The 67214-nt window shown below is 44.1% G+C and overlaps 2 protein-coding genes, 1 long non-coding RNA gene and 1 pseudogene across 4 annotated transcripts; 2 read left to right on the top strand and 2 right to left on the bottom strand.

Annotated features, from left to right (window-relative positions):
- Window positions 1–15305: 15305 nt before the first annotated feature.
- Window positions 15306–20621, top strand: LOC135540705 (proprotein convertase subtilisin/kexin type 5-like). Its single transcript, XM_064967254.1, has 12 exons — window positions 15306–15393; window positions 15504–15707; window positions 15850–15933; window positions 16200–16395; window positions 16634–16848; window positions 17069–17311; window positions 17471–17704; window positions 17902–18079; window positions 18235–18491; window positions 18893–18999; window positions 19118–19313; window positions 19587–20621. The coding sequence occupies exons 1-12, from the start codon at window positions 15306–15308 to the stop codon at window positions 20006–20008; spliced, it is 2424 nt and encodes an 807-aa protein (XP_064823326.1). The 3' UTR covers window positions 20009–20621.
- Window positions 20622–22849: 2228 nt separating this feature from the next.
- Window positions 22850–32767, bottom strand: rfk (riboflavin kinase). Of its 2 annotated transcripts, none has more exons than XM_064957598.1 (4): window positions 32272–32767; window positions 28285–28436; window positions 27232–27340; window positions 22850–25596 (listed from the first exon to the last, which is right to left on the bottom strand). In XM_064957598.1, the coding sequence occupies exons 1-4, from the start codon at window positions 32351–32353 to the stop codon at window positions 25445–25447; spliced, it is 495 nt and encodes a 164-aa protein (XP_064813670.1). In that variant the 5' UTR covers window positions 32354–32767; the 3' UTR covers window positions 22850–25444. The 2 variants fall into 2 exon arrangements, with proteins under 2 accessions (XP_064813670.1, XP_064813753.1); XM_064957681.1 differs by having other exon boundaries at window positions 27238–27340; window positions 32272–32766.
- A 2365-nt stretch (window positions 32768–35132) lies between these two features.
- LOC135539872 (beta-1,3-galactosyl-O-glycosyl-glycoprotein beta-1,6-N-acetylglucosaminyltransferase-like) lies at window positions 35133–36641 on the top strand (annotated as a pseudogene).
- Window positions 36642–38065: 1424 nt separating this feature from the next.
- Window positions 38066–42976, bottom strand: LOC135547491 (uncharacterized). Its single transcript, XR_010456724.1, has 3 exons — window positions 42748–42976; window positions 38985–39076; window positions 38066–38268 (listed from the first exon to the last, which is right to left on the bottom strand). It is a non-coding gene; the product is annotated as an uncharacterized LOC135547491 (long non-coding RNA).
- Window positions 42977–67214: the final 24238 nt, after the last annotated feature.

Raw genomic sequence — 67214 nt, 5'->3', positions numbered from 1 at the left:
CTTTTCAGTAAGTAATTCTCATATGTTTTCTGTTGCAAAAAGTTATGAAATGTTTTCTGTTGCAAGCCCTAATGAACACAACCCTGGTTATGATAAACCTCCCAGTCTATTCCTCACCCAACATTGTTCCTGCAAAAATTTATAGAATGTATATAATAATAGTATTTGGTCATTTAGCAGATGTTTTTATCCAAAGGGACATACAGTTTGTAGTCTCACATGTAGTTGTCACATGTAGCGTGTATGCACGAGCACAACAGGAGGTCTGTGGCATCTTAATTGGGGAGGATGAACTCGTGGTAATATCCTGAGTGGAATGGTATCAAATATATTAAACACATGGTTTCCATCTGATGCCATTCCATTTACTCCAATACAGCCATTATGCGCTGTCCTCCCCTCAGCAGCCTCCACTGATGTGTGCACGCGTACAGTCAATGTGATATTAGCAAGTGAACGTTGGGAGAGAGAAGGGAGCAGATTTTAAGAATGGTACCAGATGGTATCCCCATTCACTACCACTGCTACCTGCATTAAGATTGCCAGTTTCTTCCACCACAACTACGAATCATTTTGCTGTTATTATTACTGCCGTTAAATTTGGTGATTGTAAGAAATGCAGTACTACTGGTCTTAATGAATACAGTACTACTGGTCTTAATGAATGTAGTACTACTGGTCTTAATGAATGTAGTACTACTGGTCTTAATGAATGCAGTACTACTGGTCTTAATGAATGTAGTACTACTGGTCTTAATGAATGCAGTACTACTGGTCTTAATGAATGTAGTACTACTGGTCTTAATGAATGTAGTACTACTGGTCTTAATGAATGCAGTACTACTGGTCTTAATGAATGTAGTACTACTGGTCTTAATGAAGTGCAGTACTACTGGTCTTAATGAATGCAGTACTACTGGTCTTAATGAATGCAGTACTACTGGTCTTAATGCATGCAGTACTACTGGTCTTAATGAATGTAGTACTACTGGTCTTAATGAATGTAGTACTACTGGTCTTAATGAATGTAGTACTACTGGTCTTAATGAATGTAGTACTACTGGTCTTAATGAATGCAGTACTACTGGTCTTAATGAATGTAGTACTACTGGTCTTAATGAATGCAGTACTACTGGTCTTAATGCATGCAGTACTACTGGTCTTAATGAATGCAGTACTACTGGTCTTAATGAATGTAGTACTACTGGTCTTAATGAATGTAGTACTACTGGTCTTAATGAATGCAGTACTACTGGTCTTAATGAATGCAGTACTACTGGTCTTAATGAATGTAGTACTATTGGTCTTAATGAATGCAGTACTACTGGTCTTAATGAATGTAGTACTACTGGTCTTAATGAAGTGCAGTACTACTGGTCTTAATGAATGCAGTACTACTGGTCTTAATGAATGCAGTACTACTGGTCTTAATGCATGCAGTACTACTGGTCTTAATGAATGTAGTACTACTGGTCTTAATGAATGTAGTACTACTGGTCTTAATGAATGTAGTACTACTGGTCTTAATGAATGCAGTACTACTGGTCTTAATGAATGTAGTACTACTGGTCTTAATGAATGCAGTACTACTGGTCTTAATGCATGCAGTACTACTGGTCTTAATGAATGCAGTACTACTGGTCTTAATGAATGTAGTACTACTGGTCTTAATGAATGTAGTACTACTGGTCTTAATGAATGCAGTACTACTGGTCTTAATGAATGCAGTACTACTGGTCTTAATGAATGTAGTACTATTGGTCTTAATGAATGCAGTACTACTGGTCTTAATGAATGTAGTACTACTGGTCTTAATTAATGCAGTACTACTGGTCTTAATGAATGTAGTACTACCGGTCTTAATGAATGCAGTACTACCGGTCTTAATGAATGCAGTACTACCGGTCTTAATGAATGTAGTACTACTGGTCTTAATGAATGTAGTACTACTGGTCTTAATGAATGCAGTACTACTGGTCTTAATGAATGCAGTACTACTGGTCTTAATGAATGTAGTACTACCGGTCTTAATGAATGCAGTACTACCGGTCTTAATGAATGCAGTACTACCGGTCTTAATGAATGTAGTACTACTGGTCTTAATGAATGTAGTACTACTGGTCTTAATTAATGCAGTACTACTGGTCTTAATGAATGCAGCAATGTACAGTATACTTGTAGTGATTATGCATCGTGAACAAATACCATTGTAGTCTCAGTCAATATCCAGCAAGACTGGGTCTTGTTCAGTAGGGCACACAAGCAAAACGTTATTGCGACAGATCATTTTGTAAATAAAAATCTGTTTCTTATTGGACAAATTCAAGTAGTTTTAAAGACATTTTCTTCACACTGGACTCGACCCTGTGTACAAACAGTTTGTTTTCTTTCAAAACACTGATATTTGAATGGGCCTGGTTGACATGCCAGATGGGCAGGGTTGGTTCTGTTGCGCAAGGCAAGCTCAATCAAACACCACTGTGGTATTTGAGAGAAAATGGATACTATTTGAAACCAGGGTAATGTTAATTTGGCACCAAACGGAAGAAAATGTACTGAAACAGGGAGAGAATACCAGAAACGCTCATTTTGTTTTCTATTGCAAAACGTTTTGCTAAGGCATGCACTAATGCAGTATTTCCCAACTCCGGTCCTCGATTACCCCCAACCATACACATTTTTATTGTAGTCCCAGACAAGCACACCTGATTCAACTTGTCAACTGATCATCAAGCCCTCAAGCTGAATCAGGTACATATTGTCAGGGGCTACAACAAAAAATGTATACCGTTGGGAAACACTGCACTAATGAATACCAACCAGGTCTGGTATCCAGGGTCCATATCAGGCAGTGTAAAATGCTTTTCCTGCTGTCAGTTTGCCCTCAAGGTCAGTCAACTCCATCACTGCAACAACTCCGGCTCTCTCCAAGTGACACATTCTTTCCTCACTCTATTCTTTTGAGCTGTTCTATTCAGAAGTCGTTTGTCTTTTGTCGAGTTTAGTTTCTCTCCCTGCGTTCTGTGTTTTGGGGAGAGGGGGGCTATTTGAATGGCGGCAGCCCAGGCTCGTCTGAATGGGAGCATCTGCCCGTTGTGTTGATAGCACAAAGAGATGCTTTTGTTTTGCCCGCGAAAACAATTTGGCTTTTCACGGAAAGCCAGAGCCCACAGTCAGCGACCTCGCACTGCTACTCTCGGAGGGCTGTGACACCCCCACCCTCTGTCAGTCATGTCCTAGTACATGTAGGTGGGGTGGGGGGTGTTGATAGAAATGATGGTGGGGGAGGGGGTAGGTAATGTTAATTCCTCAAATCTCTTTTCAATGCTGAAAAAAAACTCACCAGCAGAATCGTTAAGAGTTCAAAAAGCATTCTGCGTGAGAAGTAGTAGTAGTAGTACTAGTAGTGTTGACCTCACCTGACCAAAAGAATGGTATCATTTGACATGTTGTCCTGGTGCCTATGTTGAAGGTGGCTTCAACTATGGTGGATGCATAACCAGGCCAGCGCAGTGTGGCTCGGCTCTGCTCAGCTCAGTAGTATGAAAAGGAAATTTGTCAGGCCACTGATGTGGAGTATGTGTCAGTTGTGCGAGACCTGAGTCCTTGTAGGATTGTGTAAGTATATTCTCCCTCTGTTTTCAGGTGAGTACCTGAGCAGGCATGGGAAATGCCACCTGTGTTACGCCACCTGCTATGAGTGCGTAGGTCCTGAGAAGGAGGACTGCATAAGCTGCCCATCCAGTAGGTAAGACAGACATACATGTGTATTAGAATGGGTTGTATTCAATAGTGCACATCGTCACAAAATGGCAACTAAAACAGAAAAAGGGTCTTGTATTGGACATGTTTAGACAGTCCCTCTACGTTTCAGTTTTCTTCTGTTAGGTGCCTTGTGAATACGACCCTGGAGCACCGTTTGATCCACTGAATGTCAGTGAGATGATATTTATCATCACAATGTTCTTTCATTAAACTTTGCTTTGGAAGTTCAGACATGACTAATCTCTCGTGGACAGGTTCGCATGTAAATGGGAAGTGACAATTTTCACGATTATTTTACTTCTGGGTAACCGAGATTAAGCCATGACAAAACTAAATGAAATAAACATATTAATGAATGATGATCATGCCTTGTAGATACAAAATACTTTCCATGTCAATATTATTGAAATTCTATTCAAGGTAACCATTTACGTTAACTGTGTATATTATTTTAATCCAAAAATTAGATTTTATTCATCAACATGCTTCATAAACAACAGGTGTGGACTAATAGTGAAATTCTTAGTTACGGGCACTTCCCAGCAATCCAGAGAGAAAGAAAATGGATAAATAATAGAAAAGTAATAATAGATACACAATGAGTAACGATAACTATTATGCAGCATAATCTATAACCTCATCGTAATCGTTAGAGCTACATTGAGTGTTATTACAACCAGAATTATTCAAACTTATTATGAATGAATGAAGAGATTGGATCACAGCTGTTAGAAAACATTAATTGGATGTATAACCTTTGCTGACTTTATGCCATTGCCTTATCAAGTCCAACTAACTCTTCCACTCTGGTTCTCCTTCAATCAAAACACTCCAAGTATTTATGGAACACCTTCATACGATGTATTACAATGAATACATTCATCAACCCTTTATAATGCTCAATGTAGCAATAATGCCCTGTTTGCAGTGTTCTCATAGACAATGTGTGTATATTGTCTATAGTGTATATTAATTATACATTAAATGTTAATTCTTAACATGTATTATGTTATACTGATGTAATAAAGTCATGAAAACCAGTGCATAAGCGATGTGTGTTCTCAACCATGACCCCCAGGTATTTTGAAGATGGGCAGTGTGTAATCCGGTGCCAGGGGGGGCGCTATGCCATGGAGAGGCAGTGCCACCTGTGCCACCACACCTGCCAGGAGTGTGATGATGGAGGACCTGACAACTGCACAAGCTGTGACAAAGGTACAATCATCAGTTCTTAGTCATAATATAGCACCCACAACATCAATGGAGAACATGATATCGATGGTAATAGCTCTGTTTTTACAGTGTGTGACAGAAAGTATTATCTCTGTCAACACTGTAATACTGACTCTAGCCACACAAAGGGCTGACTGAAAGACACACATGCCAGACTGCATAGAGAGCAGATGAACACCAGATTTCTATGCAGCTGGCACCCTATCAATACGTGCACACAGACACATTCAATTAGTTAGAAATGTGCTTCCGTTTAAAACCAGTCTGTCTGGAATTTGAGGAGACAAAACAATAACTCCATGGCCCAGTGTCTATTTCATGTGCTTTCCAAAGATGTTCTCTTATATTCAAAGTACCTCCAAAACAGGGGTTCCCAAACTTTTTCACTCTTGGAGGGGGGGGCCTTCCAGCATTGGGGAACATCCTGAGCCCCCACTGTGCACGCGCCACAACTGTTTCTACAGGCACAAGCACTGTTCATGACACAAACTGTTTACACCCCTCTTGTTGGTGGAGAGAATTTAGCAGATTTAGAGCTTATTTTCTGCAATTCAACATTGTCATTGGGTGCAAATAAAATGTTACGGTTTTAAAGGAGATTTTCTTACACTTCTATAAATTTTGCCACGTCTAATGTGTATTCATGTGATATTTGAGTGACAAAAAAATTACAACAATATATATGGGCTAAAAAAACAAAGAAATGGGCTATAAAAAATGTTAGCTGGCATGGGCTAGTTGATCTGGACATTTCAAGTTATAAATAGCTTTCCAATGTATGCATTGACTAACATGACAAGAGGAACTGATGATGCACTACCCAATTTCAAAATTGCACCTTGTGAATTCTACTATTAATTTCAAGAGTAAGTATAAAGCCGGACCCCTGTGCCGCCATGTTGACCCCTCGGCGCCCCACAGTTTGGGAACCACTGCCTCAGAATACTGACCTGATCTCACTCCTGATGGAGTAATGAATGTTTTAAATGAGATATCACATAATTGACTAATATAGACTAGAGTTTGATATGATTGCTCTCCGAGAAACAAGTAAAGGTGTCGTGAGACTAGGGTAGAGATGAAAGGAAGGGGAGAAAGGAGGGGAATAGGGGGGAAGAATGCATGAATGAAGTGGGATAAATCTTAGAAAGAGAAATGCTGAAGTAATTGAGAAAGATCTTTACTTTTCGACCTACTGCTGATTGGAATATATTAAGATTACATTTACATTTACATTTAAGTCATTTAGCAGACGCTCTTATCCAGAGCGACTTACAAATTGTTGAATTCACCTTCTGACATCCAGTGGAACAGCCACTTTACAATAGTGCATCTAAATCATTTAGGGGGGGTGGTGAGAAGGATTGCTTTATCCTATCCTAGGTATTCCTTGAAGAGGTGGGGTTTCAGGTGTCTCCGGAAGGTGGTGATTGACTCCGCTGTCCTGGCGTCGTGAGGGAGTTTGTTCCACCATTGGGGGGCCAGAGCAGCGAACAGTTTTGACTGGGCTGAGCGGGAACTGTACTTCCTCAGTGGTAGGGAGGCGAGCAGGCCAGAGGTTGATGAACGCAGTGCCCTTGTTTGGGTGTAGGGCCTGATCAGAGCCTGGAGGTACTGCGGTGCCGTTCCCCTCACAGCTCCGTAGGCAAGCACCATGGTCTTGTAGCGGATGTGAGCTTCAACTGGAAGCCAGTGGAGAGAGCGGAGGAGCGGGGTGACGTGAGAGAACTTGGGAAGGTTGAACACCAGACGGGCTGCGGCGTTCTGGATGAGTTGTAGGGGTTTAAGGCACAGGCAGGGAGCCCAGCCAACAGCGAGTTGCAGTAATCCAGACGGGAGATGACAAGTGCCTGGATTAGGACCTGCGCCGCTTCCTGTGTGAGGCAGGGGCGTACTCTGCGGATGTTGTAGAGCATGAACCTACAGGAACGGGCCACCGCCTTGATGTTAGTTGAGAACGACAGGGTGTTGTCCAGGATCACGCCAAGGTTCTTAGCGCTCTGGGAGGAGGAAACAATGGAGTTGTCAACCGTGATGGCGAGATCATGGAACGGGCAGTCCTTCCCCGGGAGGAAGAGCAGCTCCGTCTTGCCGAGGTTCAGCTTGAGGTGGTGATCCGTCATCCACACTGATATGTCTGCCAGACATGCAGAGATGCGATTCGCCACCTGGTCATCAGAAGGGGGAAAGGAGAAGATTAATTGTGTGTCGTCTGCATAGCAATGATAGGAGAGACCATGTGAGGTTATGACAGAGCCAAGTGACTTGGTGTATAGCGAGAATAGGAGAGGGCCTAGAACAGAGCCCTGGGGGACACCAGTGGTGAGAGCGCGTGGCGAGAGACAGATTCTCGCCACGCCACCTGGTAGGAGCGACCTGTCAGGTAGGACGCAATCCAAGCGTGGGCCGCACCGGAGATGCCCAACTCGGAGAGGGTGGAGAGGAGGATCTGATGGTTCACAGTGTCGAAGGCAGCCGATAGGTCTAGAAGGATGAGAGCAGAGGAGAGAGAGTTAGCTTTAGCAGTGCGGAGCGCCTCCGTGATACAGAGAAGAGCAGTCTCAGTTGAATGACTAGTCTTGAAACCTGACTGATTTGGATCAAGAAGGTCATTCTGAGAGAGATAGCGGGAGAGCTGGCCAAGGACGGCACGTTCAAGAGTTTTGGAGAGAAAAGAAAGAAGGGATACTGGTCTGTAGTTGTTGACATCGGAGGGATCGAGTGTAGGTTTTTTCAGAAGGGGTGCAACTCTCGCTCTCTTGAAGACGGAAGGGACGTAGCCAGCGGTCAGGGATGAGTTGATGAGCGAGGTGAGGTAAGGGAGAAGGTCTCCGGAAATGGTCTGGAGAAGAGAGGAGGGGATAGGGTCAAGCGGGCAGGTTGTTGGGCGGCCGGCCGTCACAAGAAGCGAGATTTCATCTGGAGAGAGAGGGAGAAAGAGGTCAGAGCACAGGGTAGGGCAGTGTGAGCAGAACCAGCGGTGTCGTTTGACTTAGCAAACGAGGATCGGATGTCGTCGACCTTCTTTTCAAAATGGTTGACGAAGTCATCTGCAGAGAGGGGAGGAGGGGGAGGGGGAGGAGGATTCAGGAGGGAGGAGAAGGTGGCAAAGAGCTTCCTAGGGTTAGAGGCAGATGCTTGGAATTTAGAGTGGAAGAAAGTGGCTTTAGCAGCAGAGACAGAGGAGGAAAATGTAGAGAGGAGGGAGTGAAAGGATGCCAGGTCCGCAGGGAGGCGAGTTTTCCTCCATTTCCGCTCGGCTGCCCGGAGCACTGTTCTGTGAGCTCGCAATGAGTCGTCGAGCCACGGAGCGGGAGGGGAGGACCGAGCCGGCCTGGAGGATAGGGGACATAGAGAGTCAAAGGATGCAGAAAGGGAAGAGAGGAGGGTTGAGGAGGCAGAATCAGGAGATAGGTTGGAGAAGGTATGAGCAGAGGGAAGAGATGATAGGATGGAAGAGGAGAGAGTAGCGGGGGAGAGAGAGCGAAGGTTGGGACGGCGCGATACCATCCGAGTAGGGGCAGTGTGGGAAGTGTTGGATGAGAGCGAGAGGGAAAAGGATACAAGGTAGTGGTCGGAGACTTGGAGGGAGTTGCAATGAGGTTAGTGGAAGAACAGCATCTAGTAAAGATGAGGTCGAGCGTATTGCCTGCCTTGTGAGTAGGGGGGAAGGTGAGAGGGTGAGGTCAAAAGAGGAGAGGAGTGGAAAGAAGGAGGCAGAGAGGAATGAGTCAAAGGTAGACGTGGGGAGGTTAAAGTCGCCCAGGACTGTGAGAGGTGAGCAGTCCTCACGAAATGAGCTTATCAAGGCATCAAGCTCATTGATGAACTCTCCGAGGGAACCTGGAGGGCGATAAATGATAAGGATGTTAAGCTTGAAAGGGCTGGTAACTGTGACAGCATGGAATTCAAAGGAGGCAATAGACAGATGGGTAAGGGGAGAAAGAGAGAATGACCACTTGGGAGAGATGAGGATCCCGGTGCCACCACCCCGCTGACCAGAAGCTCTCGGGGTGTGCGAGAACACGTGGGCGGACGAAGAGAGCAGTAGGAGTAGCAGTGTTGTCTGTGGTGATCCATGTTTCCGTCAGTGCCAAGAAGTCGAGGACTGGAGGGAGGCATAGGCTGAGGTGAACTCTGCCTTGTTGGCCGCAGATCGGCAGTTCCAGAGGCTACCGGAGACCTGGAACTCCACGTGGGTCGTGCGCGCTGGGACCACCAGATTAGGGTGGCCGCGGCCACGCGGTGTGGAGCGTTTGTATGGTCTGTGCAGAGAGGAGAGAACAGGGATAGATAGACACATAGTTGACAGGCTACAGAAGAGGCTACGCTAATGCAAAGGAGATTGGAATGACAAGTGGACTACACTTATCGAATGTTCAGAACGTTAAACTTACGTAGCAAGAATCTTATTGACTAAAATGATTGAAATGATACAGTACTGCTGGAGTAGGCTAGCTGGCAGTGGCTACGTTGTTGACACTACACTAATCAAGTCGTTCCGTCGAGTGTAATAGTTTCTACAGTGCTGCTATTCGGGGGCTAGCTGGCTAGCTAGCAGTGTTGATTACGTAACGTAACGTTAAAAGAGAGACAATAGCTGGCTAGCTAACCCCAGAATCGCTCCAGACTACACAATTGTCTTAGATACAAAGACGGCTATGTAGCTAGCTAGCTACGATCAAACAAATCAAACCGTTGTACTGTAATGAAGTGAAATGAAAATGTGATACTACCTGTGGAGCGAGGCGGAATGTTGACCGGGTTGTTGAAGTTCAATTCGGAAGACGTTGGCTAGCTGTTGGCTAGCTAGCTAGCAGTGACTCCTACGTTAAGGACGACAAATAGCTGGCTAGCTAACCTCGGTAAATTAAGATAATCACTCTAAGTCTACACACTCTAAACTACACAATTACCTTGGATACGAAGACAGCAAAGACAACTATGTAGCTAGCTAACACTACACTAATCGAGTCGTTGAGTGTAATAGTTTCTACAGTGCTAGTGGACGTTAGCTAGCTGCTGTGCTAGTGGACGTTAGCTAGCTGCTGGGCAGAAAGCAGTGTAGACTACGTTAGGACGACGAAATACGATAATTACGCAATTATCTTTGATACAAAGACGGCTATGTAGCTAGCTAAGAAGAAATTGCTAAGATTAGACAAATCAAACCGTTGTACTATAATGAAATGTAATGAAAATGTAATGAAAAGTTATACTACCTGCGGACCGAAGTGTAGATGCGACCGCTCGCTCCAACCCGGAACCGTAGATCACTGTATTGGTCAATTGCACACAAGGTCCAACCAAAATTTGACTGCTGCTTTTAACCCTACATTTCCCGAGACCCCAGCAAAAATTAATTGATATGAATGCTGTACGTACAGAAATAGTTTTCTCACTGGGAAATATATATATAAATAGTCAATGACAACTGTGTGGAGTTTGTAAAAGCAACTATGAGAGTTTTTTTATTTTATTTTTTATTTTAAGTGTTATATATACAGTACCAGTCAAAAGTTTGGACACACCTACTCAACCCTTGAATAAGTAGGTGTTTCCAAACTTTTGACTGGTGCTGTATATATTTTTTTACCCTCTTTTCCTCCCCAATTTTGATCTTGTCTCATCGCTGCAACTCCCCAACAGGCTCGAGTCATGTGTCATACGAAACATGACCCGCTAAACCGTGCTTTTTAACAACCGCCCACTTAACACGGAAGCCAGCCGCACCAATGTGCCGGAGGAAACACACTGCAGGCGCCCTGCCCGCCACAAGGAGTCGCTAGAGTGTGAGGAGCGAAGTGAAGTCCCCCGACCAAACCCTCCCCTAACCCGACGACGCTGGGCCAATTGTGTGCCGCCCCATGGGACTCCCGATCAAGGCTGGTTGGGATCGAACCCGGGTCTGTAGTGACGCCTCTAGCACTGCGATGCAGTGCCTTAAACTGCTGTTCCACTCGTGAGACCTATGTGAGTTTATTACAGTGTTACATACACTATGTCCAGAGATTTACTATGATCTTCTATGTCGAAGAACCCCTTACATTATAATGACTGTTGTGTAGATTGTGAGTGTCATAGAGCAAAACATGTCACATGAGCGTCTTCGTGAGAGTCTCAGCTTTAATAGATTGCTTTTAATAGTTTGTTACTCGAACCATTAGGACTCTATAGATATTTTTGTTAAAAGACCGGGCCCGGGCTCCTTCAGGATTCGCCCTTGTTTCACAAACACCGCTCAGCCCCCGTCCATCATACACAGACTAATGGTTGGTTTCTATGGATGCAGAATATATAGACAAATTCAATGGTGCAACCCAGGAGTCTGTAGCTCACAATGTTTAAAAGGGATTAGAAGTCCAAAACACGCCGGCGTTACAAAAGACACATACATACAGTATACATGTTTTAGAGAGTTGCAGGGGGCTGCCACACTAGGCACCCAGGGAGCTGTTTTAGGATGTACTGCTATGAAGCCGTGTTTTTCCTGTCTGAATCGTTTGAAGATAAAGGAAATGACAAAGTTCAATGCAGCAAAATTACGATCTTAGTAGGTCTTTGTCTGTTTGATCCACTGACTCACTGTCTGTGTGTTTGTACTGGTGTTTTTTCCAATGAAACTGACTGTGTCTGTCTCTCTGCCTGGCCAAGACAAGTTCCAGACAGACAGGTACCACTATAGAGGGGAGTGTCGTGACGTGTGTCCAGAGGGCTTCTTCCATTCCTGGCGGAAGCGGTGTGAGGTGTGCTCCGTCAACTGCACTGTGTGCACTGACTTCGACCGCTGCCTCCACTGCAGCCCCTCCCACTACCTCCGAGACGGACTGTGTGTCCCGCTGGAGTGTGGCGAAGGTGAGACACCCCACCAAGTACACACAACTTGTTCTCTTCTCCCCCCCCCCGACCCCCACTTTTCATCTCCTTTTGTCCTCTGTGCTCTACCACAGTACCAATTTTTTTTTTTATATTTAAAAGATTGAGTCTGGGACAGAGAATGTTTGAGAGGGAGACATGATTGAAAACTGCTAAAACGAGAGAGAGGGGAGGATGAAAATAGAGTTTTATCATATGTGTCAGACATGTTCAAACTGATCCCCTGCACGGCCCTGCAGCCTGCCACAGCTCACGCCTCAGAACACTTTGCATTTAACACCTTCCCCTCTCAGTGCTGCTGTAAAGCCGCCACACCCCAATCCCACCTCTGTCTCCCATCCAGCGATGGTAATAGATAGCATTGGTATGAATGTAACTATGTGTCTGATAGTCCAATGACTGTGTATGACTCCAATATCCACACTAGAAGAGTTTAAAGCAATGTATTGAATGGCTGCTGTGGTGCCAGTGTTGATAGATCCATTAGTCTTTAACGTGTGTGATGTATGTATGATGTACCTATCCTACAGGTGAGGTGGAGGACCCAGAGTATGAGGATTGTCTACCCTGTGAGGAGGGCTGTAAGAAATGTCTGCAGAGTAAGTATACACTTGTCACGAAAGTCCAAGACAATCTACTTTCGAACCCCACTACAGACTCCACTAGACTGCCTCAGATCCCCCCCAAGTCCTTAGACTAATATTTAGAAGTTTTATATTAATACTGATCATCTTAGATCCTTTCAGACTGCCAAAACCTTCTTATGGGAACCTGCTCATGTTAATTTCCTGTACCCTAACTGAACACCAGGTATGCATCATCAGCATTATTCTGTTTTATTCAGTCAAATCTTAACAGGCCCACGCAAGATGTTATTAATCGTGGGCGGAATGTCTTTCCTCACCATCCCCCTGCCCGCCTCCCCACTTCTGGTAATTATAATCCTCAAAATTAAAAGACAAGCAGCAGACTTTGAGATTATTGTTCCGGGAACGCGATGCCATCAGCTAAAATGTCGGCGATTAAGTGAGCAATCAGTGTGGCGCTAAAAAACAAGTACATGTAGACCCCTTCAAGACCCCTTACAGCCTGACAGAGCATGATAAGACCCCTTACAGCCTGACAGAGCATGATAAGACCCCTTACAGCCTGACCAAGCATGATAAGACCCCTTACAACCTGACAGAGCATGATAAGACCCCTTACAGCCTGACCAAGCATGATAAGACCCCTTACAGCCTGACAGAGCATGATAAGACCCCTTACAGCCTGACCAAGCATGATAAGACCCCTTACAACCTGACAGAGCATGATAAGACCCCTTACAGCCTGACCAAGCATGATAAGAGCCCTTACAGCCTGACCAAGCATGATAAGACCCCTTACAGCCTGACAGAGCATGATAAGACCCCTTACAGCCTGACTGAGCATGATAAGATCCCTTACAGCCTGACTGAGCATGATAAGACCCCTTACAGCCTGACAGAGCATGATAAGACCCCTTACAGCCTGACAGAGCATGATAAGATCCCTTACAGCCTGACAGAGCATGATAAGATCCCTTACAGCCTGACTGAGCATGATAAGACCCCTTACAGCCTGACTGAGCATGATAAGACCCCTTACAGCCTGACAGAGCATGATAAGATCCCTTACAGCCTGACTGAGCATGATGCGATCCCTTACAGCCTGACTGAGCATGATAAGAGATAGCAGCAGCAGCAGCCCCCCTCCAAACTGTACGGATGCTGAGAGTAGGAGGGGGAGTGAAAGATCACCTCTCTCTCTCTCTCTCTCTCTGTGTACTTAAATCTCCACACAATTTCTCTCCCCGATGTCTGTCACTAACTCCTTCCCTCAGGCCACAGTTGTCTTCATGACTTAAAAAACACTCCATACACCTCGTGGAGCAGAGCGCACAATACTGTAGTCTATTTCTGTATTCTATTCCCAACCCGCTCTGTAAGGGGCGATAGCTCCTGAAACGGGAGTCACATAATGAAGTCTTTTGGGTCTCTTGTAAACTTCATCTCCCTTGTTCCCCAGAGGGATCAACTAACCAACCCCACAGAGACTTTGATTATGTAGCTTGTGTTTGTGTGACTTTTACTGAATGTGCCATATCACGTGTGTGTGTGTGTGTGTGTGTGGATGCGTGTGTGTGTGTATGCGTGTGTAATGTTTTGAAAAGCTGTGGAAGTTTTCATCTTGGCATGCTCCATGAATATTTATATGAGGTGTTTTTTCCAATGATGTGAAATAGTCAGGGCCTGAAGGCCTGATTTCCGGCTCTTTGCTCTCCTATCTTTCTCTCTCTGTCTCTCCCCTCTGCTCTTTCTCTTAGTAATTGTTCTCGCAGGTAGAGGCTTGTGGGTGCTGGGAGGGCTGGGCTGGGCTAGCCTAGCCGTGTAGCTGCGTGGTGCTGCGCTGGGGGAAGAGTCTCCCAGGAATGCCCCATGGGGCACAGCTGAAGAATGAGCTTTTGTTGCTCCTGTCTTTCCCCCTGGGATGTTTTGGCTGCTGAGAGCTGAGGGGATGACAGGGATAGGCGTTTCCTGGACAACTCTGATGATTGGGAGGGGAATTAGGTTGGATGGTTTTGGTTAGTGGTTATCATTAACAGTCTTGGTTAGGGTCAGTAAATATGACTGTACGCCCTGTTCTTACATGTCCCCATCTAGTCACACTCCTTTAAATTGCAACAGTCCTGAGACAGATTAACTCATAAAGGGGTCTCTGCTTTTATTGTGATATCTGTGGGCTGAGCTGGTTGTGATTAGTTTGACCTTGGTGAACTCCGCATATGAAATGTGGAAAGAATAGTTTGGATTGGATTAGGCTGCATTGATATGTTCAAGTGGATCCCATTCATCCCCACAGTGGGCAGATAGGTGTAGGAGTGGCGACAGCCTGGTCTGATGCTAGGCTGCCATCTGCTGGCATGAAAAGGGAACCTTTCAAATGATAGCTGTTGGTTATGTCTTAATCGTGTGGAGTGGCTTCCTCTCTTCGTCTTCTTGCCTTCACATTCACTGATGTGAAAAACTGGACAGGTGAGAGCAGATTCACAGGAAGTTTCTTATCCACCATATTGCCTAATGTTTTCGGCTCAGTGCAGATTATGAAGAGAAGACTGATAGTGGAATCCACCACATTATTGAGATGCACCCAGTAACTGCCAGGGTGAGGAATGAGATGGACAGTGAAACTGACTTTTGGATGAATGATTGACACCAATCCTTTCCTCCATACAGAAAACCCCAAGCAATGTGTCACCTGTGCAAAGGAGTACTATCAGTAAGTTCATTTCTTACAGTTCCACTGCAGCCTGTAGAGATATTGTGCTGTGGCTCACCTCTCTGTCTTTGTGGAGGTTCGGGCCTGATTGCCACACGAGCTGCCCAGACAGGACCTACAGTGTTATTGATACCATGACATGTGCCAAGTGTGAAGACAGCCACTGTGCCAACTGTGATCAGTCCCAGTGCTACTGGTGTGAGGACGGCTTCTATGTTTCAGGTAGGACCTTTCATTCAGTTGATATTTCAACTCTGGGTTGTGCCACTGAGTCAGTTGGTACAACACACACTTTATGTCGTTGATTATTAAACGAGTGTGTGTGTCTCCAGACGGAGAGTGTGTGGAGCAGTGTAAGGAGGGTTTCTTTGTCGACGAGGAGAGTCAGGAATGCGAACCATGTCATCGGATGTGTCGTACGTGCGGCGGGCCCAACTATGACGACTGTGACTCATGTGAGGATGACTTCACTCTGAAGGACGGAGAGTGTATGGACAACCACTCCGCTTCCTGCCCTGACAAACATTTCCTCAACAGTAAGGCCTCATCTGACCTTCATACTTACTTAACTAACATTTCATATAAGTTCAGGGGTGTGCAACAGGTGGGCCAAATCTGGTCCCTGCCAAGGTTGTCTAGTGCAATATAGTCTCACTATTTGAATAAATATTTGCTCAGGTCAGGGGGAATGTGAGCAGTGCCACTCCAGCTGTAAGACATGCACAGGCTCTGGGAGGGAACAGTGTAACACCTGTGACACAGGTAAGAGTTGAGTGCATGGTATTTAGTATCTGAGTGCTGTGTTCTCCTCTATCCTCGGCCTGGAGTAGTTGCCAGAGTTTGCTTGTGTAATTGATCTGCTTTCACCTGTTTTAGTCATTCTTAAGTCATCTTTACTGTAGTTTTATGGTGTGCTTCCATTGTGAAGGTGAAGCGTGACACTTTCCATTTAGAAAATACTAGACTTTATTGAAGAATATTCAAAACGTGGTGTACGGTGACACCTGCATGCTTGTCTGGCTCTGTAGAGCGCTTTCTGATGGCCCACCAGGCGTGTGTGGCAAAGTGCCCGTCTGGTACTTTCGGCAATTCCACGTCTGGCCACTGTGACGACTGTCTGCCAGGCTGTGTTCTGTGCCAGGATGCCCATCAGTGCCAGAGGTGCCGGACTGGACACACACACCTCTACCTGCAGGGCGACCAATGTGTTCCCGAGTGCCAGAGGTCAGATCTACTCATCAATCTTTCCCCATTTTTCCATCCCTTCCCCCTGAAACTGATATGTGACCTCCACATATGCATATACACACACAGAACACTCTTACACACACGCTCCAACTAGAATGCTGTAGGTGTCTTTTTTTGTTGTTGTATTATGTGATCAGAATAATTTCTCCCCACTTGCAGTCATGTTCAGTTCCGTAAAATCCCCTTCACCTCTCCCCTCCTGTCCTATGTGCAGGGGTTACCCTAAGGGGGGCGAGTGCCAGCCCTGTGCCCCAGAGTGTGCCTCCTGCCTAGGGAACGCCACCCACTGCCTGAGCTGTGAGACCCAGTACTTGCTCCTGGAGCACTCTTGCAGAGGGCACTGTCCCGAAGGGCACTACCCCAATGAGCGAGAGTGTCTACGCTGTCCACCTGACTGCATAGAGTGTAGCCAGGATGGCCTGTGTAAGGGTAAGACTGTTGCACGGGGAGCAGAAGTGGAGGGGTCAGGGTAAAAGGGGGTGGCGGGGACGTCAGCCACAGTACGAAAAGATCCACTTTCTTTCTAATCTCCTCTATTCAGCCATAAAAAAATCATGACATTCAATATGGCGGCCATATTAAGTGTACCAATAGGAATAATTTTATATCTGTGTTTAGTATTCTCTCTCTTCCTGTGTCTCTGCACCAGAGTGTGAGGAGTACTACTTCCTACATAAGGACCAGTGTGTAGATGACTGCCCAGAGGGCTTCTTCCCCAGTGAGGAGCAGAAGGAGTGTGTGCGTTGTCACACTGACTGCGCGTCGTGTGACGGGCCTGACTCAGACGACTGTGATATGTGCAGGCACCCCGCGGCCGTGCGCTACAACGGGGAGTGCCTGTCCCAGTGTCCCTCAGACACTTACCACAACGTAGCCACCTTCGAGTGCCAGGGTACTGGGATTATACACACAACTCATTTTACCATATTTGGATCGTCTCATGACCTACCATAGGAGACATTTATTTTGTGAAGTGATAGTGCTGTGTCAAACGGATAGGCTGTGTCAAACGGATAGGCTGTGTCTAACAGATGTGACGTCTGTCTCTCAGACTGCGACAGGTCGTGTCACACCTGCTCAGGTCCCGAGCCCTCGTCCTGCCTCAGCTGTGGGCCCAACATGCGAAAGGACTCCAGTGGCCACTGTGTCTTCTACAGCCAGTGCTCCCTGCGCTCCTACAAAGATGAGGAGGGCGACTGCCAGACCTGCCACCCCCTCTGCCACCGCTGCTCAGGGCCCACCAAGGAGCACTGTCTCAGCTGCAACCCGCAGACCTTCCTGCTCAGTGAGTCACCCGTCAGCACTGACTTACAATTAATGAAAATGTGCGTTTCTTATTGGACCAAGTCCAAGTAGTCTCTCCCTGTTTCTGTCTGTTTTCTTATGGTTTTGTTCGTAATGAACATGACCAAGTTGTTCTGTGGTTAGATGATATGATGTGTGTTCTTCCTCTAACCGTGTTGTTTTTTCTGTGGTCGTCAGACAACACCTGTGTGAATGAGTGTCCGGTGGGTTTCTATGGTGATGGGGACGAGCGTGTGTGCGAGCGATGTCACTTCAGCTGTGTGTCGTGTGTGGGACGCCACAGTGTCCAGTGTGCAGCGTGTAAACCCAGCCTGTTCAAACAGGGACGTAGCTGTGTCGAGACCTGTGGTGACAGGTAGGAGACGCACACACATCAGTGAAGTCTGAAGAGCCAATCATCACTTATAAGTTACAGACAAGTTTAACCCTGGGTGCCAGTCTGTTTCTGCTTTTTTGTGGGAAAAGGAGTTGGCAGTAGAGCAGAAACAGGCATCTTCACCATTTGTGATGAACTGTCACAAGTTGTTTACGTCTCTCCCTTTCTGTAAGTCACTTCGGTAATACCATCACCTGGACTTGTGACCGGTGTGACCCGTCGTGTAGCAAGTGCAGGGATAGGGGCAGTGGGGACTGCCTGAACTGTCGTGATGGGTACCTCTACCTGAAGCAGTCGGGCCAATGCCTCCAGACGTGCCCCGCAAACTACTTCCCTGACACCAGAGCCAAAATCTGCCGCAAGTGCCACCCCACCTGCAAGACCTGCGAAGGTAAAGGCCAAATGGAACTTGCGGTCAACCTGCAATAAGGGAGAGACACAACCTAGAGACACAAGTAGCAAAGATCAACTCACTTTACTTGCATCACCTGAATAGCAATATCAACTGCTGCACTGGTTTGCATGGATATTACTGAAATCTAGTAAAAGCTCAGACTTGAAAGGTACTAGGATGTAGTGATGGTAATGTGAGCCGAGCAGCATTGACTTTGTTGAGTAGGAAGGTCATTTGATCGTCCACAAAAGGTGGTGAGTATGTTGAATTTGTGGCACAGAAATCCTGTTTTTCACTAAATGTAGCATTACAAAGGGTGTGCCATGTTGAATGCTGTACTACTGACTTCTTAGTAAGTATGACAATGTTGAGTTCCTCCCTCTGTTCTCTGTTTGCAGATGAGGGAGCCCTGTTCTGTAAGTCGTGCTTCGAGGGCTTCAGGTTTTTTGGAGGGATATGTGACTCTCCCTGTCTCGTAGGACTTTATGCTGCTTCAGCTATTTGGGTAACTCCCTCTACGGCCTCCTTCTCCAGTTCTGGTGCTAAAAATCAGGAATTATCCCAATAACTGGGTATATTCAACATCCCAGTCTGATCATCTGTGCATGTATGTGTATTCCCAGGGCTTGGATCCACAGTGTGAGAAGTGTGATCCGTCCTGTCTGGACTGTAAGGGTCCTGGACAGTGGAACTGCACTGTGTGCCCAGCCAGCCAGCTCCTAGCTGACGACGGCCGCTGTCTGTCCTGTTGCGGCAACGAGACCAGACACGACGGCAGCCCCCTCCCCCGAGAGTGTTGTGACTGCCGGGCATCACAAAGTAAGCGAAGCCCCCCTTCGCACTTTCCCATGGTTTATTTGACCATGTGAAAGCGAGCTACTGGTTAAATACCACAATGCAGGTTTGATTGAATTGGACTCTAAGTCTAAGCCATGCTGTATTGTGTGGTTGTATATTGCATACAAATGTGCTCTTGGCAAAAAAATGTATGATTGCAAGTTACAACATAAATATCAAAGCACTATACTTTCTGTGGTGACTATTCACTTACCCCTAACCTTGACCCTTTACCTCCCACTGTGTCATCCCCAGTGGAGTGCGTCTTTGGGGTGAACTTTGTGTTCCTGGGCATCGAGGAGTTGCCAGAGGGACATCTCAAGGTCTTCATCCTGGCCATCGTGCTCCTGGTGTCGGCCGTGGGTGCCGCTGTCTTCCTGTTCCTCCACTTGCGCTCCAAAGCGGGTGCTGGTTTACCCCAGACGAAGGCCAATGGTTACAAGAAGCTGGGCGCCAATGGAGGCTGGGCTGGGTCAGACTTAGACCCTGCTTCCTCCATTGGCGACTACAGTGACCGCATCGTTGAGGATGATGAGGAGGAAGAAGATGACGATGATGAAGATATTGTGTATATGGGTCCGGATGGTACAGTGTATCGGAAGTTTAAGTATGGACTCCTGGAGGAAGACGAGGACATTGAGATGGATTATGACGACGAGAGCTATTCCTTCAGATAAAGAGGAATGTAAACACAACCAGAAACCCTCAGGCGTGCCCACTACTTTTATACAATATTTATTACCTTCTGTAGTAGTGATGTATCCCAAGATGTTTACACACAAACACCTCTAAAATGTTTCCTGACCTCGATAGTGAAGATCTAAATATTTGGCACAGTAGTAGGGCTTAATATGAGGGTCTTTGAGGGAATTTCTTAAATAGTGCATTGTATTTTAGACTTGCAGGTTGGTTTGACATTTTAGAGTTTTTATTTGGACTTCTAAGGGTTAGTTTGTCATTTTAGTTCACTATTGAAGTCCAAGCACTTTGTAATCAATATTGCGAGACGAATGAGACAGAGGCTGATTGCATCACTGAGAGATTCATCCAGTTTCACTCATGCACTGCTAAAGGGACAGTAAGATAGAGGTGAAAATATTTTTATGTAACTTATTTTGATTATAGAATTGGAGCTCATTAAAATACTTAATCTCCCTGAGTTTTTGGATCCCATGCATGTGAAACAGTAGTGTTGATTTATAATAATCAGAAAGATCATTTTCTCTTTGTTGAGGTGAATCAATGTTTACTTGAATAAAGTTGGAGTTACTGTGAGAATGTTTTCTGGAATTCTGCTGAGTCATTGTCATGAATGATTAACACACACACAAAATGTACTGAGGCATTTCAGTTGGGTCACTTCAACATAACACATGGGCTGTGGCTGAAAACTTTACTAGCTGATAAAACCTTGCTTCATTCTCAGTAGTTGGTATTCAGACTTACCTTACGGGTAGGTATAACAAGCTTGGTTGCGTGTTGTATAAATGTCATTCAACCACTGAAAACCCTCCCACTTGCTGGCCAACATATTTTCCTGTGAAGTTATTCAATAGGGTTTTCAATACATTTATCTTAAACCATCCCTTTAAATACGGTGTAACTTAAATTAGAATTTTGTCCACAGACTAGAATCAATCAAGAAAGGGTTCAGTAAGAGAATGGGTTCAATAAAAGACACATTTTAACACCAACTGGTAGATTTAAAAAATTTATCTGATTTTGTAGAATATTTTTGGCAAATTTTAGGGTTAGGAAAGTATGTATGAATCAAAAAAAATAGTTTGGAGAGTCTTTCCATATGAAATATATTGATGAATTCTGAAAATTGCCACATTCAGTTATTTAACCCATTGTAATGTTGGAAGATTAGTGTACATATAATTATAATAGGGAGAATAGTGTACATTAGTAGACTAAACCCTTGTCTGTTACCTGCACTAACTATGGAACTGGGTGATGACACAGCCAAGCATTGTGCCATGTGTCAAGTTCAAACTGTTACGCCTTGGTCTGAGCTCCACTCCATAACCTCTTCTTAAAAATATTATCAATTGTTACTAATGATCCTCAGCAACAACAACATACTTGCTGTGACAACGCTTACAGAGGAAGAAAAGTAAGGTAAACGAAACAATGTAATGAAATAGAATGATAATGTAGGCTATTCCATTGTTGTACATTCATTTACTCCAATTGGGGAAGGGGTGGTAGGGTTAGGGGAAAATAATAAAATATAAAAATGTAGACTATATACCAACTAAAGGGAACGTACAGTAAATTGGCAGTTGAATATGTTATTTGGCCTACTAACAGTCAATACTGATTGGGGTATTTAACATGATAGAAATAGGAAACAGAGAAATTTGGGGTTACCTATAATTAAGACATTTGAGTGCCCCCGCCTGCAAGTTAAAAGGCAGTACAATTGTTATTCTGCATAATGGCACAGCATATAAACTTTAATATGTGAAACATGGGAAAGTTGATATGCTTAAATTGGTTGTCTGACTGGTTTCACGTTTCACAATTCCTTTATCCAAACGGATTATTCATTTATCTAGCTCTTATCAATAGCACCTATCAATTTGTAAATTACAGTGCCTGGAGAATGCTGTTATTTATATCGAAAAAAAATTAAGTAGATGCTTTTTCCACTTGGAACCGGTAGGTTCACTAGACCTTATTCATGGTTTCCTCACGGAATTGGTGGAATTAAGTCAAAGTCAGACAGAATACGGCGTAGCTGTAACACACCTCCATTTATTCAATCTCCACCCACAATAATAAGCAGGTGAATAGCATGATTTTCTCATGCTTAAATTCAAGGTCAGAATACACAGAGAGAAAAGTGCATGAAGGGATTAACATTCCATTGATACACACTTCACTCGGGTTGGAATCGGGCCAAAGTGCATTGGATGAGAAAATCCAGCCTCTCCCTGAGACCTCCTCCAAAGAGCTTTCAGAGGAATTGAGGAGACAAGGACTAAGAAAACAAGTATTTGATGGATAATAACATTTTCAGACACAGCTTTGATACTTCTTGTCCCTTGTTTTTGACAGAGTAGGCTATCCCAAACATACAGTGTGTTGTCTCATGGCCCTCCGAGGCCACATATGTAACCAGACATTTACTTGTGTTGTGATATTTTATGCATTTGAAGGAACCATATTCAATAACAATGTATGTAATGTAATTCCTGGAAAGAAACTACTTGCAACAACCCAGTTTCCAATGAATCAGAAAAGTCCTACCCCACCATAAAATATACAATAGCTCTGAAAGCTGATCGAATTTGAGCAACGTGAGGGTGAGACGAGACATGCATTTTTGTACGTTTAATAAGATAAAGGGCTCTATTCCAGCCGCATCGCTTCAGCTTTATAGATTGAATAGAGCCATAAAACTTCAAGCAGGATCATACAGCAAGGTTCTGAAAATGAGCCCAACACACACAATGGGTCCCTGAACACAGACCCATGGTTAACTGTGATGACACAAATACACAGTTACGCTTTGTCATATTTTTTTTAATTCAAAACTATAACTCAGGACATGTTACTTCGTCAACAATTACAGCATTGCATGGTCTGATTTTGTTACGTACAAAAGAACTGTCAAATCTGTATGCCTTCACAGTTGAAATAACAAAGAATAGTTTGTACTGGAGGTCTGGAAAAACCAAGAGTTACTTGGAAAGAATTTGAATGATTTACAAGGAGGCCTATCCAGCTAAAACACATTTTGGGAACAATTAACATTCTGCCATCACACACTTTATAAAGGAACAAACAAAAGCAGAATACAAATGGAAGAACAAAAGTGGAGAAGAATCAGGTGACACTGGTCCATGACACTGTCTGATTCTACTAAGCAGTCTCAACTGAGCTAAATGTTTTCCTTGTTTAGTGATGAGATCATATGTTGGCTGAGGGTGGTGGTTCGGTGCCAAACTGGAGAGCAACCCTACAACACTATTACTACCAGATGCCTTCGAGGAGTAGTTACCTAATCCAACACTAATGCATAGGCTACTTGATCAGAAATATGAGCCATGTTTTTGGATAGTTCAATGAGAGCTTCGAGCTACACTGATTTATAGAACATCTCTGACCAGTACGTATATAAAGGGCACAATGATCAAAACACAAGCTACAAAACAAGCTGCTTCATGGTCTGGGGAGGTTTGTATTGTTTATACAATTACCACAGAGTACACTGACCTCATTAACCAGACCTTGGCCTTCAGAGTAATGCCATTACAGGCTGAAAACTGGAGCTGGGAAAAACAGAGACAAACAAAATGTCCCTTCTTGAGTTGTGTTTGCTTACTGTATGTATTACTACAGTAGTATGGTGATAGCTAACGTTACAAGATAAAAGTATACTGGTTTAATGGAATAACTGCTTATAATATCTTTACATGGTTGGATGCTAAGATAATACATGCAGTAGAAGCCATGTTTCACCAATCCTCTTCCCTGGTGTTTGTCCACAACAAACTGATGATAGGGAAAGTCAGATTAGTCCGACAATGGGGTGCCCTGGGTTTCAATTAGCACAGATTCTGCTGAGTTTGTTTGTGAGAAAATGTATGTATATGTTGGGCTGTGACAATATGTGTGTGAATGTGGTATTAAGGCACAGTACTGCCAACTAGTCAGGCGTATAGGTCTGGGGAACACAATAATTAGTCCCCTCTTCTACAACTGGTGCTCCGAGTCACTATTCTAACCAGAAACCTTCCCTAAGGACTTTTAGGTGCTCGGCGAGATGCTTATTTCAGCCATTTGCATAGCGTTCAATATGACATTGTATCGATTTACATATGCATCTATCAACTGCTTACGACATACAGTACATTTTCTGCATGAAAGGGAATTTAAGGTCAGCTGCAATAAAAAGGCCAGGATTTCTTTGAGAGGAATATAGTCTCTTATTTCCAGAGTCGGTCTACGAAAACAGTAATATATTATGAATAGCCATGTTTTTTCCTCTACCAATATTAGAGACTCTTAAATACAGTACATCTCAAATCACATGAACTCAATTTTTAACAACTAGGCTATTTACAGCAGCTATAAAGCACTACATATGTATGCTCTCAACACTCCTCTGTCCTCTGAGAAAATGACAAAGAGAAAAAAAAACATGCATCTGTAGAGAATCAGAGGCCTGGACTTACTCCTCTTGTACCATATCATTGCTCATCTCAGTGGAATTAGGGTCCAAACATGGTTAAGTCAGTAAAAACTACATTGTTGAAACTTTCAGACACTTAAGTGGGGCCATTTGGTTATTTTCTCCCTCACAAAACTTAAATAAAATGTCCCTCATTTGTGGGGAGGTAAAATGCTGGATTTGACCAATGAGGAACTATACAAATGAAGGACATCAGAAAGCTGAAGCTACATTGACATTTTCTCCAACCATGTAGCTCAAAATCTGAGGTGGTAGGGACAGGGAATAGATACTCTCATTCACAGGTTTGGTCTACGAAAACAGTAATATATAAAAACTAGCCATACTGTACATCAAATAAAATAAAGCACTTGAATTCAGCGAAGTGTATAATGCAATTATTTAGCCTAGATTACATGCAGTGTACGTTGAGGACTTCTCTGCTTCAAGGCAGACATTTTTAATACATCTGAATATGAAAAGGATGAATACATTTTGACGGCAAAGCTGAGACTAAACTCCAATTCTAAACCAATACAAAATGACCATTCATTTCTATTAGCAGTGGTTTGATGGTACAGGGCTTGTGACGAGAGACAATTTGTTCCCCCTCAACACACAAAGATCACATTCACGTCCTGGAGATGACCCAGTTAATGCAAGATAACGTGCGTGTTCATTAGGCACCAAACTTGTCCGACAAAGAAACTTGTTCTCCATTGGAAAAAGTTTGTAATGGTTTTTGGTATTGTGCCCTAATGAACACGACCATGGTCTAAATGTAGCTTCAGATACGAAAACTTGATCCTCAAAACAAAATCTCTACAGAGGACTGAATAAGTAGCATATTGGCCATTGGTGTGGTAGTGATTACAGAGAGAAAGACAGAGCAGAGCAAAGACAGGAGAGCCCATTAGTTGTTCAGAAGTCAGTGGCCGTTCATGATCTTGTTGGATGTTGTCATGGACGTGCTGGCGGTGGCTCTAAAGAAGTTGTCCTCTTTGAGTTTGAGGTGTTCTGGGAGCTCCAGGTTTCTCTTGGCCTCCTCAATGTCATGGTTGATTGCTGCTATGAGGGCATCTGCAAAAAACAGAGACAGGTGAGAATGTGTTGCCTTAGGTCTCTGAGGATTGCAGTGTGTACATGGATGGGGGAAAGTGTGTGAGAATGTGTGTGTGTGTGATATAGATATATACAATACCAGTCAAAAGTTTGGACACCTACTCATTCAAGAATTTCTTTATTTTGACTATTTTCTACATTGTAGAATAATAGTGAAGACATAAAAACTATGAAATAACACATAAGGAATAATGTAGTAACTAAAAAAAGTGTTAAACAAATCAAAATATATTTGATATTCTTCAAAGTGATGACAGCTTTGCACACTCTTGACATTCTCTCAACCAGCTTCATGAGGTAGTCACCTAAAACGCATTTCAATTAAACAGGTGTGCCTTGTAAAAGTTAATTTGTGGAATTGCTTTCCTTCTAAATGTGTTTGAGCCAAGCAGTTGTGTTGTGGTAGGGTTGGTATACCGAAGCCCTATTTGGTAAAAGACCATGTCCATATTATGGCAAGAACTGCTCAAATAAGCAAAGAGAAACCACAGTCCATCCTTACTTTAAGACAAAGGTCAGTCAATGCGGAATATTTCAAGCACTTTGAAAGTTTCTTCAAGTGCAGTTGCAAAAACCATCAAGCACTGACTTGCCTAGTTAAATAAAGGTTAAATAAAAATAAAAGCACTATGAGTGGCTCTCATGAGGACCCCCACAGGGAAGGAAGAGTTAACTCTAATGAACTTATCCTCTGTGGCAGAGGTACCAACCTCAAATTGCAGCCCAAATAAATGCTTCAGAGTTCAAGTAACAGACACATCTCAACATCAACTGTTCAAAGGAGACTGCGTGAATCAGGCCTTCATTGTTCGAATTGCTACAAAGAAACCACGACTACAGGACACCAATAAGAAGACTTGCAAGGGCCAAGAAACATGAGTATTTGATGAGACCAAATTTTAGATTTTTGGTTCACAGAGTAGGTGAATGGATGATCTCTGCATGTGTGGTTCCCACCATGAAGCATGGAGGTGTGATGGTGCTTTGCTGGTGACACCGTCAGTGATTTATTTAGAATTCAAGGCACACTTAACCAGCATGGCTACCACCGCATTCTGCAGAGATACGCCATCCCATCTGGTTTACGCTTAGTGGGACTATCATTTGTTTTTCAACAGGACAATGACCCAACACCTACAGGCTGTGTAAGGGCTATTTGACCAAGAAGGAGAGTGATGGAGTGCTGCATCAGATGACCTGGCCTCCACAATCACCCGACCTCAACCCAATTGATATGGATTGGGATGAGTTTGACCGCAGAGTGAAGGAAATGGAGCCAACAAGTGCTCAGTATATATGCGAACTCCTTCAAGACTGCTGGAAAAGCATTCCAGGTGACTACCTCACGAAGCTCGTTGAGAGAATGTCAAGAGTGTGCAAAGCTGTCATCAAGGCAAAGGGTGGCTACTTTGAAGAATCTCAAATAACACTTTTGGTTACTACATGATTTAATGTGTTATTTCATAGTTTTGATGTCTTCACTATTATTCTACAATGTAGAAAACAGTAAAAATAAAGAAAACCCCTTGAATGAGGTGGTGTGTCCAAACTTTTGACTGGTACTGTATCTCACACACGTACACCAGTACTCACTCTTACCAAGCGAGTCATAGCTCCTCTCTGGACGGATGTAGCCCACCATGACTACACTGAGGATCTGTCCATAGAAATCTTCCTTAAATGTGTGTATCACATGAGTCTCCTGCAATAGACATCAACTAATAAACATCTGAATCAATAACCATCAGCACGTGACCACTACAAGTCCCAATAAACATACATACTAAGGAAAACAAAGCAGTCAACACTACCACCAAGTCTGATTCCCTTCAGAAATCAGTCTTCATATCCACCACAAAACACACTAACAATACAAGTCAAATAAGAATGTTTACACTCGGGTTGGGCAGGTATACGATCATATTTGAAATACCGGCGGTATGATAATAAATGAAAATGTTTGCACTTTTTAAACAAATACCTGCAATCAATGTGTGCACTGGTTGAAAGATAAAGCTACTTTTTATTCCCCAACGCAGTGAGTGTCATCTTAAGCCAATGTCCACAAACCTATGTATTGACATAGGGTTGTCACAAGCCATAGTCACGGCACTACTTCCGCTAAAATGTCTATGGCAGGGTCATCACTAGTTAACAAAACCACCGCCATAATTATGGCTAAACCCTGCTCATTTCTACAATATCTATTGAAAATGTATTTTAAACCTAACCAACACCACACTGTTAACCCTAACCTTAAATTATGTCTAAAAAGCTAGCCAATTTGAACTTTGTGGCTGGGTTAACTAGTGACAACCCTATGGCAATGTGTGTTGAGATGGGTATAACATATACCAGGATAATACCAGATAAGGTAGTATGACATCATACCAGGATAATACCAGATAAGGTAGTATGACATCATACCGGGATAATACCGTACAAGGTAGTATGGTATAAGGTAGTATGACAATCTGAAGTGTCCAACACCTTGTAGAGTCCATGCCAAAACTAATTGAGGCTGTTCTGAGGGCAAAAGGGGGTGAAACTCAATATTAGGAAGGTGTTCCTAATGTTGTGTATACTCAGTGTATATAGGCTGAAATAATTGTATATATACTATATGGGTGGGCAAGCTGCACTTGCCATGGATTTCTTGGTGTTTTTGTAGTAGGGGTTCCAGCCGATGCTCATCACCATCTTGTGGATGTCTCCGCTGCCCACGCATGCCCAGCCATAGTAGATCCCTGTGCTGATGTCGCCAGGGAGGTGCTCCACCACGGAGTCTGGGAAGTTGGCTGATCAGAAGAGACATTAAAAGGACATTTAAGTCAATCAATCCGATGTGTCTGCAGTGAGTGTCCATTTGATCACTAACCCACTCAATAAAAAGGACAACAAAAGGTATTTCCATATTTGTCTGAAAAGGGTAAGGTTGACTTCACCAGCAATAGTCTTAACTTGACAGTATTCTTATTGACCAAGTAATCGCATTCCATCAAATGCATTTCTGCCTAACCTTGTAAGGACGCTTTTATCATATTTCATGTTGGAAGCAGAATCCCTTTTGGCTTCCATGAATGACATTGAAAACAAATCAACGTGTTCAACAGCTGTACTGGCTACGGTCACATACAAGAGAAACGGGTTAGCCTACCATCTAGAGGTCGACCGATTGATCGGAATGGCCGATTAATTAGGGCCGATTTCAAGTTTTCATAACAATCGGAAATCAGTATTTTTAGACACTGATTTTGCCAACTTTTTTTTTTTTACACCTTTATTTAACTAGACCAACGCTCTAACCACCTGCCTCTCATTGCACTCCACAAGGAGCCTGCCTGTTACGCAAATGCAGTAGAAGCCAAGGTAAGTTGCTAGCTAGCATTAAACTTATCTTGTAAAAAAATAAAAAATAAAAAAATCAATCAATCAGGAATCTACTATGGCTGGGTGTGTGTGGGCAGCGGAGACATCCACAAGATGGCAGCTACCACAGCCAGTTCAGCTCTAGCCATCTGTTAGGTAGCAGCATCAAACAGCTGTTGTATGTAAATGTTTTATTGCCTTTTTGCCCTGTTTCAACATAAGTAAATTAACTTGACTAGCTTTCACCAGTTGATGTACCATTACAGCTAGTCAAAAATTGGCCAACGTAAGCAAAATAGCTAGCTCACTAACCTCAGCTATTATTTTGGCCATCCAGACTATTTGCATTGCACCCCTGCTGCTACACCGGTGCCCCCGCACAAAAATTATTTAATAGAATAGCATGTCATTTCACTTAATCCGGCATAGCCAAAGACATGACAGCTCATAAGTAAGCATTTCACTGTATGGTCTACACCTGTTGTATTTGGCACGTGTGACTAATACAATTAGCCTCAATCACACTACACCTGAATCAAATGATGAAACCAGCAGCCAAATGATTGAAGACCGATATTCTGACATTTGACAGTGCAATGTGAGTTTTTATTAGAGTCAGTATAGCAATATAACTTTTCACACTGACACGGTATAAACAGCGCTACACTGTCATGGTGTATAGCAGTACACAAAACTACACCCATGTCTTAACAGGATCAGATGATGACAGGAGTCAGAGAATGTTGATACTGGAGACTTATCAGAAGATAGCTGCTAAAAAATGCATTGCCATTAATTGCAAGGTTGGTTATCCTCCCACAAATGCTACAATGGATGGCAGAAATGTCAAATTATGCATCACTAGATTTGATTTATTAAGGGTATACTGTGCAACTTTCATAAGGTCTGGGTGGCTTATATGAAATACTGTATGCCAAAAGGGGGCTATATTGAAAACAGTATTTTTTTTTAGGTTGCACAGTCACAAATAGATTATTTTCATGGCACACGAGACACCAGTCTGATTTGTGCCCCTCTCTGGACTAATCCACTGAGGAGGCCGGGAGATACCACAGTCCAAGAATATGGGGATTGTGACTCAGATGCACAAGGCATGACTATGACTAGAATGCGCTGTCTCCCGCCATTTCATTTCACTCAATCTATGCTACACTTGTGAGAAACAAGTTTTTGTTTATTTATTTGTCAATTTATATTCTGTGTATTTTGTTTTTTACGCTCCTGTCAACTTAGTTCACTGTCTGTAACAGATTGTAGTTTTGGGAACAGAAAACTGTAATGAAATGTTTAATCTTTGAGTAAATTATCTTGTTCCATCTTCTTCCACTGCTGGCCACTAGGCTTCTGCTAACTACCATATTTGGTACTGAGTGGAAAAGACAACTGAATGCTTCACATTTATACATCCGGTGAAATATCTCTCATTGTTCCATCTGTGGTATAACAGAGTGGAATAAGGTTTGTTGACTTTACCCTTTGCTAAAGTACAAAAAAAAGGTATTGTTTAGGAGTGCAAAGGCGAATTGAGTTATAGCACACAAGCACTTCACACAGTTGGCGTTCCATAACATGTGGTCCACACCGCTCGCGTGGCAAAATAAGTGTTATTCAATCATTGCACCCACACTGCTCACGAGCGTCTGTGTTCTACTTGTGAAGCTCAACGCGCTGCAAAACCTGGTCCACACTCCAGTCGGTTGTAGTAATGTTATAAAGTTGGTTGCCAACCTCCATATAAAAGTCCAAAGAAGAAAAAGAAGCCTGAAGGAAGGAGGAGATGACGAGACAAATTTAGTTTACCATTTTATCTGTGGATTAATTGTCAGAGTTGTGCATTTCAGGTAAAATAACAAACCAATGTTTAAATCCCTGGACAAATTAACTAGCAACAGCAAGCTAGCTAGCTAAATTGCCATAAATGTTTAATGATTTTTGACCTGTCCCCAAATTAATTAATTGGTTCAGAGTTTGTTTTGATATTTCGACATTCGTGTCATGGTCGCGTCTGGTGTGGGTGAACAAAATCAATTTGTGCAGGGTCTGGTCAGCATGTAACTTAAATATCCAAATATGTGCTACAAATCTTTGTTGTAACTATGGGTCAATCAAAACAGCTTCAGTAGTTAGCGTTTGTGGCTACAGTAAATAACGTTAGCGAGCAAATGTGCGTTGTACATATAACATGTCAAATATCTTTCGGGCAAGTCCACCACTAGCTAGTAAAACAATAACGTTATAACTTAGCTCGGTAGGGTAACTCAAGCATGGACTTTGGTTTCATTGTTTCAGCGAGACAGCCCACTCAATGTTTTTCTGGTTTATATACAGTCAATGAACTAACATGCTGACCAAACCGGGCCATCACACGCACATTGATTTTGTTCACCCATAATAGCAATCAGGACACACAGGTTGAGATATCAAAACAAACTCTGAACCAACTACATTCATTTGGGGACAGGTCGAAAAGCATTAAACATTTATGGCAATTTAGCTTGCTGTTGCTAGCTAATTAGTCCTGGGATATAAACATTGGGTTGTTACCTGAAATGCACAAGGTCCAACAATTAATCCAGATAAAACGGTAAAAATAATTAGTTTCTCGTCATCTCTCCTCCTTCCTCGGGTATCTTTAAAAAAAACGTATTTGGACTTTATACAGCGCATTACTACAACCGACATGAGTGTGGATGTCAGTTCTTTCTATCACCCATGTATATGCGCCTAAACACCAATGAGGAGATGGGAGAGGCCGGACTTGCCCCGCGACTGGCCACGCACAAGAGCAGTGTGGTTGCAATGATTGAATAACATAAGTACATTTATCGCTTTGCGAGCGGTGTGGTAAGAATGGCAGGCTAACTAACGTTAGCTAGTTATGTAACCGGTAGCTTGCGACACAGACATTGCAGCCAGCTAACGTTAGCCCGGCTGTCGAGCAAACGTTTTACTGTTGGGAATCCTACTTCAGTCAAATCAAAATGAAGCTAAAATACTACATTAGCTAGATTCCTAGCTAAAAGTACTAACGTTAACTAGCACTTGACACAACGCAAACCAATGTTGGCTAACGCGTATGTTGCTAGCAGCAGTGTTAACGTTATGCCGGTGAAGCGTAACGTTAACACACAATCATAAACAAAACATTTTGTTAACTAACGACATGCCATCGAAGCATACCGTTAAGACAAACATATTGGGTGATAGCTATCACTTTAATGTGGACGTTAGCTACGTCGTTACCTGTGGGAATCCCTAGCTCTTTGCTTCCTCGTCCGAATCCTCGAACGACTTCCCCTCGGGAGAAATACGGAAGACTCTTCATGTCTCCTTCTTTCCAACTGGGGACGGCTTTCAGTTAACGTTAGTTTGCTAGCTAAAATGTTAGCGGGCTGTGTAACTAGTTGGCGAGCTACCTAGTCAAGCCTATGCAGTGTCTCAAAAAATATATTTCTGTACCGTTATCTAACAATACACACTGCCGAGAATGACCTCGAAAGACAGCTAGCAAGCTAACCACTGATAACTAGCAACAGAGATGATTCCTACTCAGCGCAAGGACCACAGTTCGCCCTTTAATGCTGAACGCCGAAAATGACAAAACAGTTCTCTTATCTATGCTAAGTTAGCTTGATATACTTATCTTTAACCCCGTTTCCGATTTGGCCAAGTACCTAGCTAGCCTATTTGAAGTTGTGATTGTGGTCGATTCTTCTTCTGGGGATTTTATATGGCGGTTGGCAACCAACTTTAAGGTGCATCACCGCCACCAACTGGACTGGAGTTTGGACAGGGAAACCAAGACTGTTCTCAGAGCAGGTCGGCGGGTTTTTTTTTTTACCAGCAAATGTTATTTTTAGTAGCAGGTGAGGAGAATTAACGTGGCAGGTTAATATAATCAGGTTAAGAAAAGGGTTAGCTAAAATGCTACAATTGTCCTCGACGTGACTCAAACATACAACCAGGTCTGCCCTGAGAATCAATCGAGTTATAAAGCCCTTTTTTTACATCAGCCGATGTCACAAAGTGCTATACAGAAACCCAGCCTAAAACCACAAACAGCAAGCAATGTAGAAGCAAGGTTTTCACTAATGCCATAATGCTAAAAACGCAGCAGGCATAAAAGAAATGGAACAGATTTGGAAGGTCGGGGGGAGTTTGTGATGCTCCTCATTTGGTGTGACGCAGACAGGGTTGCGTTAGTGGTGAAACAGAAGAGTCATCGTCTGTTCTTTTGAGGTTTTTAATGAATTAAAACATACAATCAACCTTCAGTGAAGCCGCTCAACATTTACATTACATTCAGTCATCTAACAGACTCCCTCCAAGAGTGACCCACAGAAGCATCCAGCGTCAACGTCCTGCCCAAGGGCACGTCGACAGATCTCCCAACAAGTCGAAAAAAGGACCCGAACCAGCGACCTATCGGACACTTGCCCAAGCTCCCAACCCTCGCAAGCTCCCCTCACAGGACAACAAATATCAAAACAGCAAGGCCAACTGTGTACGTTTGATCAGGGGCGAAATTTTGGTTTTAGAAGTGTGTGTGTGTGGGGGGAGGGGTCATTATTTGTATATATTTTTAATCCAGTCGGTTAAAAACTCCAGTCTACCCAACCTCTCGGAGGCATCCACATGGTCCTAAAGCACACCGTTGCATCGTTTTTATATAATGTTCCAATGATAAAAATGGGGGAGACGTGTGTGTCTGTGTGTGTGCACGTGTGCTTTTGAATGCGAGGGTGTGTATATGCATGTGTATGTAACCGGTGCGAAATGGCTTGCGAGTTAATGGGGTGAGCGCTAATAGCGTTTCAATTAGTGACGTAATTTGCTCTGAGACCTTGAAGTAGTTGTTTCCCTTGCTCTGCGAGTGCCACGGCTTTTGTGGAGCCGTACTTTGTGGGATGCAGTTGTTGTGTTCAGAGGGTCCCTGGTTCGAGCCCATATTGGAGCGAGGAGAGGGACAGAAGCAACACTGTTACATGTACACGCACCTGTGCGGCCTCAGGCAAACAGGCATGGGATGTAACAGCGTTGCCCTCAGTGTCATTTAAACATACTTTTTTGTTTAGTTTATTTTGACTTAATTTTTAACTTTTAGCCTTGACCGTCATTCTATGCCCCACCCAGCAACTCCACTCCCACTTGTTTCGAGATATGGATTTCTACACGACATATATCTTTCAACTATGTTGTGATGTTAAACATACAGAACCAGTCAAAAGTTTGGACACACCTCATTCAAAGGTTTTTATTTATGTTACTATTTTCTACATTGTATAATAATAGTCAAGACATCAAAACTATGAAATAACACATATGGAATCATGTTGTAACAAAAAAAGTGTTAAACAAATCAACATATATTTCTTCAAAGTAATCACCCTTTGCCTTGATGACAGCTTTGCACATTCCCTGGCATTCTCTCAACCAGCTTTACCTGGAATGTTTTTCCAACAGTCTTGAAGGAGTTCCCACATATGCTGAGCACTTGTTGGCTGCCTTTCCTTCACTCTGCCGTCCAACTCATCCCAAACCATTTCAATTGGGTTGAGGTCGGATGATTGTGGAGGACAGGTAATCTGATGCAGCACTCCAACACTCTCCTTCGTGGTCAAATAGCCCGTACACAGCCTTGAGGTGTGTTCGGTCATTGTCCTGTTGAAAAACAAATTATTGTCCAACTAAGCGCAAACCAGGTGGGATAGCGTATCGCTGCAGAATGCTGTATCCCTGCAGAATGCTGTGGTAGCCATGCTGGTTAACTGTGCCTTATTCTACATCATTCACTGACAGTGTAACCAGCAAAGCACCATCACACCTCCTTCTCCATGCTTCACGGTGGGAACCACATGCAGAGAGCATTTGTTCACCTACTACACCTACTCAGATAAATGTTGGTTGGAACCAAAAATCTCAAATTTGGACTCATCAGACCAAAGGACAGATTTCCACTAATCTCATGTCCATTGCTTGTGTTTCTTGGCCCAAGCATCGTCTCTTCTTCTTATTGGTGTCCTTTAGTAGTGTTTTTTGTTGTTGCAGCAATTCGACCATGAAGGCCTGATTCACGCAGTCTCCTCTGAACAGTTGATGTTGAGATGTGTCTGTTACTTGAACTCTGTGAAGCAGTTATTTGGGACGCCGATCACATCCCGCAGGATGACAGTGACTGCAGCGCCAACCTGCAAGGCAACAAGATGGTCATCGAGCCGGCTAAGGTCCTGTCCATTTCACGCAGCTTCCTCAACAGCACGTGGGTCCCAGATGAGCACTACCTGGAGCTGACCCAGGACTATCAGAGGTTCAGGTCTATGCGCAAGTTACTTGAGTTCCCACTGAGTTGTGAGGAAGAATTCTTCCCCCTGGCCTTCTCGCTGGTTGTCCACCACAAGGTTGAGAACTTTGAGAGGCTGCTTAGAGCCATCTACGCCCCCAAAACTTTTACTGCGTCCACGTGGATATAAAGGCCAAAGCGTCCTTCCTTGCTTCCATCATAGCCATCACATCCTGCTTTGAAAATGTGTTCCTGGCCAGCCATCCGGTCAGTGTGGTGTATGCGAGCTGGAGCCATGTCCAGGCTGACATCAACTGTATAAGTGATCTGTACAGGGCTAGTTCACACTGGAAGTATTTCATTAACCTCTGTGGCCAGGACTTCCCCATCAAGACCAACCTGGAGATGGTGCGCAGCCTCTTGGTGCTGGCGGGGGACAACAGCATGGAGTCGGAGGGCAGGCCCAGAGGTAAGAAGAAGGAAGAAAGTGCATCAGGTTGTTGATGGCAAACTTCAAAGAACAGAGCAGAACAAAGCTCCTCTGCCCTTTGGTATACCCATCTTGTCAGGTGGGGCATACATTGTGGTGAATAGGGGCTTTGTCGTGCTGTGCTGGAGGACAGCAAGGTGTTGGCTCTTATTCAGTGGGATAATGAGACTTGGAGTCCTGATTAGTTCCTGTGGGCCACCATCCAGAGGCTTCCTGGCGTGCCCGGCTCCATGCGCCCCAAGTTAGACATGACGGACATGCACGCCCTTGCCAGGCTGGTGAAGTGGCCGTGGTATAAAGGGGTATCTATGTTAAAGTGATGTGTGTATATGGGGCCGGAGACCTGCAGTGGATGCTGCAGCAGCACCACCTCTTTGCCAACAAGTTTGACACGGACCCCATTGCTATCAGATGTCTGGAGGAGCACCTTAAGCATAAGGCCCTGGCAGAAATATACTAACGCAAATTACTTTGTGTGCTCAAAGTTTCTAACCTGTATTTGTGATCTCTGGGATCCAACTTAAATGGAACTTTTATGGCACCATCTATGTCTTATCCATCGAAAGATCATCCTAGAAAGAGGTGGTTTTATTGGGATAAATAACCAAACTTATCAAACTTTTAAAATGTCCTGGTGATTTATGTCCTAATGATTATTTACATCAATGGTCTTACCTTCATATTCCGATTGCTGATTTAATATTGAAAGTGAAAGTACAGTGTGATTTGTAAATATGGAGGGGGTATTGATAGTTTTTTGACTGATAATAATATATTCAAGTTTATATCATCTGTCTCTCATACAGACACTGTTGTGAAAAATCCAGTCCATGTTTTATTACCAATTGATGTTAGAATTCCAGTATTCCATGTTCTACTAAATAAATAGTTGCGCTACAGAGCTAGTGAACAACAATGTACAGTCGCTAATGAAATTCCTCACACCCCTTGCATGTCTTCACATGCTGCTGCCTTAAAATTCAATCTAAAAAAGGGACTAAATTGTATTGTTTCCCTATCTATCTACACAACCTATTTTACATTTTGAGTGAAAGAAAAGTTATAGAAAATATTACAAGTTACTCCAAAATACAAATGGAGGATGTATTGATTGCATGTCTTCACACCCGAGTTAATACTTGGTGGAAGCACCTTTGGCAGCCATTACAGCTGTGAATAATTTTGAATAAGATTCGACCAACATTGCAAGACTGGACAATTCAGGAACACAACACATCGAGTCATTCTGGTGTGTCTTTGGCATAAAAATGTGTCTAATTGTTCTGCCGAAAAATGTACCTTTATCCCAGGGTTAGGTTTTCAGAAGACAGGCGGGTTTCCCTCGGCTTTGCTCCTTTACTTTTTATTTTGATCTCAAGTCCCTGCCGGTGACAAGCATACTCATAACATGATGCTGCCACCACAATACTTGTATCCCTGCAACGTTTTAAGTAAAGTTTTACAAACAATATCAGACCATAAGACAGGGATCATCAACTAGATTCAGACGCCGATCAATTTTTTTGTTGTTGTTGAGAGGATGGTCGGTGGGCCAGAACATAATTACAAATCATTAGTAGACTGCAATTTGTCCGCAAGAATCCCAAACAGATATCATATTTCACTAAAACATAATAATTTCAAACCTTGCTTACATTTGTATTGATCACATGTATCATGTTTGGGAACAGATTTCTAAAATTAAAATCACTTGGAGATGATTCTGGTTTTCACAGTCTTATGTCCAACAATAATAATATTTTTTTTTTTCTCAGAAAACTTGGGGGGCCAAATAAAAGCACCCAAGGGCCAATCCCTGCCATAAGATAACATAACATAAAGAGGGACATTACAATACACTTGATCAACACTCGCAGAGAAAGGACACAATGTAGACATCAGGGCTGAAGGTAACAGATATTTACTTTTACATATGTAAATGTACAGTACGTGAATGCACAGTGGCCAACTTGAGTCACACAAACACACACACGCATGCACACACTGCAAGTGTATGTACTTGTACAGTTGGGGGCATCCTAAAATTAACCTGTACTGCAGAGCAAGAAAAACAATGATAGAACTGCACTGTCAGAGGCATATTTGAGAAACGTATTTCATTACATGGGTTATTGGTAGATGATTGCTAATAAAATTGGAGCTTGCAGTCACCCTGCGAGTGTGTCACATTAATGATGTCTCATTGCTACAGCAAAATCATTTAGAAGAGGTACCTTTTTAATGCCCCTAACTGTACTGTATGTGGAGACAACCTTATGATCCTGGACAATAACATAGTAATTGAGTGTGACAGGTTTTAAACAATGGATTACATTTCAAAAACATGTTTGCTTACAAAAACTCTCAGGCAGGAAGAGTGTCTACTCTTGACCACAGCGTCATATGGCCAAACGGGTAGCCTGTCATCAAGGAATGATCAAACACCACAGAGTTTATTCTTTTATCAACTCTGTGGGAAAGAGAAAGGCAGAATGGAAAGACAGTATCTTCATTAAACTATAGTATGGGCATACTGTTTTGTAAAAGTATGAGAATGTAGACCTACAATGAGAGATTTAGAAATGTCTAGAGGGATATGTCATCACTGGTTATAAAGAGGGACCGTAAAAGGGATCAGAGATTGTGCCTTAAAGGAATCCCTCGCATGCAAATTATTTAGTTATTTCCTTGTTCCTTGTTTCCATTCAGCTCTAAATCTGCCTATAATGTTTCATAACATTGACATTAGTGCTCGTCTTGTGAGCCAGACTCAAAGTATGACTGGCTGAGGGTATATTATATTAGTGCTCCAACCCGAGATGGAAAAGGTCTTTGACCAGAATACGGCTCAGAGCAAAACATATTATATTTGACTAATGGTTGTTGTTATCATACACAAATCTCATATCACAGATGCTTGGCGATTAATATGAAACAAACCAAAAAGTTCGGAACCCTATTATGCTCCTAATATCACCTTTTAATAGTGACAATGTTTTGATCCGTTGTGGATTGAAAACATTGTCACTCTTAAAAGCTTTTATTACATAACGACAGTGTGTTCTTATGCAAATGCAATGTATCAGGTTCTGTGAAGTTTATAGTCAGTTCACAGTTTCCTAAACTAAGTGGTGGAACGCCCTTCCATTCTCATTCCATGTGGGTGTATATGTCATGCTCACTCACTTGATAATGTTCTCAGGGATGTTCACATACTACAATGGAATTATATCTTGCAGCTCCGCCCGGCTGTTCACATACTTTATCTTACTGCTGAACTACAGAGAGAGAGGGTGAGAGAAGGGTAGGGAGAGGGGGAGATGGGGCAGTGGTGAGAAAGGAGGAGAGGGGCAAGACAAAGGCATGATAGTATAACTTTTTGTGACAATTGACTTAAAACTGACAGGTTGATGCGTTTTTACTTGTTATAACCATAAAGCTCAGACACACCAGTAGAATTGTCAAACGTTTACCTGTCAACAATACTTAGGACCTCTGAGTGTTGGCAGTCAATCTCTTTTGTGTTCACACAGCAAAGTCCTCAGCCACTCAGCCTTGTTAAAATACTCCAAACCAGAAGGTGGCAGTAGCGTTGTTTGGCAATACATATCTGTGCGTATTGCTTATAGTCTAGATTCCAAGCTATCTGCGCTAACGTTGCAATTTCGTAGAAAGCACTTGTTGATACAAGCCAGATGGCCATAGCTAGATAACTACCTAGCAAGATGATGAAGAAATAATTTAATTCACTTTCCATAAACCATTACTGTCAGTGCCAGCCCATAGCCAAATAATTAGCTAGCTTCAGTGCCTTCAGAAAGTATTTATACCCCTTGACTTATTCCACATTTTGTTCTGTTAAAGCCTGAATTCAAAATGGATAAAACATTTTTTTCCCTCACCCATCGACACGCAATACCCCATAATGACAAAGTGAAAACGTGTTTTTAGAAATCTTTGCAAATTTATTGAAAATGAAATATAGAAATATCTCATTTACATAAGTATTCACACCCCTGAGTCAATACTTTCCAGAAGCACCTATCAAATTATAGACTTAATTATAACATGAAAACACACATAAATACGAGCCTTAGGTCATTAATATGGTCAAATCAGGAAACTATTATTTCGAAAATAAAACATTTAATCTTTCAGTGAAATATGGAACCGTCTAAAGTCTAAATATTGCTGTTACATTGCACAACCTTCAATGTTATGGCTCTGTTCTAGGCCCTCTCCTATTCTCGCTATACACCAAGTCACTTGGCTCTGTCATAACCTCACATGGTCTCTCCTATCATTGCTATGCAGACGACACACAATTAATCTTCTCCTTTCCCCCTTCTGATGACCAGGTGGCGAATCGCATCTCTGCATGTCTGGCAGACATATCAGTGTGGATGACGGACCACCACCTCAAGCTGAACCTCGGCAAGACGGAGCTGCTCTTCCTCCCGGGGAAGGACTGCCCGTTCCATGATCTCGCCATCACGGTTGACAACTCCATTGTGTCCTCCTCCCAGAGCGCTAAGAACCTTGGCGTGATCCTGGACAACACCCTGTCGTTCTCAACCAACATCATGGCGGTGGCCCGTTCCTGTAGGTTCATGCTCTACAACATCCGCAGAGTACGACCCTGCCTCACACAGGAAGCGGCGCAGGTCCTAATCCAGGCACTTGTCATCTCCCGTCTGGATTACTGCAACTCGCTGTTGGCTGGGCTCCCTGCCTGTGCCATTAAACCCCTACAACTCATCCAGAACGCCGCAGCCCGTCTGGTGTTCAACCTTCCCAAGTTCTCTCACGTCACCCCGCTCCTCCGCTCTCTCCACTGGCTTCCAGTTGAAGCTCGCATCCGCTACAAGACCATGGTGCTTGCCTACGGAGCTGTGAGGGGAACGGCACTGCAGTACCTCCAGGCTCTGATCAGGCCCTACACCCAAACAAGGGCACTGCGTTCATCCACCTATGGCCTGCTCGCCTCCCTACCACTGAGGAAGTACAGTTCCCGCTCAGCCCAGTCAAAACTGTTCGCTGCTCTGGCCCCCAATGGTGGAACAAACTCCCTCACGACGCCAGGACAGCGGAGTCAATCACCACCTTCCGGAGACACCTGAAACCCCACCTCTTCAAGGAATACCTAGGATAGGATAAGTAATCCTTCTCACCCCCCCTTAAATGATTTCGATGCACTATTGTAAAGTGGCTGTTCCACTGGATGTCAGAAGGTGAATTCACCAATTTGTAAGTCGCTCTGGATAAGAGCGTCTGCTAAATGACTTAAATGTAATGTAAATGTAAATGTCATAATTATGTACAATTCTGGCAAATTAAGTTAATTAATTAAGGTCTTTGTTAGGAAGAAATGGTCTTCACATAGTTCACAACAAGCCGGGCGGCCCAAACTGCTGCATATACCCTGACTCTGCTTGCACGGAACGCAAGAGACGTGACACAATTTCTCTAGTTAAAAAAAATCATGTTAGCAGGCAATATTAACTAAATATGCAGGTTTAAAAATATATACTTGCGTAATTGATTTTAAAGAAAGGCATATATGTTTATGGTTAGGTACACATTGGTGCAACAACAGTGCTTTTTTCGCGAATGCGCTTTTGTTAAATCATCACCCGTTTGGCGAAGTAGGCTGTGATTCGATGAGAAACTAACAGGCACCGCATCGATTATATGCAACGCAGGACAAGCTAGATAAACTAGTAATATCATCAACCATGTGTAGTTAACTAGTGATTATGTTAAGATTGTTTTTTATAAGAGAAGTTTAATGCTAGCTAGCAATTTACCTTGGCTTCTTGCTGCACTCTCGTAACAGGTGGTCAAGCCTGCCACGCAGTCTCCTCGTGGAGTGCAATGTAATTGGCCACAATCGGTGTCCAAAAATGCCGAATACCGATTGTTATGAAAACTTAAAATTGGCCCTAATTAAATCGGCCATTCCGATTAATCGGTCGACCTCTACTACTTTCCCATCACATCTGAAATCAGGGTTGAAGTTTAACACCCACACAGCAGTCAATACAAAGTGAAATCCATAAATAAAGAAATACATATTTATAAATTGATAAAACATTCTAAATTGACATTGGGATACATGCCATGTAGGAACCTTGGAAGAACTTTGTCATATATGCAGGCATCAGTGAGCTGCTACTAACACACACACACGCGCACACCCACACACACACACATGGAGAGACCTCATGCAATGGGATTCAAATAAATGTAACTGATCTATTACTGGTCCTGCATCATAGAGAAACAATAGAACACCAACACATGTCAAACACAGTCTCACAAACACATACTTGTTAACAGTCTCACAAACACATACTTGTTAACACAGTCTCAAACACATACTTGTTAACACAGTCTCACAAACACATACTTGTTAACACAGTCTCACAAACAAATACTTGTTAACACAGTCTCACAAACACATACTTGTTAACACAGTCTCACAAACACATACTTGTTAACAGTCTCACAAATACATACTTGCTAACACAGTCTCACAAACACAGTCTCAAACACATACTTGTTAACACAGTCTCACAAACACATACTTGTTAACACAGTCTCACAAACACATACTTGTTAACATAGTTCCAAACACACACTTTGACTCTGGACCAACTTGCCACCACCATACATTTATCCTGTAGGATCTGTACTGCACCCCTGTGGTCATACATCATACTGCAGCTCAATGTCACAGCCACTCACCTCCCTTGCTAATCACCAGTCTATTCTAGTCTAGTCAAAAAGGTTCAAAAAGGTATTAGATATTGATCCACTAATGGAATTTTAATAACCTGGTCCTAGATCTGTTTGTGTGGTCTTGCCAACTCCTATGGTAATTGTCATGTCAAACTTGCCAACCAAGACAGCAGAAACAGATCTGGGTCCGGGCTGGTAAAGAACTTACCTGGAGAGTAGAAAGTGGGCATAACCATCAGGAACATACGGGGTCTGCTCTTCAGTCTCCTAATGGGCATGGTCTTCAAGAAGATAGTTGCCTGTGGGGCCGTATGGCTCTTCTGGAGTGGACTTTACGTTCAGCCTCCCAGTGGGCCTGGCCGTCACTAACATAATGGCTATACTCATCAGATTGGTCTTTGTCATTGCCTTCAGCATGGTAGTAGTAGGAAGTAGTAGTATGTCCTTCATTTTCATAATGTTGGCTGAGGCCAGCATCTCTCATATCTGCAGCATGGTTGTGGGTTTGGTAGTAGGCATGGCCTTCAGTCTCATGGAGGTTGTGTGTGGGGTGGTCAGCGTAGTCATATCCATACTGGGTGTCAGTTTTGTCGGCTTGGTCCTGACTCGCTGTCCACTGGTGATGAACACCAGGTTTGCTGGCTCCAAGAATGGGATGCAACATTTTCAAGTCTGGAGGTGGGGAAAATGACTAAATGGGTGACAAATACATAGCAAACACATAATAATCACTGACAATCAGTCATTCTCAGTAATGTCCACTAAAGACTGCAAAATCTCAGTTTAGAAATCAGAGTCATATTCACACACACACACCTTGTGTGAGACAGAGGGGAGCTGACTCCATTAGCTGTGGTGGGGATACAGCTGTAATGAGACAGGTAATGCATATTTAATGAGGCGTAAACAGATTTATAAACACACACACACAGTGCTGATATCAAAGCCTTCCACAACACACACACACAAAGTGATCCCTTGTATCCTCTCCAAAAAGCTTGGTTCATGCTGGAGAGGGGTATGAGGCCACACGGGTCAATATCCTCTCTCTACCCTGTTCACCCACCTCATTCTTCCCTCACATAGAACACACGATCTTACTCTCTTGATAGCTTTTAACTCTGCTTCCACAGTCCGTGCTACTTTACAAATACACAGCAGCTGTTTAAAGGCCCATACACACTCCATAGAAAAGACATGATGGCCTCAGGGCAAACACAAAGAAGAAGAATACGTTGGGCAATAAGCCTGGCTCACAGTCAGCAGCCCAATTCATCCCAACGGTAATCGATGGGGTTGAGTTCAGGGCTCTGTGCAGGCCAGTCAAGTTCTTCCACACCGATCTCGACAAACCATTTCTGTATGGACCTAGCTTTGTGCACGGGGGCATTGTCATGCTGAAACAGGAAAGGGCCTTCCCCAAACTGTTGCCACACAGTTGGAAGCAAAGAATCGTCTACAATGTCATTGTATGCTATAGCGTTAAGATTTCCCTTCACTGGAATTAAGGGGCCGAGCCCGAACCATGAAAACAGCCCCAGACCATTATTTATCCACCAATCTTTTGAAAGGGTGTCCACGTACTTTTGTATATACATTGTATTTCCTCGGTGATCTGTGTATACCGCTCTTCTAGGTGATGTGTATACCGCTCTTCTAGGTGATGTGTATATAACTCTGGGCGAGGTGATCTGTGTATACCACTCTTCTAGGTGATGTGTATACCGCTCTTCTAGGTGATGTGTATATAACTCTGGGCGAGGTGATCTGTGTATACCGCTCTTCTAGCTGATGTGTGTGTATCTATGTAGGTCTGCAAAATAACACATACCTGGTTGAGAATGTAAGAGTTGTCTGAGTACACTGCCACCTGCTGGCGTGGATGGCGAGGGTCACTCTGGTGAGATGAGACTACGACTCGACTCTCATAACCATGGTGGTGACAGAATGACTGGAGCTCCCCAACCAGGCCATGACGAGCATTCCAGTACTAGGTGGTCATATGAAAGTAGGAAATATGTGTGTTAGATTTAAAGACTCTCTCCATCCTCCCTAGCGCAAAACTTTTTTAATATTAGTATCTCAAATGGTGTAGCTCAACAAAGTCACATTGATGATTTGCACATAATGCACCAAAAATCCTAATATAAAGTACCAGTCAAAAGTTTGAACACACCTACTTGTCAAGGGTTTCTTTATTTGTACTATTTTCTACATTGTAGAATAATAGTGAAGACATCAAAACTATGAAATAATACATGGAATCATGTAGTGACCAAAGAAATGTTAAACAAATCCAAATATATTTTATCTTTTAGATTGTTCGAAGTAGACACCCTTTAGCTTGATGATAGCTTTGTTCACTCTTGGCATTCTCTCAACCAGTTTCATGAGGGATGATTTTCCAACAGTCTTGAAGGAGTTCCCACATATGCTGAGCACTTGTTGGCTGCTTTTCCTTAACTCTGCGGTCCAACTCATCCCAAACCATCTCAATTGGTTTGAGGTCGGGTGATTGTGGAGGCCAGGTCATCTGATGCAGCACCCCACCACTCTCCTTCTTGGTCAAACAGCCCTTACACAGCCTGGAGGTGTGTTTTGGGTCATTGTCCTGTTGAAAAACAAATGATAATCCCACCAAGTGCAAACCATATGGGATGGCGTATCACTGCAGAATGCTGTGGTAGCCATGCTGGTTAAGTGTGCCTTGAATTCTAAATAAATCACTGACAGTGTCACCAGCAAAGCACCCCCACACCATCACACCTCCTCCCCCATGCTTCACGGTGGGAACCACACTTGATGAGATCATCCGTTCACCTACTCTGCGTCTCACAAAGACTTGGCGGATGGAAAAAAAATCTAAAATTTGGACTCATCAGACCAAAGGACAGATTTCCACCGGTCTAATGTTCATTGCTCGGGTTTCTTGGCCCAAACAAGTCTCTTATTCTTATGGGTGTCCTTTAGTAGTGGTTTCTTTGCAGCAATTTGACCACGAAGACCTGATTCACATAGTCTCCTCTGAACAGTTGATGTTGAGATGTGTTTGTTACTTGAACTCTGTGAATCATTTATTTAGGCTGCAATCTGAGATGCAGTTAACTCTAGTGAACTTATCCTCTGCTGCAGAGGTAACTCTGGGTCTTCCTTTCCTGTGGCGGTCCTCATGAGAGCCAGTTTCATCATAGTGCTTGATGGTTTTTGCAACTGTACTTGAAAAAGTGTCAAAGTTCTTGACATTTTCTGGATTGACTGACCTTCATGTCTTAAAGTAATGATGGACTGTCATTTCTTGTTTATTTGTGCTGTTCTTGCCATAATATGGACTTGGTCTTTTACCAAATAGGGTTATCTTCTGTATACCACCCCTAGCTTGTCACAACACAACTGATTGGCTCAAACGCATTGAGGAAAGAAATTCCACAAATTAACTTTTAACACACGGCACACCTGTTAATTGAAATGCGTTCCAGGTGACTACCTCATGAAGCTGGTTGAGAGAATGCCAAGAGTGTGCAAAGCTGTCATCAAGGCAAAGAGTGACTGCTTTGAATAGTCTAAAATATACATTTTTATTTGTTTAAAACTTTTTTGGTTACTACCTGATTCCATGTGTTATTTCATACATTTGATGTCTTCACTATTAGTCTACAACGTAGAAAATCGTAAATATAAAGAAAAACCCTGAAATTAATAGGTGTGTCCAAACTTTTGACTGGTACTGTAGGTACCATGACTTCCATGGGATTTGTGCCACAAATGCTAAAACGTTAGTATTTGGAAACAGTGCCATTGAAACTAAACCAAAGCATGTATTGAGGTTATACCCTGTTCATAGACTGCTTACAGGGTAAGTAAACAAATTTCCCTTTAATATTCATAATTTCTTTATCTAAACCTTTTTATGCCACTTACAAAACTCCACTTAAACCGATATAACAAACTTTTTGGTCCCCGGTCAAATTGTTTGTATCGAGTCAAAAGTGTTTTTAAAGAATGTTTTTGTCTATTTTGATGAGAGACGAAGCTGTCAGGGCACAGAGAGGGGTAAAGAGACATTTGATGATTTATCGTTTGGAAATTAACTGTTTGCTCTTAACACATCAAACATTCCAAGATTATGGTAATTCTCTGGCAGCTCCATTGATTGATGGAGAGAAAGTTGCATTAATTAATGGATTTGTTTGTCAAGGGAGCTTGTTTTTTTCCATCTAGGTTATTTCTCTCTTCAATGATTAACAATGATGCTGTGGCATCCCTAATTTGCAAGACAATGAAAAAAGTGTGTAAGTGTTACATTTTAAAACAAATAGCGAAATGAATTACTACATTTGTTGTATGATGGTTGTTTGTTTTTTCAATGGTGCACAAGTTAACATACTTGTATGCTTTTAAATAACACCCTTCATTTTTTAAAGAAACCTATATGTCATTATAACTTAGAATAATACAGGGAAATTGTCAACACATTAAAACACAACTTTATATCAAATATAAACAAATAGATAACATGAAATGAATAGACTTAGAAAATTAACAAATCTTGTTTAAATAAGTACTGTGTGTACAAGTACATTGTAATTGCATGAAAGATATGGGTAAAGAAAGTTCCCTCAGTCTCCTCCCCTGGCGTTTCCAGATCAATGAAGGACAATTCTGGCATTAAGAAAATGATGGCATTAAGTTTATGAGCTATTGTAACGAAGTATAGGAAGTGAATAGCTACTGCACATGTGCAGAGGCAACAGTGGATATCTATAAGAGGTTGACACACTATGTCTGGGGAATTTTCAATCACTCCTCTCTTTGCATATTCTACAACCTTGTTATACACCATTCCAGGCTATATGCCCTGTGCTATGTCTGTGTAGGTGCGTACGACACACCTGAGTGTGTGTGTGTGTGTGTGCAGAGTGCTTTGTGAGTTGTGTGATCCGTGTCTGTGTGGTGTGTGAAGGCCCAGTAGAAGGGATGGATGGATGTTGTAGAGAATGTTGTTCACTAAGATGTGAAGGCTGAGTTCATATTAACCTACGTGGATGAGGGCCGCACGGCTTCTCTCTCAACTCTACTCCTGCTGAATATGGCTGCTGTCAGGGAGAGCCCCATCAATCTGCTGACACACAACTGTCACCCCGGCGACACAGTCATTTTTCACCAGCGATATCCTGATAAGTGCTATGAGGCCTCCGAAGCCTTGTTAAAAACAAACATATTCACACGATGTATATAATATGTCGGCTCATGAATACAATTATACAACCAGTGATGTGCACAAACCTTGACTCCCCCACGCACGCACACACAAGCTGGAAAACACAGAGAGAAAGTAAAGCGCAAATCAGATGACACGCAGAGCCACAGTCTGTCTGCCATTTGTTTGTAACGCGAGTAAATTACAAGCCACACACCCCCCCATGCTCACCCCCCAACATCCCCAAATCATCAGCTAAAATATCACTTACTAACCTCATGATACCAACCACGATACCAAACACATTGCCTAAAAGCACAGAACCCATCATCTAAACTTTAAAACACTATCTCAGTCGGAGTTATTTCTAAAGAGTTTTTCCTCCACGAAGATTCCCTCCTCCCTCTCCAGTCATTCCACCCATTCCAACTGAACCTCTCACGTTCCTCTCCTTAAGCCACCCCATGGTTTTGTATCTCTCATGTAGAGAATCTAACAATGTAAGTCTATACAAACGCACTGGAATAATATATAAATCTATGTAAGTCTTTACAAATGTACTGGAGTACTGTAAAGGTTGCTGGATGGAATCCCTGAGCTGACAAGGTCAAATAGTTCGTTGGGCTCCTGAGCAACGCAGTTAATCCACTGTTCCCTGGGTGCCGAAGACACATTTCAGTTGAATGAATTCAGTTGTACAACTGACTAGGTATCCCAAATCAAATAACATTTTATTGGTCACATACTCATGCTTAGCAGATGTTAATGTGAGTGTAGCAAAATGCTTGTGCTTCTAGTTCTGACAAAACAGTACTAAATAACAAGTAATCTAACAAATTCACAACAACTACCTTATACACACAAATGTAAAGGGATGAATGAGAATATGTACATATAAATATATGGATGAGCGATGGCCATGCGGCATAGGCAAGATGCAATAGATGGTATAGGATACAGTATGAGTAATGTAGGATATGTAAACATTATTAAAGTGGCATTATTTAAAGTGACTAGTGATACCTTTATTAAGTCCATGTATTAAAGTGGCCAGAGATTTGAGTCTGTATGTTGGCAGCAGCCTCTCTGTGTTAGTGATGGCTGTTTTTACAGTCTGATGGCCTTGAGATAGAAGCTGTTTTTCAGTCTCTCGGTCCCAGCTTTGATGCACCTGTACTGACCTCGCCTTCTGGATGATAGCGGGGTGAACAGGCAGTGGCTCAGGTGATTGTTGTCCTTGATGATCTTTTCGGCCTTCCTGTGACATTGGGTGCTGTAGAGTGACCTGGAGAGCAGGTAGTTTGCCCCCGGTGATGCGTTTTGCAACCGCACTACTCTCTGGAGAGCCTTGCGGTTGAGGGCTATGCAGTTGCCGTACCAGGCGTTTATACAGCCCGACAGGATGCTCTCGATTGTTCTTCTGTAAAGGTTTGTGAGTATTTTAGGTGACAAGCCAAATTTCTTCAGCCTCCTGATGTTGAAGAGGCGCTGTTGCGCCTTCTTCACCACTCTGTCTGTGTGGGTGGACCATTTCAGTTTGTCCGTGATGTGTAAGTTCCTCGGCCTACACATCAGTTCCATAATAAATGACTGGAAATAATATAAATTTTGGTCAATATAACTAGATGAATGAGATGAACATGGGAGGTAAGCCATACACACCTGATGCCTTTCTTTGTCTCTGATACTTTGTTGCTTCATGTTTTACTTGCTCCCTTCCTCTATTCATCTCAGTCTGCCTGTCTCTATGCTTCCCACTATCTATGTTCTATTCTATCTATCCCCCTTCTCACTCTTCCTCTTTTCACTCTCCCTCCTCTCTCTCTCTCCCTCCCCTCTCTCTCTCTCGCTTTCTCCCTCCCCTCTCTCCCTCCCTCCTTTCTCTCTCTCCCTCCCTCCCCTCTCTCTCCCTCCCCTCTCTCTCCCTCCTCTCTCTCTCTCTCTCCCTCCTTTCTCTCTCTCTCTCTCTCTCTCTCTCTCTCTCTCTCTCTCTCTCTCTCTCTCTCTCTCTCTCTCCCCTCCCCTTCTTTCCCCCTCCCCCTAGTTCTGTTTGCTCCACAGGTAGTGAGTCTTTAGTGTCTCCTCCAACCTGCCGTCATTATGCAGAATAATAGCCTTAGGTATAAACTGGTGCTCCATAACTCACACCCCGCGCGCAAATTCCCATGCAAACACAGTCAAAGCAAAAACACATTTCCTGCTGTCGACAACATCTCAGGCAAATAATTAATCAACCATTCATCCATTTAGGCTCTTTGCCTACCCTTTCTGTCAAAAACACGATGCTCAGAGAGCTCCGGCGCTCTTCTGAGGCGATCGTTTCGTCGCCCTGATGAATCCATCAAGCTAGGTTTGATTTATACGTCTGTCTGTGATCACAGCAGTACAGCTTCTGCAAATGGAGTGGCAAGGAGCGAGCTGACACCATCCGCTCTGTGCACAACTCTGTGGAACTTTGGGAGACAGACTGGATGGGGGTAAGGGGCGGTAAGGGAAGGAGGTGGAGGAAGTAAGTTTGTCACACAACATACGCACAAATGTAACTTGGATATTCTGCCCATGTGCTTGATTCACCCAACAACATGGTAAAAGATTTGGGGCTAGAATCTATCAATGCATTGTTTTTTTGCTTACTTACCTACCATTGATCTTTTTGCCCAAATCAACTCAAAGGGAGGGATGTCCCAAACAATGGCAAAATGAGTCCAGTGAGCAACATGTAAACATATACAAAAACTAAAAGTATAGCCATTGGCTATATGGATATGACTGGTGTCCTGGTCAGGCTTCATGTAATCTCTCGTGACAGACTGTCAAACAGTAGTTAGCTACCACAAGATTTGGTTATGGGTTCCGACATTAGGGAGGAGGCCCACTCTTTAATCTTAGTCCCTGGGAGGGCCGCCCTGCACCTGCTATCCCAGAGCCCGTCTCAACAGAAAAGCATTTGGAGCGCTGTGACTGCAGGCCCATAATTAGCACAGATAATTATTTGCAAGGGTTGCTGGGTAAAACTGTCCTGGCATAAATAAATAATAAGGAAGGCTCGGAGACGAATAAACAAAATTAACATACCCTCTAACACAGACAAACACAATGATGAGACACAAACACTTGCATGCTCAGAAACACAAACATTGTAAACACTCTTTGCATCTAGCTAAAATGGCAGGTAAAACAACAACAAAAGAAAAACAGGCATAAAAAAACATCTCTAACTCTGGAACAAAGACATAGAACCCCACCCCCACCCACCTCACACAAACTCACTCTCATGAATATGGTAACGTCTCTATGCACGTGGCTCCAGGCTTCTATGTCTCCTACAGTTCATCAACTCCTCAGCATGCCGACACCAACCAACACTTCAACTGCCGCGGCTAATTACCAGGCTTGCCGTTAGCTTAGCAGAAAACACCAAGACCCTGCATCTCCTAACATTTGTCAGCATTCCATTTATTCTGTTTGGGAATATTCTTTTACAATTTTAACCCAATGAAATATAAATACGTTATTGACAATGAAAAACTATGTGGCTCCTCTTGGAGATAAGATGCATATTAAGATTGTGTTAAAATGTCCCCTCATGAATTATTTTAAGTATTCATTTTTAGGACGCTGGAAGCTACTTTTTTGTGCTTTTTGTAACTTGGAAACTTGGAACCGAGATGTGAATGGGGTTTGAGGTAGGTTTCTAAACCGAAATGTAATTTGTACAAGTAACTTCATTACTGCAGAGATAAAGAAGAAAGAGAGAGAGCGATACAAAGAGAGAGACAGAGAGCGAGACAGAGAGACAGGCAGACAGAGAGAAACAGAGAGAGAGACAGAGAGCGGCAGAGAGACAGAGAGCGAGACAGAGACAGACAGAGACAGAGAGAGAGAAACAGAGAGAGAGAAACAGAGAGAGAGACAGAGAGCGGCAGAGAGACAGAGAGACAGGCAGACAGAGAGAGACAGAGAGAAACAGAGAGAGAGACAGAGAGCGGCAGAGAGACAGAGAGAGAGACAGACAGAGAGAAACAGAGAGAGAGACAGAAAGCGGCAGAGAGAGAGACAGAGAGAGAGACAGAGAGAGAGAGTGCTCCAGATGGCTCAATCACTCTGAAGAGTTGAAGAAATCGCTTTGTTTTACCAACAAGTAAATTTGCTAAATAATAAATAAATGCTCCCATTTTGGAAAATGTGTTTTTGTGGAAGTTAGATGCACTTACGGCTGATTATCTCGCTTTGCTTAAACCGAGTCAGAGGAGCACAGATACTACATGCACAGAGACAAACATCTAGTCACAGCAACAAAGAGAAACACAGACATACACATTAACACTTTATTTGGTAGTCCCAAATAGATGGTTTGTAGAAGTTCTGCAGATGTTCAACTAACTGTCAACAACATTTCCATTAACTATACACTAACCCCATACATACAGTGCCTCCATGAAGTATTCATACCCCTTATTATTCCAAATGTTGAAGTGTTACAGCCTGAATTCAAAAAGATTTCAAATATATATATATGTGCCCCCATCTACACACAATACCACATAATAACAAAGCAAAAACATGTTTTTAGAATTTTTTGCCAATTGACTGAAAATTAATACAGAAAGATCTAATTTACACCCTTGTGTCAATATTTTGTAGAAGCACCTTTGGCAGTGGTTACAGCTGTGAGTCTTTCTGGGTAAGTCTCTAAGAGCTTTCCACACCTGGATTGTGCAACATTTGTCCATTACTCTTCTCAAAAGTCTTCAAGTTCTGTCAAATGTGTGTTAAATCATTACTAGACAAATATTTTCAGGTCTTGCCAAAGATTTTCAAGTAGATTTTAGTCTAAACTGTAACTCGGCCACTCAGGAACATTCCCTGTCTTCTTGGTTAGCAACTCCAGTGTAGATTTGGCCTTGTGTTTTAGGTTATTGACCTGCTGAAAGGTTAATTAATCCCCCAGTGTTTGTTGGAAAGCAGACTGAACCAGGTTTTCCTGGTTGCATATCAATAGAGTTGCCATTGATGTTTTTTTTATAGTTTAGCATCAGATTATAGGGAAATATCCTGATAAAGTGGCCTACTGATCCACTGGTACAGTTCTACAGACAGAAACAGTGACAGGTGTACAGATGTCTGAATGATGGAAATAATTTGATTAGTAATGTTGATCCACCAGACAGTGACATTGGATTGTAATGGTCTTCCTTATGGATTGATTTCAGACTTTCTAGTCCCTCCTCCTCACTCTCTTCTATCCATACTGCATCAGTACAGGCAGACTGATGTATATTTGTCCAAACTGATGTATCTACCCACATAAGTACTTACACCCAACACACTCAGGGGCTTATTCTTGTGCTAACAAGACAATCAGCGCTACAAATCGCTTCTACAGCACTAGTAAAAATCTCCAATTCCTCTCTCTTTACCCACACCCACAAAGATAATCGCACACACACACACACACTAGAGAACACGCACACACACTCCATTACGGGCTAATTGAATCTAATTTATTTTGTTTTTGAAAAGCATTTAAGGCAAACCTAAATGATGTGCTTAGCGTTTTGTTCTTCTCAAACACAATTAAAAAATAATATATAAATATATACATACTGCATATAACGGATTCATTTGGAGCCCTTGCAGATCATTAGTAACTCACCATGATGCTGCTGAGTCGTGCGTCCGCTGGCTCCACCGACGCCCCTGGCCATTTATTCTATATTAAGTCCCTAATGGGCCCTCTCCTTGGGCTGGTAAAATATGCACAGAAGTCCAGCGCACAAAGCCATTCAAATGAATAGTTATTTATTCGCTAAACGAGGATCTGATGTTTAATGTTCCTTGGACGTAGGTAGTTCCGGGGGAGCAAGCACTACCCCTACAGCTATAGACATCATTTATTTTACACATACCCTAATATCTCACGCCAGGCAGCAGGGGAGAAAAATGACTTGGGAAAAGAAAAGATATATAAAAATATATATAAATGAATTGGAGAAACACATTAGAAGTTGCAGCAGAGAGAGCAGGGAGGGATACAAAAGCACAAGCACGCAGGTGTCTGGAAGCACCCTCTGTGAGTGTGTGTGTGTGTGTGTGTGTGTGTGTGTGTGTGTGTGTGTGTGTGTGTGTGTGTGTGTGTGTGTCTCGAGCCTTGCTCCCTTGTGGCTCTCAGTTTCCACAGTGAGAAGTGGAGTGGCTAGGCCAAGTAGAGGTTTATAATGCAGAGCCCAGGTTTGAAAGGTAGAGGTTTATAATGCAGAGCCCAGGTTTGACAGGTAGAGGTTTATAATGCAGAGCCCAGAATAGACAGGTAGAGGTTTATAATTCAGAGCCCAGGGTGGACAGGTAGAGGTTTATAATTCAGAGCCCAGGGTGGACAGGTAGAGGTTTATAATGCAGAGCCCAGGTTTGACAGGTAGAGGTTTATAATGCAGAGCCCAGGGTGGACAGGTAGAGGTTTATAATGCAGAGCCCAGGGTGGACAGGTAGAGGTTTATAATTCAGAGCCCAGGGTGGACAGGTAGAGGTTTATAATTCAGAGCCCAGGGTGGACAGGTAGAGGTTTATAATGCAGAGCCCAGGGTGGACAGGTAGAGGTTTATAATTCAGAGCCCAGGGTGGACAGGTAGAGGTTTATAATTCAGAGCCCAGGGTGGACAGGTAGAGGTTTATAATGCAGAGCCCAGGTTTGACAGGTAGAGGTTTATAATTCAGAGCCCAGGGTGGACAGGTAGAGGTTTATAATGCAGAGCCCAGGGTGGACAGGTAGAGGTTTATAATTCAGAGCCCAGGGTGGACAGGTAGAGGTTTATAATTCAGAGCCCAGGGTGGACAGGTAGAGGTTTATAATTCAGAGCCCAGGGTGGACAGGTAGAGGTTTATAATGCAGAGCCCAGGATGGACAGGTAGAGGTTTATAATGCAGAGCCCAGGGTGGACAGGTAGAGGTTTATAATTCAGAGCCCAGGGTGGACAGGTAGAGGTTTATAATTCAGAGCCCAGGGTGGACAGGTAGAGGTTTATAATGCAGAGCCCAGGGTGGACAGGTAGAGGTTTATAATGCAGAGCCCAGGGTGGACAGGTAGAGGTTTATAATTCAGAGCCCAAGGTGGACAGGTAGGGGTTTATAATTCAGAGCCCAGGGTGGACAGGTAGGGGTTTATAATTCAGAGCCCAGGGTGGACAGGTAGAGGTTTATAATTTAGAGCCCAGGGTAGACAGGTAGAGGTTTATAATTCAGAGCCCATGGTGGACAGGTAGGGGTTTATCATTCAGAGCTCAGGGTGGACAGGTAGAGGTTTATAATTCAGAGCCCAGGGTGGACAGGTAAGGGTTTATAATGCAGAGCCCAGAATAGACAGGTAGGGGTTTATAATTCAGAGCCCAGGGTGGACAGGTAGAAGTTTATAATGCAGAGACCAGGTTTGACAGGTAGAGGTTTATAATGCTGAGCCCAAGGTGGACAGGTAGAGGTTTATAATTCAGAGCCCAGGGTGGACAGGTAGGGGTTTATAATTCAGAGCCCAGGGTGGACAGGTAGAGGTTTATAATTCAGAGCCCAGGGTGGACAGGTAGGGGTTTATAATTCAGAGCCCAGGGTGGACAGGTAGAGGTTTATAATTCAGAGCCCAGGGTGGACAGGTAGAGGTTTATAATGCAGAGCCCAGGTTTGACAGGTAGAGGTTTATAATTCAGAGCCCAGGGTGGACAGGTAGAGGTTTATAATGCAGAGCCCAGGGTGGACAGGTAGAGGTTTATAATTCAGAGCCCAGGGTGGACAGGTAGAGGTTTATAATTCAGAGCCCAGGGTGGACAGGTAGAGGTTTATAATGCAGAGCCCAGGGTGGACAGGTAGGGGTTTATCATTCAGAGCTCAGGGTGGACAGGTAGAGGTTTATAATTCAGAGCCCAGGGTGGACAGGTAGAGGTTTATAATGCAGAGCCCAGGTTTGACAGGTAGAGGTTTATAATTCAGAGCCCAGGGTGGACAGGTAGAGGTTTATAATGCAGAGCCCAGGGTGGACAGGTAGAGGTTTATAATTCAGAGCCCAGGGTGGACAGGTAGAGGTTTATAATTCAGAGCCCAGGGTGGACAGGTAGAGGTTTATAATTCAGAGCCCAGGGTGGACAGGTAGAGGTTTATAATGCAGAGCCCAGGATGGACAGGTAGAGGTTTATAATGCAGAGCCCAGGGTGGACAGTTAGAGGTTTATAATTCAGAGCCCAGGTTTGACAGGTAGAGGTTTATAATGCAGAGCCCAGGGTGGACAGGTAGAGGTTTATAATTCAGAGCCCAGGGTGGACAGGTAGAGGTTTATAATTCAGAGCCCAGGGTGGACAGGTAGAGGTTTATAATTCAGAGCCCAGGGTGGACAGGTAGAGGTTTATAATGCAGAGCCCAGGGTGGACAGGTAGAGGTTTATAATGCAGAGCCCAGGGTAGACAGGTAGAGCTTTATAATTCAGAGCCCATGGTGGACAGGTAGAGGTTTATAATTCAGAGCCCAGGGTGGACAGGTAGGGGTTTATAATTCAGAGCCCAGGGTGGACAGGTAGAGGTTTATAATTTAGAGCCCAGGGTAGACAGGTAGAGGTTTATAATTCAGAGCCCATGGTGGACAGGTAGGGGTTTATCATTCAGAGCTCAGGGTGGACAGGTAGAGGTTTATAATTCAGAGCCCAGGGTGGACAGGTAAGGGTTTATAATGCAGAGCCCAGAATAGACAGGTAGGGGTTTATAATTCAGAGCCCAGGGTGGACAGGTAGAAGTTTATAATGCAGAGACCAGGTTTGACAGGTAGAGGTTTATAATGCTGAGCCCAAGGTGGACAGGTAGAGGTTTATAATTCAGAGCCCAGGGTGGACAGGTAGGGGTTTATAATTCAGAGCCCAGGGTGGACAGGTAGAGGTTTATAATTCAGAGCCCAGGGTGGACAGGTAGGGGTTTATAATTCAGAGCCCAGGGTGGACAGGTAGGGGTTTATAATGCAGAGCCCAGGTTTGACAGGTAGAGGTTTATAATGCTGAGCCCAAGGTGGACAGGTAGAGGTTTATCATTCAGAGCTCAGGGTGGACAGGTAGAGGTTTATAATTCAGAGCCCAGGGTGGACAGGTAAGGGTTTATAATGCAGAGCCCAGAATAGACAGGTAGGGGTTTATAATTCAGAGCCCAGGGTGGACAGGTAGAAGTTTATAATGCAGAGACCAGGTTTGACAGGTAGAGGTTTATAATTCAGAGCCCAAGGTGGACAGGTAGGGGTTTATAATGCAGAGCCCAGGGTGGACAGGTAGAGGTTTATAATGCAGAGCCCATGGTGGACAGGTAGGGGTTTATAATTCAGAGCCCAGGGTAGACAGGTAGAGCTTTATAATTCAGAGCCCATGGTGGACAGGTAGAGGTTTATAATTCAGAGCCCAGGATGGACAGGTATAGGTTTATAATGCAGAGCCCAGGGTGGACAGGTAGAGGTTTATAATTCAGAGCCCAAGGTGGACAGGTAGAGGTTTATAATGCAGAGCCCTTGTTTGACAGGTAGAGGTTAATAATGCAGAGCCCAGGGTGGACAGGTAGAGGTTTATAATTCAGAGCCCATGGTGGACAGGTAGAGGTTTATAATTCAGAGCCCAGGGTAGACAGGTAGAGGTTTATAATTCAGAGCCCATGGTGGACAGGTAGGGTTTATAATGCAGAGCCCAGGGTGGACAGGTAAGGGTTTATAATGCAGAGCCCAGTATAGACAGGTAGAGGTTTATAATTCAGAGCCCATGGTGGACAGGTAGAGGTTTATAATTCAGAGCCCAGGGTGGACAGGTAGGGGTTTATAATTCAGAGCCCAGGGTGGACAGGTAGAGGTTTATAATTTAGAGCCCAGGGTAGACAGGTAGAGGTTTATAATTCAGAGCCCATGGTGGACAGGTAGGGGTTTATCATTCAGAGCTCAGGGTGGACAGGTAGAGGTTTATAATTCAGAGCCCAGGGTGGACAGGTAAGGGTTTATAATGCAGAGCCCAGAATAGACAGGTAGGGGTTTATAATTCAGAGCCCAGGGTGGACAGGTAGAAGTTTATAATGCAGAGACCAGGTTTGACAGGTAGAGGTTTATAATGCTGAGCCCAAGGTGGACAGGTAGAGGTTTATAATTCAGAGCCCAGGGTGGACAGGTAGGGGTTTATAATTCAGAGCCCAGGGTGGACAGGTAGAGGTTTATAATTCAGAGCCCAGGGTGGACAGGTAGGGGTTTATAATTCAGAGCCCAGGGTGGACAGGTAGGGGTTTATAATGCAGAGCCCAGGTTTGACAGGTAGAGGTTTATAATGCTGAGCCCAAGGTGGACAGGTAGAGGTTTATCATTCAGAGCTCAGGGTGGACAGGTAGAGGTTTATAATTCAGAGCCCAGGGTGGACAGGTAAGGGTTTATAATGCAGAGCCCAGAATAGACAGGTAGGGGTTTATAATTCAGAGCCCAGGGTGGACAGGTAGAAGTTTATAATGCAGAGACCAGGTTTGACAGGTAGAGGTTTATAATTCAGAGCCCAAGGTGGACAGGTAGGGGTTTATAATGCAGAGCCCAGGGTGGACAGGTAGAGGTTTATAATGCAGAGCCCATGGTGGACAGGTAGGGGTTTATAATTCAGAGCCCAGAGTAGACAGGTAGAGCTTTATAATTCAGAGCCCATGGTGGACAGGTAGAGGTTTATAATTCAGAGCCCAGGATGGACAGGTAGAGGTTTATAATGCAGAGCCCAGGGTGGACAGGTAGAGGTTTATAATTCAGAGCCCAAGGTGGACAGGTAGAGGTTTATAATGCAGAGCCCTTGTTTGACAGGTAGAGGTTAATAATGCAGAGCCCAGGGTGGACAGGTAGAGGTTTATAATTCAGAGCCCATGGTGGACAGGTAGAGGTTTATAATTCAGAGCCCAGGGTAGACAGGTAGAGGTTTATAATTCAGAGCCCATGGTGGACAGGTAGGGTTTATAATGCAGAGCCCAGGGTGGACAGGTAAGGGTTTATAATGCAGAGCCCAGTATAGACAGGTAGAGGTTTATAATTCAGAGCCCATGGTGGACAGGTAGAGGTTTATAATGCAGAGCCCATGGTGGACAGGTAGGGGTTTATAATTCAGAGCCCAGGGTAGACAGGTAGAGCGTTATAATTCAGAGCCCAAGGTGGACAGGTAGAGGTTTATAATTCAGAGCCCAGGTTTGACAGGTAGAGGTTTATAATGCTAAGCCCAAGGTGGACAGGTAGAGGTTTATAATTCAGAGCCCATGGTGGACAGGTAGAGGTTTATAATTCAGAGCCCAGGGTAGACAGGTAGAGGTTTATAATTCAGAGCCCATGGTGGACAGGTAGGGTTTATAATGCAGAGCCCAGGGTGGACAGGTAAGGGTTTATAATGCAGAGCCCAGTATAGACAGGTAGAGGTTTATAATTCAGAGCCCATGGTGGACAGGTAGAGGTTTATAATGCAGAGCCCAGGGTGGACAGGTAAGGGTTTATAATGCAGAGCCCAGTATAGACAGGTAGGGGTTTATAATTCAGAGCCCAGGGTGGACAGGTAGGGTTTATAATGCAGAGCCCTGGGTGGACAGGTAGAGGTTTATAATTCAGAGCCCAGGGTGGACAGGTAGAGGTTTATAATTCAGAGCCCAGGGTGGACAGGTAGGGGTTTATAATGCAGAGCCCAGGATGGACAGGTAGGGGTTTATAATGAAGAGCCCATAGTGGACAGGTAGAAGTTTATAATTCAGAGCCCAGGGTGGACAGGTAGGGGTTTATAATGCAGAGCCTAGGGTGGACAGGTAGAGGTTTATAATGCAGAGCCCAGGGTGGACAGGTAGGGGTTTATAATGCAGAGCCCAGGGCGGACAGGTAGGGGTTTATAATGCAGAGCCCAGGGTGGACAGGTAGGGGTTTATAATACAGAGCCCAGGGCGGACAGGTAGGGGTTTGTAATGCAGAGCCCAGGGTGGACAGGTAGGGGTTTGTAATGCAGAGCCCAGGATGGACAGGTAGGGGTTTATAATGCAGAGCCCAGGATGGACAGGTAGGGGTTTATAATGCAGAGCCCAGGATGGACAGGTAGAGGTTTATAATTCAGAGCCCAGGGTGGACAGGTAGGGGATTATAATGCAGAGCCCAGGATGGACAGGTAGGGGTTTATAATGCAGAGCCCAGGGTGGACAGGTAGGGGTTTATAATGCAGAGCCCAGGGTGGACAGGTAGGGGTTTATAATTCAGAGCCCAGGGTGGACAGGTAGGGGTTTATAATGCAGTGCCCAGGGTAGACAGGTAGAGGTTTATAATGCAGAGCCCAGGGTGGACAGGTAGGGGTTTATAATTCAGAGCCCAGGATGGACAGGTACATTTACATTTAAGTCATTTGGCAGACGCTCTTATCCAGAGCGACTTACAAATTGGTGAATTCACCTTATGACATCCAGTGGAACAGCCACTTTACAATAGTGCATCTAAATCATTTAAGGGGGGTGAGAAGGATTACTTTATCCTATCCTAGGTATTCCTTAAAGAGGTGGGGTTTCAGGTGTCTCCGGAAGGTGGTGATTGACTCCGCTGTCCTGGCGTCGTGAGGGAGTTTGTTCCACCATTGGGGGGCCAGAGCAGCGAACAGTTTTGACTGGGCTGAGCGGGAACTGTACTTCCTCAGTGGTAGGGAGGCGAGCAGGCCAGAGGTGGATGAACGCAGTGTCCTTGTTTGGGTGTAGGGCCTGATCAGAGCCTGGAGGTACTGCGGTGCCGTTCCCCTCACAGCTCCGTAGGCAAGCACCATGGTCTTGTAGCGGATGCGAGCTTCAACTGGAAGCCAGTGGAGAGAGCGGAGGAGCGGGGTGACGTGAGAGAACTTGGGAAGGTTGAACACCAGACGGGCTGCGGCGTTCTGGATGAGTTGTATGGGTTTAATGGCACAGGCAGGGAGCCCAGCCAACAGCGAGTTGCAGTAATCCAGACGGGAGATGACAAGTGCCTGGATTAGGACCTGCGCCGCTTCCTGTGTGAGGCAGGGTCGTACTCTGCGGATGTTGTAGAGCATGAACCTACAGGAACGGGCCACCGCCTTGATGTTAGTTGAGAACGACAGGGTGTTGTCCAGGATCACGCCAAGATTCTTAGCGCTCTGGGAGGAGGACACAATGGAGTTGTCAACCGTGATGGCGAGATCATGGAACGGGCAGTCCTTCCCCGGGAGGAAGAGCAGCTCCGTCTTGCCGAGGTTCAGCTTGAGGTGGTGATCCGTCATCCACACTGATATGTCTGCCAGACATGCAGAGATGCGATTCGCCACCTGGTCATCAGAAGGGGGAAAGGAGAAGATTAATTGTGTGTCGTCTGCATAGCAATGATAGGAGAGACCATGTGAGGTTATGACAGAGCCAAGTGACTTGGTGTATAGCGAGAATAGGAGAGGGCCTAGAACAGAGCCCTGGGGGACCCCAGTGGTGAGAGCGCGTGGTGAGGAGACAGATTCTCGCCACGCCACCTGGTAGGAGCGACCTGTCAGGTAGGACGCAATCCAAGCGTGGGCCGCGCCGGAGATTCCCAACTCGGAGAGGGTGGAGAGGAGGATCTGATGGTTCACAGTATCGAAGGCAGCCGATAGGTCTAGAAGGATGAGAGCAGAGGAGAGAGAGTTAGCTTTAGCAGTGCGGAGCGGAGCGCCTCCGTGATACAGAGAAGAGCAGTCTCAGTTGAATGACTAGTCTTGAAACCTGACTGATTTGGATCAAGAAGGTCATTCTGAGAGAGATAGTGGGAGAGCTGGCCAAGGACGGCACGTTCAAGAGTTTTGGAGAGAAAAGAAAGAAGGGATACTGGTCTGTAGTTGTTGACATCGGAGGGATCGAGTGTAGGTTTTTTCAGAAGGGGTGCAACTCTCGCTCTCTTGAAGACGGAAGGGACGTAGCCAGCGGTCAGGGATGAGTTGATGAGCGAGGTGAGGTAAGGGAGAAGGTCTCCGGAAATGGTCTGGAGAAGAGAGGAGGGGATAGGGTCAAGCGGGCAGGTTGTTGGGCGGCCGGCCGTCACAAGAAGCGAGATTTCATCTGGAGAGAGAGGGAGAAAGAGGTCAGAGCACAGGGTAGGGCAGTGTGAGCAGAACCAGCGGTGTCGTTTGACTTAGCAAACGAGGATCGGATGTCGTCGACCTTCTTTTCAAAATGTTTGACGAAGTCATCTGCAGAGAGGGAGGAGGGGGGGAGGGGAGGAGGATTCAGGAGGGAGGAGAAGGTGGCAAAGAGCTTCCTAGGGTTAGAGGCAGATGCTTGGAATTTAGAGTGGTAGAAAGTGGCTTTAGCAGCAGAGACAGAGGAGGAAAATGTAGAGAGGAGGGAGTGAAAGGATGCCAGGTCCGCAGGGAGGCGAGTTTTCCTCCATTTCCGCTCGGCTGCCCGGAGCCCTGTTCTGTGAGCTCGCAATGAGTCGTCGAGCCACGGAGCGGGAGGGGAGGACCGAGCCGGCCTGGAGGATAGGGGACATAGAGAGTCAAAGGATGCAGAAAGGGAAGAGAGGAGGGTTGAGGAGGCAGAATCAGGAGATAGGTTGGAGAAGGTTTGAGCAGAGGGAAGAGATGATAGGATGGAAGAGGAGAGAGTAGCGGGGGAGAGAGAGCGAAGGTTGGGACGGCGCGATACCATCCGAGTAGGGGCAGTGTGGGAAGTGTTGGATGAGAGCGAGAGGGAAAAGGATACAAGGTAGTGGTCGGAGACTTGGAGGGGAGTTGCAATGAGGTTAGTGGAAGAACAGCATCTAGTAAAGATGAGGTCGAGCGTATTGCCTGCCTTGTGAGTAGGGGGGTAAGGTGAGAGGGTGAGGTCAAAAGAGGAGAGGAGTGGAAAGAAGGAGGCAGAGAGGAATGAGTCAAAGGTAGACGTGGGGAGGTTAAAGTCGCCCAGGACTGTGAGAGGTGAGCCGTCTTCAGGAAAGGAGCTTATCAAGGCATCAAGCTCATTGATGAACTCTCCGAGGGAACCTGGAGGGCGATAAATGATGGGGATGTTAAGCTTGAAAGGGCTGGTAAGGGGTTTATAGGTAGGGGTTTATAGGTAGGGGTTTATAAATCAGAGCCCAGGGTGGACAGGTAGGGGTTTATAATGCAGAGCCCAGGGTGGACAGGTAGGTGTTTATAATGCAGAGCCCCGGGTAGACAGGTAGGGGTTTATAATTCAGAGCCCATGGTGGACAGGTAGGGGTTTATAATGCAGAGCCCAGGGTGAACAGGTAGGGGTTTATAATGCAGAGCCCAGGATGGACAGGTAGGGGTTTATAATTCAGAGCCCAGGGTGGACAGGTAGGGGTTTATAATTCAGAGCCCAGGGTAGACAGGTAGAGGTTTATAATTCAGAGCCCATGGTGGACAGGTAGGGGTTTATCATTCAGAGCTCAGGGTGGACAGGTAGGGGTTTATAATGCAGAGCCCAGGGTGGACAGGTAGAGGTTTATAATGCAGAGCCCATGGTGGACAGGTAGGGGTTTATAATTCAGAGCCCATGGTGGACAGGTAGAGGTTTATAATTCAGAGCCCAGGGTAGACAGGTAGAGGTTTATAATTCAGAGCCCAAGGTGGACAGGTAGGGGTTTATAATTCAGAGCCCAGGATGGACAGGTAGGGGTTTATAATGCAGAGCCCAGGGTGGACAGGTAGGGGTTTATAATGCAGAGCCCAGGGTGGACAGGTAGGGGTTTATAATGCAGAGCCCAGGGTGGACAGGTAGGGGTTTATAATGCAGAGCCCAGGGTGGACAGGTAGGGGTTTATAATGCAGAGCCCAGGATGGACAGGTAGGGGTTTATAATGCAGAGCCCAGGGTGGACAGGTAGGGGTTTATAATTCAGAGCCCAGGGTGGACAGGTAGGGGTTTATAATTCAGAGCCCAGGGTGGACAGGTAGGGGTTTATAATGCAGAGCCCAGGGTGGACAGGTAGGGGTTTATAATGCAGAGCCCAGGGTGGACAGGTAGGGGTTTATAATTCAGAGCCCAGGGTGGACAGGTAGAGGTTTATAATGCAGAGCCCAGGGTGGACAGGTAGAGGTTTATAATGCAGAGCCCAGGGTGGACAGGTAGGGGTTTATAATGCAGAGCCCAGGGTGGACAGGTAGGGGTTTATAATGCAGAGCCCAGGGTGGACAGGTAGGGGTTTATAATACAGAGCACAGGGTGGACAGGTAGGGGTTTGTAATGCAGAGCCCATGGTGGACAGGTAGGGGTTTGTAATGCAGAGCCCAGGATGGACAGGTAAGGGTTTATAATGCAGAGCCCAGGATGGACAGGTAGGGGTTTATAATGCAGAGCCCAGGGTGGACAGGTAGGGGTTTATAATTCAGAGCCCAGGGTGGACAGGTAGGGGTTTATAATTCAGAGCCCAGGGTGGACAGGTAGGGGTTTATAATGCAGAGCCCAGGGTGGACAGGTAGGGGTTTATAATGCAGAGCCCAGGGTGGACAGGTAGGGGTTTATAATTCAGAGCCCAGGGTGGACAGGTAGGGGTTTATAATGCAGAGCCCCGGGTGGACAGGTAGGGGTTTATAATGCAGAGCCCATGGTGGACAGGTAGGGGTTTATAATGCAGAGCCCCGGGTGGACAGGTAGGGGTTTATAATGCAGAGCCCATGGTGGACAGGTAGGGGTTTATAATGCAGAGCCCATGGTGGACAGGTAGGGGTTTATAATGCAGAGCCCCGGGTGGACAGGTAGGGGTTTATAATGCAGAGCCCATGGTGGACAGGTAGGGGTTTATAATGCAGAGCCCAGGGTGGACAGGTAGGGGTTTATAATGCAAAGCCCATGGTGGACAGGTAGGGGTTTATAATGCAGAGCCCCGGGTGGACAGGTAGGGGTTTATAATGCAGAGCCCATGGTGGACAGGTAGGGGTTTATAATGCAGAGCCCCGGGTGGTGCACCTGGCTGTGACATACATTACATGACCAAAAGTATGTGGACAACTGCTCGTTGAACATCTCATTCTAAAATCTTGAGCATTAATATGGAGGTGGTCCCCCCTTTGCTGTTATAACAGCCTTCATTTTTCTGGGAAGGATTTCTGCTGTTACATACACCGAACTCGTCAAACCATTGTTGTATGGACCTCGCTTTGTGCACAGGGGCATTGTCATGCTGAAACAGGAAAGGGTCTTCCCCAAATGGTTGCCACAAAGTTGGAAGCACAGAATCATCTGCATTAGGGCAGGTAGCGTTCTCCTGGGATCCGCCAAACCCAGATTAGTCCATCGGACTGCAAGATGGTGAAGAGTGATTTCCACTGCTCCAGAGTCCAATGGGGGCGAGCTTTACACCACTCCAGCTGACGCTTGGCATTGCGCACGGTGATCTTAGGCTTGTGTGCGGTTGCTCGGCCATGGAAACCTATTTCATGAAGCTCCAGACGAACAGTTCTTATGCTGACGTTGCTTCCAGAGGCAGTTTGGAACTCGGTGGTGAGTGTTGCAACCGAGGACAGACGATGTTTACGCGCTACATGTTTCAGCACTCGGTGGTCCAGTTCTGTGAGCTTATGTGGCCGACCACTTCGCAGCTCAGCCATTATTGCCACTTCACAATAACAGCATTTACAGTTGACTGGGGCATCTCTAGCAGGGCAGACATTTTTATGAACTGACTTGTTGGAAAGGTGGCATCCTATGAGGGTACCACTTTGAAAGTCACTGAGCTCTTCAGTAAGGCCATTCTACTGCCAAACTTTGTCAACGGAGATTGCATGTCTGTGTGCTCGATTTCATACACCTGTCAGCAATGGGTGTGGCTGAAATAGGCGAATCCACTCATTTGAAGGGATGTCCACAGAGGGCCCCATAAAAACACAGGCAAAAGTCTGTCATTAAAAGTTGTCATAAAAAGTTTAAGACTAAGTCAATGGGGAAGAAATGCTTTAAATTTGCTACCTAACACCGAATGAAGGTTTTGACTTCTGTGGTGTGTCATAAGTTGTTTTAAAGCACTATACCATTTTTTTCTTAGGATTCCTTTAATTTGCCAGTCAAGTTGGATAAGAGCATTGTTCGCATTAAATCTATCCGAATATTCATAATTGTGCCCTAAATAAGAGGCCGTTTGAAAGTTTTATAGTATTTAAATTTCGAACATGTTGTATACTTTAAATGCCCGGATGTCATACTCATTTCAGCATTTCATCTAGTAGAATTCGCTGCACACTATTGAGGAAGAGAATAGTTTTTCACATCCATGTGTGTTCGACAACAGTTGATAATCAGAATAGGGGACACACTACAAAAATCAACGAATGGTGGGGAACAAGCCCGACTGCCCATTTGATTATGCATTCTCAGTATGGATGAGTAATATGTTGACATTTGTTGCATATTCCATACATCTGTACTGAACAGTACGTTATAAATAGTATGTAGTATGATTCGTTCACAGTATGCAGAAAGTAGTAGGCAAGTGAGATTTCGGACACGGACCCATGACTGACCCATGACTGACCAATATATATATATAATATACACTACTGTTCAAAGGTTTGGAGTCACTTTGAAATAAAAGCATTTTTTTGTCCATTAAAATAACATCAAATTGATTAGAAATACAGTGTAGACATTGTTAATGTTGTAAATGACTATTGTAGCTGGAAATGGCAAATTTTTAATGGAATATCTACATAGGCGTACAGGGTCCCATTATCAGCAACCATCACTCCTGTGTTTCAATGGCACGTTGTGTTAGCTAATCCAAGTTTATAATTTTAAAAGGGTAAGTGATCATTAGAAAACCCCTTTACAATTATGTTAGCACAGCTGAAAACTGTTGTTCTGATTAAAGTAGCAATAAAACTGGCCTTCTTTAGACTAGTTGCTGATGCTCCAGATACTCATTTGTGAGTTCAATTACAGGCTCAAAATGGCAAGAAACAAATAACTTTATTCTGAAACTCGTCAGTCTATTCTTGTTCAAAGAAATGAAGGCTATTCCATGCGAGAAATTGTCAAGAAACTGAAGTTCTCGTACAACGCTGTATACTACTCCCTTCGCAGAACAGTGCAAACTGGCACTAACCAGAATAGAATAGAAAGAGGAGTGGGAGGCTCCAGTGCACAAGAGGACAAGTACATTAGTGTCTAGTTTGAGAAACAGGCAAGTCCTCAACTGGCAGCTTCATTAAATACAGTTGAAATCAGAAGTTGACATACATTTAGGTTGGAGTCATTAAAAATTTCAAACACTCCACAAACTTCTTGTTAACAAACTATAGTTTGGGCAAGTCGGTTAGGACATCTACTTTGTGCATGACAATAACTACTTTGTGCAGAAGTAATTTTCCAACAATTGTTTACAGACAGATTATTTCACTTATAATTCACTGTATCACAATTCCAGTGGGTCAGAAGTTTACATACACTAAGTTGACTGTGCCTTTAAACAGCTTGGAAAATTCCAGAAAATTATGTCATGGCTTTAGAAGCTTCTGATAGGCTAATTGACATCATT

Source organism: Oncorhynchus masou, chromosome 1, assembly GCF_036934945.1.
Source record: "Oncorhynchus masou masou isolate Uvic2021 chromosome 1, UVic_Omas_1.1, whole genome shotgun sequence".
In the NCBI taxonomy this organism is placed as follows: Eukaryota; Metazoa; Chordata; class Actinopteri; order Salmoniformes; family Salmonidae; genus Oncorhynchus; species Oncorhynchus masou.
Note: the sequence above shows the minus strand (reverse complement) of the source record. Positions and strands in the feature narration are given on the sequence as shown.

What these genes read in the sequence shown, in the direction of transcription:
- LOC135540705 (XM_064967254.1), top strand. Translation starts at nt 15,306, where the DNA reads ATGACATGTGCCAAGTGTGAAGACAGCCACTGTGCCAACTGTGATCAG. An exon ending in GGACGGCTTCTATGTTTCAG is followed by an intron (nt 15,394 to 15,503) that starts GTAGGACCTTTC and finishes GTGTGTCTCCAG; the next exon opens with ACGGAGAGTGTGTGGAGCAG. An exon ending in GTCGAGACCTGTGGTGACAG is followed by an intron (nt 18,080 to 18,234) that starts GTAGGAGACGCA and finishes CCATTTGTGATG; the next exon opens with AACTGTCACAAGTTGTTTAC.
- rfk (XM_064957598.1), bottom strand. Translation starts at nt 32,353, where the DNA reads ATGAAGAGTCTTCCGTATTTCTCCCGAGGGGAAGTCGTTCGAGGATTC. An exon ending in AAAACACCAAGAAATCCATG is followed by an intron (nt 27,341 to 28,284) that starts GCAAGTGCAGCT and finishes TGTCTATTGCAG; the next exon opens with GAGACTCATGTGATACACAC. An exon ending in CTATGACTCGCTTGGTAAGA is followed by an intron (nt 25,597 to 27,231) that starts GTGAGTACTGGT and finishes TGTTTTTTGCAG; the next exon opens with ATGCCCTCATAGCAGCAATC.